This window comes from Lynx rufus, unplaced genomic scaffold (genome assembly GCF_022079265.1).
Source record: "Lynx rufus isolate CCGP_SWC_20201006 ecotype Redwood Valley unplaced genomic scaffold, mLynRuf1.p SCAF_3, whole genome shotgun sequence".
Lineage (NCBI taxonomy): Eukaryota > Metazoa > Chordata > Mammalia > Carnivora > Felidae > Lynx > Lynx rufus.
In genome coordinates, this window is record NW_025814845.1 from 64,435,385 (window position 1) to 64,506,347 (window position 70,963).

The window sequence follows — 70,963 nt, forward strand, 5'->3', positions numbered from 1 at the left end:
GGTGGTTTCTTACCATTTCAACCAAAATTTGTTACAATTCCACATCCAACCCAAGACAAAAATACAAAACCCCATCTAATCCTAACAGACCATATTTTATGAATGACTTCATAGAAAAGGCAATAAAAAATAGTTTCTACAACTGCAGCATCCTTAAAAGTGATTCAGTGAAATTTAGCATCCCGTGGTTGACATCTTATCAAATCTTGGTATTGGGTAGTGATGAAGTTTTCATATATTAAAAAATTATTAAAGTGTAAGATTATCAAGAAGTCCAGTCCCTATCACCATCTTGAATGATGCATCTGAGAATGGAATAAAAGCTCTGCTTATCCACATTAGTACCCCAACACACATCTTAATTCTTAATATCCCCAATTATATAAATTTAACTGAAACTAATGAAATCAAGTTTCTATTAGGATGAGGAACACCACACAGAACTTGGTCAAAACCATTCAGATAGCATACTTAACAAAATACACAGGCTACTTGAATGTTTGTCATAGGCTTTCAGAATTTCCATCCTCACCCCTTCAATTAACTTATCAAATTAGTTCTAAATGAATACTTCAGGGTATCTTGATAACTTTCATTCATCAAAATCAAGTGCCTAGAGCACTTTTCTTGGCTTATTTAAAATTTACATCATTTGGCACTTATAGAGCCTAAATTCTTAGTAAGAGTCCAAAGCCTCTTGAGGGGGTAAAAAACCAAGCACATTGTTTTTTGCAAACCTCAGACAATAATCTCTAGATGTAGTGTATTTCTTCAAAGCCATATATACCAAGACTTGATTGAAGAGTTTGGATTTTGTTTAAAAAGCCTTTATTCATTTTTGATCAGGGAAAGGACAATCTCAATGTCAACTTGTCACCTAATCATAAATTTGAACTTAACAGGATTCACTGCCCTAGACACTGCACCTACAGACTTTGACAACATAACTTAAAATGAAAATCTCCCTTGTTCCCTAAGGTTGCATGTTGAAAGAATAAACAGTCCCTTGCAATAACCAACATTGGTACTTGGCCTAGGCTTAAGGTCAAATAGCAAAACAGGAGCAGAACAAGGCCAAGTGCATTGTAACTTGATAGCCAGCGAGTACAAACATCATTAAACAAAGAAAGCTGCAGGCACCAAATAAAACAAAAGGCAGGTTCATCAGCATAAAAAATTTACATTTGGTTGAAGGTGAGGTCAACTGCTCTGCATATGAACACGTATGCCAATCCTAAAGGCTAATGTAGAACCACAGAAACAAAACTTAAAAAAAACCCTTAAATCCAACTACACTGAATGTAAAATTTGAAGCTTAGATTTACCCAGGAATTTCTCCAAAACCTAGAGCTAAAACTGCTTGATTCACCAGGAAAATCTGTTGTAATGACTCAGTCACCTTAGATTTGCATTGACATACATAAAATTTAAATTATACTTTTCCTCACTACTCCTATGTCTGAATATGGAATGCTTAACTATGCAGCTCATGCACTAATGCATTAAAAATGATGGAATCTACTAGCATGACTTTTTCTAAGAACTCACACCACATTAACAGTTAACACCCAATATAGCTTCCTAAAAACCCCCCAAAAGAAAACATTTTGTTCAGTTTGGTGCTTGCTGTGACAATACCAATAGAATACAACTGACTTCCTCAAGTCACTACTTCAAATATCTGCATCTAACTTTTGCTCAAATTTTAACCACCTTATACCTATCTGCCAAAATCCTTGTAACGATTTCAGATACTCAAACTGTAGCTCCAACACAGTTTAACAGTGCCTTTTCCCTGGGTATATCTGGATGTTTTAATCAAGAAAACAAATAAAGTCATGGTATTACAATTAGCCAAAGCTCTAACAGACCAGATTCTAAATGAGCTTACCCTAATCAATGGCTTTCCAGAGACAGGAACAAAGCACAATCACTTCTATTTACGAAAAGGAACTACCAACATGCTTTGTGCTAAAAAGGTACAGTTCTTCAAAATATAATCCAGAAGACTGATGGTCTGCTAGAAAGCTTCCACTAATGACAACACTATGACAAGGTCTCCAAATACACAGAGAAACGTTACAGGTGTGGTGGAAACCTCAGCAGGGAAATGAAGCCTTAGAGCATAGACTACATCTAACAAAAAGGGGGAACAGGGGCACACTGTAGCTGGCTATTCATAAAAGGACCACAGTTTCTCCCTATGGACCAATATTCCCTACAAAATAAACTGTGCCTTAATTATTGCTTATTTTAAATTACACTTTTACAGAGCTATTTAGTACCTGACGCAGAAAAACAATCACATAAGGAAGCATTTATTTGAGGTTTAACATGAAATCATACAAATAAAATTTGTATAAACACAAATCCACATTGAGTCATAACACAGATAGCAAAAGACAAAGTAAAAACAAAGAAAACTAATTGGCGGCTATATACAGTTGGACACAGTTGTATCTTGTACACTAGAAAGTCTTTTACAAAATAATCATCTTAGATCAACAGAAGACCAATCTTCAATGTCGTCCTGCAAGATGGGTTAACTTTAGCAATCTCCTCCTAAAAACAAAAACAAAATAGCAATTAGATTTGTGTAACTCTGAAAGCTTTCAAAGGTCCACTTTCATGAATTGTTTTAAGTCCTCAATTTATTCTTTTCTTCAATAATTAAAGATCACATGCATATTCAATTGCAAAATGTAGATTGGGTAATTAATATTCACCCTGCAGTTCCCAAATGATAGTGAATTTAAATTTAGTAAGGAATCAGGGAATGCAATGTTCCCATATTCAGACTGAAAGTATACTAGATTTAGGTCTACTAGAAACATCTCTAGTAAGCCAAAAAATGCTCTTACAAAAATGAATTCCTAATAGGCTTATTATATTATAAGAAAACGAATTGCTGTGTGCATATGATCTTTAATTTATATCCCAGATTTTAAAGTTCTTGTTTTGGTTTGTAGATTTCACTATTAGCTATAAAAAGAAAAAGCAAGCATTAAATCTTAAAGAATGAACACTTAAAATGAGGCTCCACAATTGAAATACAACACTAAACAGAAGACCAAAATGATTAAGCTGTAAAAAGGCATTTATGTACTTTAACTCCTGTAAAAAACCATTTAAGTTAAGTTTAGACACTTAATCTTCAAAAAGATTAAAAAAGAAGCCAAAGTCTGAAGTTTTCCACTTTAATCTTTACGCTGGTACATGAAGTTGGAAGAGACCATACCACAGGACAGCGTTTTCTGGTGTATGCCTTGCGCTCTGCCCGCAACGTGCGACCCCCAGAGATAGACGTGGTCAGGGTGACACACGGCCTGCAATGAAGTTCCCGCTGGCGGGTACAAACAAGGTATAATGTCAGAGTTAGAAGACAACATTCTTGTTTTCCTTAAGTTGTACCCATTTCAGTACTTTACCTGTTAATAGTTCTAAAAATGTTTAATTATTCCTCTAGACCACCTGGTACACAAAGCAAACAGAAAAACTCTTAAGTTTTTCTGTAATACTAAAGAAGGTGAGATAAGACTTTAAAGTTAAAGATCTATAGACACTTTAGGCAAAACAGGCTCATAAAGCAATTAAAAAATTAACAATTTAGTAAAAACAGACTACATAATATTTTGTTTTTACTTATTTTTCATTTGTCTATTGATCTTTAAATTAAATTAGACATTTCCACTGGTTTCTTGTACTCTTATACACACCTGTTTTCTCCAACGTCCTCCTTTAGTATGGCTGGTAATTGTTTTGGTGATTGCCACCCCCTCGAGACGCCTTGCCGTAAGTGCTCTGTTGGCCTATTTTGAAAACACAAAAAAATTACATTAAGAATGCTTTCTATAAAAGTTTCATCATAAATATTAATAGAAAATTATTAAATGTGTAATACTCTGCATGCCAAAACATCAAAACCATGTATTTTAAATAGCTATTATAAACTAGTCATGTATCACATACTCCAGAACGTTTCTAACCAAAGTCTTTGTCAGTAACCATTCTATGACTATCAAATGCTTCAAAAACTCCCAAACACTTCAAAAAATGGAAAACCCACACACAATTGCAGAATGGGATTGCACTTTTAACAATGAATTTTAATACCATTGGTTTATGAAATTAAGTTAAATATTCTTACCACTGTAGTCTGCATATCCCTGTCCATATCCATAGTTCCCATAGTTATACCCAGTATAATCATAGCCGCCATAGCCACTATAGTTTTGATCACCACCATAGGCACTATTGTAATTTCCATATCCTTGATCATAATAGTTATTAAATCCTTGGTTCCAGTTTTGGCCCTGACCTGAAACAATGCACAATGATTGTTAGGAGACAACTTCTGACCCCCAATCCTAACATAAAATGTTGTGTTCCTGTCTCTCACTCCACAAATCTTAAACAAGCAGAATGTACATCTATATTGCTATCTGACTGGAGAAAATTATTATTTTAATTATCATAAAAGGGGGCAGAAAGTCCAATTGTGCCAGTTATCAAGCTTCCTACATGTAATGGAAAATCAGGACGGGGCACCTGGGTGGCTCAGTTGGTTAAACAACAGACTTGATTTCAGCTCAGGTCATGATCTCAAGGTTTGTTGAGTTCAAGCAGAGCCTGCCTTTGATTATCTCTTTCTGCCCCTCCGCCATGCGCACAGGTGCGCACTGTCCTTCAAAATAAATAAACTTTAACAGGAAGGAAAATCAGGAGAAGGTGAAAACAGGTAGATTGTTTAGCTTTAAAACAAGGACTCCTGCCCAAAAAAAACCCTATCATGCCATGATGTACCATGTAATCTTAACCACATTAAGTGGTATTATTTCTCCACTCGTAATGGCCCTGTCAGGCTGGCCATTCTTTGAAGAGGTGAAACCAGTAAACTAACAAAAACCCACCCACTAACCTGAGAATTTTTCATATTCGAACAGTTTAAAACTAGCTTTACTTTCTTATGGGCTTATTCCTATTTAGCAATTTGCAGCCTAAACCACTGAGCCATCTTCAAAGAATTAAGTCTCACCTCGTCCACGACCCCTAGTACCACCTCGTCCACCAGCTGCAGCACCTCTTCCTCCTTTTTGTTGTTGCTGTTGCTGCCTATAGACCTCTTTGGGTTGTGCAACTTTGATTTCACACTATAAACACATTAAAAAAACAAATAGAATTTTTACTATGTCAAGCCCTTTTATTCTTCTCAAAACAGATTGAGAAATTCACTAAAAGAAACAAAACAAAAACCACCCTCAACATTTTCACTTAATAGAATCAAGATGGCTTTACCTTCCCAGAACCAATTTGATGATATCTGCTTTCTAACAATTTCTTTACTGGCTCTTCATCTGTGTATGTAATAAAGCAAAATCCTCTTCTTTCATTTGTTTTTGTATCCATGGGAAGTTCAATATTTTCAATCTGAAATCAAGAAGCACACTCACGATCATCCAGTAATGATAAAAGCTACCAAAAGGTTTTAGAATACCCCAGGTCCTTTCCAAGTTTCAAACACATATTGCATGTTACTCTAGTCACATTACATCTGTATAAAAGCTCCTACTTTACTGTCAACTCAAACTGCAAGGATTCGTCTGTGAAGCATTTAGAAAGGAGAGCAAAACTTCATTTATTATTTTGTACCCAATAGATGCCATTGGTAGAAGTCCAAACACTGACCACCCCAAAGCACCTGTGATTTGGCCAAAACAAATTCAGTATGGGTTTCCATCATAGCACAGTAAACAGTGATTAAGGTAGTGACTAAAAAGGACCTGAGTAGTTAAGTTTAATCTCTTCCACATCGGATAATGTTCTTTTCTGTAAAAAGCCGGGATTACATAAACATACACAAAAGTAGTCATAAAGCGCACCTCTCCAAAGGCTCCAAAATATTCTTTAATTTGTTCTTCAGAAGTATCTGGGCTCAATCCACCCACAAAAACCTTTTTGGGAGGTTCTTTCCCCTTTAAAGCTTTGGCCCTTTTGGGGTCTATCAATTTGCCATCCAGTTTGTGTTCTTTCAGTTCCAAAACCTAGAAGACAAATTTAATCTGACAACGCTATGCAAGGAAAACCCCCAGACAATTTGCAAAAGTACACAGAAAGACTACAATACAAAACCTGCTCCTACCTTATCAACACTAGCAGCATCTTTGAAAAGCACAAATCCAAATCCTCTTGATCTTCCAGTCACTGGATCTGTTTTTATTGTACAGTCTACAACTTCCCCAAATCGAGACAAATATTCAGTCAGATCTTTCTTGCTTGTATCCCAGCTCAAGCCTCCAATAAACATTTTACTAGAAATAAAGTTATTTTTTTAAAAAAGATTAGCAGCGCCTCACACGATTACTTCAGTTCTGGAGTTATGTTAACTACGAACCAAGCACGGGGAAGTTTAATTGTATATGCAAGGAATTCAATCCGGGTCTACAGATCAAGTATTAAAACAAAAAACACAAACCCTCTCCCCAATTCCATCGAGGTCGCTTATTCGAAACAGTGGACAGCGTGCTCGCCATGCTTCATGATACGAAGTTTAAACAAGATCAGCAAAGTATGTTCGATTGCTTTAAGATTTAAAAACCCCAACTTCCTAAGCTGATCCCTCACAACTTAGGTTCATCCTCTTTCACAGCTGTCAAGCCAACATGCCACCTAAAGAACTCTTAACACGTCCTGGGGATCCAAGTACCACTCACACACCGATTCCAAAAGAGTATTTCCGTAACACCGCCCAGGAAAACTGCGCGGGGCCCTAGCACAGACACAATGAAAAGGCGGCAGCAGCTGCAGCATGTGGCGCAGCGAGGCCGGCCCCTCCCCCTCGGGCCCCACGCGGCGCCTGCGCACTCGGGACACAGACGCCGCCGCCGCCCTCCTCCTCCAACTCCTCCGCCCTTCCCCCACCCTCCGCTGGAGTCACCCCTCCGTTTCCTACTTTCCTCTTTCCTCTAAGCTAGTGGGGCCCGGCGGGCACGCGAGGAATCGACTCGGGGCAAGAACCGGGATAGCGCGCGGCTCCCGGAGGATGAAGGGCGCGTGCGGCGCGCTGGGGGAGGGGGAAGAGAGAAGCGTGCGGTACCCGTCATCCTGCTGATTCTTGCTCGCGTTGATCTTGGATCCCTCTGCGAATTCCTCTATGTTGCTGTACTCGTTCATGTCCTCCATGGTGGCGGAGCTGTCGGCCGGGGGATGCTGGCGCGCAGTCCGGGTCGCGGCAGCAGCGGCGGCGGAGCGTTGTATGGAGCTGGATTTAAAATGGCGGCGGAAGAGATCCGGGCGCCGCCTGCGCCCTCCCTTTATAGCCGCCCCTCCCGCCAATCGGGAGGGCTGCTGGGCGGTGACGTGGCGCTGGGCCCGGCGCGCCCCCTGCCGGGCGGAGCTGGGAGCGAGCGAAGGGAGGAGCGGGGCGAGCTGCCGAGGCGCCCGCGGCCGCCAATGGGAAAGGCTGCGGGAGGCTAAAGTAGCGGGAGCAGAGGGGAACAATGGCGGCGGCACATGGGAGAGCCGGGGCGGGACCTCCATCGCGGCCCTCCCGGTGAGGAGCGAGGTCGCGGGTGAGGGGACGCGGGCTTAAGATGAGAGAAGCGTCAGAAGAGAAAAACGAAGGGGCGAAAAGTCCTGGGGTCAAAAATCCCGAGCAGTGCCGTCGCAGGGCCACAGTCCCTCTTGTCTTGAGAGCCTTTGTCTCTGGCGTCCGGTCCAGCCCACTCCTAGTACAGAGCCATCAACCCCGCCTTTTTCCAAAGCCCTCGGTCCCCCAGTGCGGACTGCTGCGGTGGCGGCTGCTGCTATCGATTAGCACCGTGGCCGGGTCGCTCCAGAAAAAGGCGGACTGCGCCCGGCGCCGGCGGCTGAGACAGCGAGCGCGCTCCGCCGCGCGCACGCGTGTTTTGTCCTCGAGCTGGCTGGAACCAGCCGAACAGGAAGCGGGCGCGCGGTGGCCCCGCCGGACAGCGGCGCGGCGCGGGCGCCTCTTCCGCTACCGCCACAGGCGCGCGGGCCGAGGAAGCGCGGCGGGCCTCCCTAACCGATCGGCGGGAGCCCGGGCCGACGTAGTCAGGCAAACCAGTCCCGGTACGGCCTCTTTTGCTGGCTGAGGACGGGAGGAGGGGCGCGAGCCCGGTCAGGTTACTGTAAATATGCAAAAGCGGAGGCAGTGGGCGGGGAGGGGGCTAGGTGCCGTAGAGGGCAAGGGGCACTCACATCCCCGGCGCGCCACTCGCGGGGCTCCCGTCTGCACGTGCCCCGGGCCTCTCCCGCTCGCTCAACCAGTCTGCGGAGAGCTCGCGCGCGCCCGCGGACCCGGCTCCCGCGTTCGCTTCTTTGTTCCCGCCCACGCGAGGCCCATTTTGACGGATCGGGTTCGAGGCCCTCTGGCGGCCAATCGGCATCGACGCATTTACCTCCTCCCACCCCTTCGGAACCCTGCGAGGACCGCCCCCTTTCCCTGCCCACGTGGTCTCGTCCTCTGGCCCTTGGCAGCTCTGTACTTCTGGGCCCCTGTACGGCCGTGTGATCCACCTTTAGGGGCGTGGAGGTGGTCCTGTACCTTAAGCTTCGGGCCGCACGCGGTTGCCGGGTGGGCGATTCTTGCGGGGCTGTCGGAAGCCTGGAACGGTGCTGAGGGCGCAGCCGGCGCCGCCCTCTGCCCTACCTACCAGTAGGCCGATTCTGGTAGTTGCATCCGGTAGGGAAATGGTCGTGCTTTCCGTGCCCGCCGAAGTCACTGTGATCCTGTTAGATATCGAAGGTACCACAACCCCGATTGCTTTCGTGAAGGTGAGGGGCGGAAGGGAGCGGGGAAGTGACTTGTGCTTAAAAGCATTAAAAACATTTTTTTTAGGTATTGCAGGCCTTGTACCACAGACGCGAGGCGTAGGAAAGGTGGTGTGGCTTTGCGCCGATCTGAGATGGGAGGAAGTAGAAAGGCTGCGGCAGGTTGCGGGGATCTTTTCGTCACCGCACCCTGTTCATCATCCTCGCCATTCCCTGTCCTTGGTTAGATGCTGATGGGTGGGGAATGGGTGGAGATGGTGGCGAAAAAGGGTGGAGGAGGGCAGATGCGCTCGGACTGGGAGAGGCGAGGTGGGCGCCCCCCGCCGGCCAGGTGTGCGTCCTGTCGCCCCGCAGGTGAGCGCCTGCTTGGCTCTAGGTTGGGCCTGGCTAGGCGGTGGCTGCGATGGAGTGGTCCTGGAGACATCTAGTCGCGCAAAACGTAGAGTGAAGTGTCAAGATAACTTTTCAGGTAACCCTGGTATCTTGGACCATGGTGGTTATTCTTCGCCCCTTCCCACTCTTGCAACATTAGTGGCCAACTGCACGCTTCGTGTTATTGGATTGGGCAAGGTGGAATGTAGCGCTGATTTATTAAGCTATAGATCAAACATGTCTAGATTCCGTTCATTTTCCTCTGAACACCATGGAAACTTGAAGCTCTTACACAGAGCCTTTCTTCTAGGGTGTCATTATTAACCAAACACTTGCCTACACGTAATTCATAAGCATATAGCTCTGCTTTTAGCAGAGTTTTAAAAAATACATACATTCTATCAGTAAGTAGCAAGCATTAGTGTAATTTGTAAAAGAATTCCTTGGTCTAGTCTACCCTTTATTTGATTTCTAGAGGTTTAAGATAAAAGCATTAACTAGAAGCGTTTACATACAGTAATAGGTTACTTACAACATAGGAAAAACCCATCTTTCAACAAACAAAGCGGTCTGAGTTTTAAATATTTTTACGTTTATTTGTTTATTTTGAGAGACAGAGAGAGTAGGGAAGGCGCAGAGAGAAAGAGGGAGAGAAGGCCAGCAGGCTCAGTGCTGTCAGCACAGAGATCATGATCTGAGCTGAAATCCAGTCGGTGACTTAACTGACTGAGCTACCCAGGCACCCTGAGTTAAAAATTTATTTTATTTTATTTTATTTTTTTATTTTTGAGAGAGAGAGAGAGAAAGAGCACAAGCAGGGGAGGGACAGAGAGAGAATCTGAAGCAGGCTCCAGGCTCCAAGGTGTCAGCTCAGAGTCCTAGGCGGGACTTGAACCCACAAACCGAGAGATCATGACCTGAGCTGAAGTTGTCCGCTTCACCAACTAAGCCACCCAGGCACCCCGTGAGTTTTAAAATTTTTTGTTAGATTTATTTATTTATTTATTTATTTATTTATTTATTTATCTTAAAATGCTTATTGGGGCACCTGGGTGGCTCAGTCCGTTAAGCATCTGACTTTGAGCCCTGCGTCAGGCTCTGCGCTGACAGCTCAGAGCCTGGAACCTGCTTCGAATTTTGTGTCTCTGTCTGCTTCTTCCTCGCTCATACTCTCAAATAAACATTAAAATTGTTTTTAAAAAATGTTGATTTATTTTGAGAGAGAAAGAGGAGCAGAGGGAGAGGGAATCCTCAGCACGCTCCATGTTCAGCACAGAGCTGGAAATGGACTTCATCTCCCAACCTTGAGATCGTGCATGCCCTGAGCCAAACAGGAGTCCCACTCTCAACTGACTGAGCCACCCAGGCACCCAAGTTAGTTTTATTTTGAAAATTACCTGTGAAGAATGATTTTCTTGATGTCAATCAAATAAACATTTTAGGACTTCAATATAGAACCACTTGCAAATTTTTTAGAAGAATCACAATACCATCTTAGCACATGTTCCTAAGAAATCTAATTTGACATTTTTTCTCAGTTTTTAATCATGTCAGAGGCCTCTGCAGAAATGTTCAGGATTGACCAAATGCTGTTAATGGAGTTGACTTTCTTTTTCCTACTGATTGTGACAGAACCATTGCTTTCTTAGAGTTTTCAGAGAAAAAATGATTCCTCATATTTGTGGTTTGTAGTTCACAGCTTATTATCTCCACCAAGGGTAATCACAGCAGAGGTAGTGATGTGGCATAAGATATATACATACCATTCTTGGAAAGTTGGTTAGGGAATAGGATACTTCATGCAAATCAGTTTTTTAATGCTTATTTTGAGAGAGAGAGCAAGAGCAAGGAATAGGCAGAGAGTGAGGGAGAGAGCGAGACTCCCAATCAGGTTCTGTGCTGCCAGTACAGAGCCCAGTGTGGGACTTGAACCCACAAACTATGAGTTCGTGGCCTGAGCTGAAACCAGGAGTCGGATGCTTAACCAACTGAGCTACCCAGGTAGCCCCATGCAAATCAGTTTTATACAAAATATAGGTGCCTCTCCCACCTCTTCCCAATCGTGTCTTCTGCCAGATGACATTATGAGCCACTTCTTGAAATCTTTGTTTATGGTAGACTTATTCTGACATCTTCCTGAGAGTTAAAATGCCTTCATGGCCTAAATAGATTTTTCTTTTCTTTAAGTGTGACACTGATCTATAGGTAAAGTCAAGACAGGCTACAAAAATGATTTGGGGATTTTATTCAAAGGATAGTTTCTTGTGCTTTGTCCTATAATCTATTATTATTTTTTCATAATGATTATCGATCTATTGTAGTCTAATAACCTGTTATTAATTTGTTACACATTACTTTATCAAAACTGGTGTTTCTAAAAGTATGTTCGTCACTTCTCTGCCTTTTGGCTAAGATCAAGTATAAAAGTATGTTGTGTTTTTTTTATTAAAAAAAAATTTTTTTTAACATTTATTATTGAGAGATGGAGAGACACAGAACATGGGCAGGAGAGGGGCTGAGAGATGGAGAGACACAGAATCTGAGGCAGGCTCCAGGCTCTGAGCTGTCAGCACAGAGCCTGACACGGGCTCGAACTCACAAACCGCAAGATCATGACCTGAACCGAAGTCAGACGCTAAACCGACTGAGCCACCCAGGTGCCCCAAGTATAAAAGTATGTTAAGAAGAGCATTAAGTCTGTGTGGATATTTATAGTAACTATGCAAAAAGGATTCCATTATTAAATGCACTTTTGGGAAATGTTAGGCTATACATATTCAACTAGGTTTCTTCATTGCACAGCTTCTCTGAGCTTTTCTATCATACGTACACACACACACACACACACACACACACGTTTTATAAGTCTTCAAGAGAGTGGCATTTCACAAATTTACTTGAACAAAAAACTTTGAAGACTATGTCAGAGACTAACTTTTGGACATCTTTTATTTATTCATTTTTGTTTGTTTTTGAACATCTTTTAAAGAGGTACTAAATTATGTCCTTCTTGAATCTCTGAGGATGGAAATGGCAATCGGACTTTATTTACTTTGGACTTTATTAGTCACATTAGGTGTATGGAACATGTAGCCCCACTTCCTATGGAAACAAACACTGAGTATTGTATATAGGTGACTTGTATACTTGACTCATTCTCAGAAACTCTGAGGTGTGTGCACTGTCTGCATTTTACTGATAGGAAATTAAGGTTCTTAAAAGTTGAACTATTATACCTAGGATTTGAACCCAGATTGTCTGTCTGAGAAACTCTTACATTTTACATTATTGCACTTGATCTCTAAAATGGAAACCACAGTGCTTGTTCCGTGTCTTTGCTTGGCTTCTGTGTATGTTAAATGACACAGTTGATATGATAACACTTCAATCAACACGAAGTATCGTAAAAGGATATGGTAACAAATTTTAATTTATACTACCTCTTGGAGGGACGCCTGGGTGGCTCAATTGGTTGAGCGACCGACTTCAGCTCAGGTCATGATCTCACGGTTTGTGAGTTCGAGACCCATGTCGGTCTCTGTGCTGACAGCTCAGAGCCTGGAGCCTGCTTCTGATTCTGTGTCTCCCTCTCTCTCTGCCCCTCCCCCACTCATGCTCTGTCTCTCTCTGTCTCAGAAATAAATAAGCATTAAAAAAAAAATATACTGCCTCTTGGTGATAGGTTTAGGAGTGAACCCTTGAACCATAATAACTATAGTTGAGTCTTTATTTCCAGATTTGGTTCTGTAGTTGAATATACTATGAAAATTGAGTATTGTCAAAAATTGCTCTTGAAGCAATTAGGAATTAGGAAGCAATTTAGGAAGTCATTCCTCTTTATAGGCTGATTTCCATTTTCAGTAAGTCATGCATTCATTTTTCCTTTAGGGTGGAAACATATCCCTGCTTCTTCCCTTTAGCATCAGAGGAAGTAGTTGGTTTGGGATTAGGTGATATAAATGAAAAATATGTTGTGTCAAACATTGGCCTCATACTGAGCCACTCACACTGTAAGAGACAGTGGGAAACTGAGACTGTTTCATTGGGCAACAGAACACCCCCATTAAGTGGAATAACAGATTGCCAGCACTGGCTCTGGTTATTTTTTCCTCTCCTTTTTTTTTGGGGGGGGGGGCTGAGCACTTACAGTTAAATGTGTATATGATGTACCTTAACTATATAAGATAGCACTTTTTAAAAATAAATTTTATTAATGTTTATTTTTGAGAGAAAGACAGTGTGAGAGAGGGAAGGGCAGAGAGAGAGGGAGACACAGAATCTGAAGCGGGCTCTAGACTCTGAGCCACATGTCAGCACAGAGCCCAATGTGCGGCTCGAACTCACAAGATCATGACCTGAGCCAAAGTTGGATGTTTAACCAACTGAGCCGCCCAGGCGCTCCTATGTAAGATAAAACTTAACAGTTTGGAATAGCTCATGGGATTCCCTAGACTCCTCCCAGTCTGGGAAATGGTGTTCTCTGGACAGCCTGCTGCTCTATTACGACATGCCTCAGCCCTTAGGTGTCAGACAACAAAAACAATGGTTTTATTTACCAGCTAGTGTATCTTATTTTCTCTTGAGTCATAGCATTGTCTAATTTTTAGAACAGGAGGGGCTCCTAGATGGAATCCTGCAGTGAATGTTCAACCGACTAATTGATTTCTCATGAGTTGATGCCTGGAGGGATGTCCTGTGTGAAGATCATTACAATTTGTTGGAGGCAGAGCAGCGGCAGAGCCCAGCTTTCCTTAGATATTCACAGTGCATCTGAATTCTCAAAGCCTCTAGCCCCGCCCCTCACTGCAGGCAATATGCCTCTGGAGTTTGTTTTCTTTTCAGGTGCTGATTCTGATCCTTTACAGTGCTGATCTCCTAACATTTTTTGGTCATATACACCATCAGCAGAATTGGAGCATGCATTGCCAGTAGAATTTATAAATTGTGAACACATTTTATGGTTTAATTATGAAGTTATAAAACACATTGGAATTTGAAGATGAGATTAAAGTAATAAATGTAAACAAAGGTTGTTACACTCTGTTCCCTTACCCTGTTGAATCATCTTGCATGGCCATGGAGCCACCACTTGATTTTTGTCCATGTGTTGTAATACTCACTTTCTGACTTTGCATGGTGTATTATTCCAGTGTTTTTAATCTATAAGCCTGTGAAATAACACCATCACCTGTCTCTGTGGTTATCCTGTCAAGAGCCTTCAACTATTGTTTCTGGGTTTGGAGACAATTATCCTCTTGTTTCTGAAAATACTCTTTAATTTGGTGGGTTTCCTGTTGTTACGTGCTGAATCTGTACACCTAACAGTTGACGTAGTTATGTTCTATAAAGTCACTGAGAATCTTATATTAGCAAATAATGAATCATTGCCCCTAGAGAAAATACAGGGTTAGGTTCCTGTGAGCCTCTGGTCATAGTGTTTCTGTGAGCTGATCAGTAGTAACCTTGTCTTATGTGTGTTTCTGTTTCCCTTAATATATATTATTGATAGATTAACATTGAACTCACAGCCAGTGGCACTGTAACTCATGCTGTAGTGTAGCCTATCTAAACACCTGTATTTTCTCCCTAAGGCACATCACAGTTTCTTGGGCTTAGGAACATTAGGCAGCACTTAGGCACTTTGCTTGGGAGCCCTTTTGAAGTGCAAGGTCACCAACAAAAAGCACAAAATGCAAAAAATATGGCAGTAAATCGACTCTGAAAAGGACACTTGTTTAAACTATGAGAGGTGAAACAAGTCAAATCATCACTTTGTGTGGGGGAATGTGTACATCAAGTGTTTACAGATTTTTGCCACTTTGCACGTGTACCTGTTTCTGAATGATCAGGAAAGTGCAGCAAGTATTGATTTGGGGGTTACAAATAAACTTTAGTGAGTAGGAGAATTTGTAAGTACGGAACCGACAAATAATGAGGATTGACAGTATAGAGTAGTAGTTACAGGGATAGGTTTGGAGACTATACAGGTCTGGATTAGCATTCTGGCTTCTCCCAAATGTTTTATGACAAGTTAGTTAATGTCTCTGAGTGTAGGTACATATTTCCTCAGCTATATTGTGTGGATCTCTACCTCATAAAGCTACTGATAACATTTACTGAATGCTTAACCCTTGAAAAAACTTTGTAAAATAAATGAATATGTTTACATCAATATTTCATCCTACCACTCCAACAAATTGTAGTAGTGAATAGTGGGCAGGGAGCATGTTTTTCATTTATGCCTTAAGAAAACTTTGTGCTTGAAAAGAAAATCTTGGTAATTAAGAAGATTCCATTAACTGAAAATAAGAACCTGATTGGGATTTTTGTCCCTAAAATATATTAAGTGGGGCATGGTGGGTACCCTTGCCAGAGGCTCTTTGTATTTGTGCTTCTCAGACTTGAATGTGTATACAAATAATTTAGGGACCTTGCTAAAATGTAGTTGGCTCTTTTTTTCTAAAGATTTATTTATTTATTTATTTATTTATTTAAAAAACATTTTTTTTTTTTCCAGTTTATTTTGAGAGAACACACAAGCAGGGCAGGGGCAGAGAGAGAGGGAGAGAGAGAATCCCAAGCAGTCTCTGCACATCAGTGCAGAGCCTGATTCGGGGACCGGACTCATGAACCTATAGATCATGACTTGAACTGAAACCAAGAGTCGGATGCTTAACCGACTGAGCCACCCAGGTGCCCCCCCCCCTTTTTAAATTAAAGTTGTTTTTTATTTTTATTTAGAGTGAGAGAGAGAGAGCATGAGTGGGGTTAGGGCAGAGAGGGAGACAGAGAATCCCAAGCAGGCTCTGTGCTGTCAGCGCAGAGCCTGACATGGGGCTTGAACTTGCAGACGGTGAGATCATTACCTGGAGCCGAAATCAAGAGTTGGACACTTAACTGACTGAACCATCCAGGCACCCCCCTTTCTAAAAAATTTTTAAAGGATTTATTTATTTAGAGAGAGCACGAGTGGGGTTAGGGTGGAGAGGGAGAGAGAGAATCCCAAGCAGACTTCACACTGTCAGTGCAGAGCCTGGTGCAGGGGAACTCATGAGCCGTGAGATCATGACCTGAGCCGAAATCAAGAGTTGGACACTTAACCGGCTGAGCCAGCCAGGTGCCCCTAAAATGGAGTTTCTGGTATAAAGATCTGGAACGGGACTTGATGCTGAGTTTCTCACAGATGCCCAGGTGATGCCACTGCTGCCGTTCTATGTACCACACTTTTAAGGATTTAGGCGTCACAGAAATTTGCAAGTTATACCTATGTGTAGGCCTGTTAGCACTGCTCTTTTCTGATGGCCCATTTGATATGGTAAAGCAGACCAAGAAAGAGTATAGATGAATTAGAGATCTGTCACCATTAGCAGAACCACAACCTCTGAGAGAGAGGTTAAGTAAATTGATTATGAATCAGTAAGGCTGTATACAAGGGAACAAGGTCATGCAGTAAGCCTGGTAGACACCAAGGATTAATAGCAGGTCGCCACTTCCCCAGCTTTTTTTGCAAATTGCCTTCCAAAACTGAACTGTAAAGCAAAAGCCCCTTTCTTAAAGGACAAATAGAATTGTTAGCAAGGAGTTATGTGTACTTGCAGGAGTAACTAGATAGTACACTTAAGTGTTTATTTAGTTGAATGTGTATGTATAATAGGGACTTGCGTATAATAAGCCTTTGGATATCCTGGCAGAGGGGCAGGTAAATAGTGCCTTGCTAAACCTGTTGTATTATTTTCCTCTGGTCGCTGTAACAAAATTACCACACACTTAGTGGTTTAAGACAATACAGATTTATCATGTTATACTTCTAGAGGCTCAACTGAAGTGGATCTCACGGAGTTAAAAAAAGGTATTGGCAGGGTTGTGTCCCTTCTGAAGATTTTAGAAAATTCTAGAAAAATTTCTTTGCCATTCCCAGTTTCTAGAGGCTGCCCACATTTCCTGGTTCTTGGGCCTTTCCTCTGTCTTCAGAATCAACAGTATGGCATCTTCAGACCAGCCTTTCAGTCTCTGACTTTGACCTTCCTACTTCCTTTTACCTATAAGGACCCTTGGGATTGCATCAGGCCCAACCACATAATCCAAAGATAATCTTGCCATCTTGAGAATCTTAATTTATTATATCTACAGTCCCTTTGCCATAGAAAGTAACATATTCATAGGTTTTGAGGTTTAGGATATGGACATCTGAGGGTGGGGGAATTTTCCCCTCTACCATGCTTGGTTAGCACAAACATCTCTAATAGATGCCTTTAGAGGATCTAGGCTATAAAGGAATTAGAATTTATATTTGCTTCACTTTTCAAATTTATCATTAATGGTGTTGGATACAATCTATAGTGTTTTCTTTAAGATTTGACAGTTTTTTTCTTATTTTTATTAATATTTATATTTGAGAGAGAGAGTGTGCACGAGCAGGGGAAAGACAGAGAGAGAGAGATGGAAACAGAATCTGAGCAGGCTTCAGGCTCTGTGCTGACAGCTCGGCCTGAGCTCAGTTCAACGTGGGGCTCAAACTCATGAGCCATGAGATCATGACCTGAGCCGAAGTCGCACACTCAACTGCCTGAGCCACCCAAGTGTCCCTGACAGTTTTTGTTTTAAAGATTGTGTTGATATTTAAGGATTGTGCTGATATGGAGGTTGGTAAAGACATTGTTTAAGGGCTAGAGTTTTACCTTAGAGAATGAGGTATTTGGCAAGGTTTTGAGTTAGATTAAGGGAAAAAAAAGATCTCAAACTAAACCTTCTATGTTTTAGTAAATATGAATTAAACAGACAAATCCTTGATCCTATAAATATTTGTTTGAGGTAGTGGATACCCGTTTTTTTGTTTTTTTTTTTTTCCAGTTTATTTTTGAGAGAGCATGTGCACACGCTAGCAGGGGAGAAGGAGAGAGAGACACACACACACACACACACACACACACACACACACACACACACAATCCCAAGCAGGCTGTGTGCTTTCAGTGCAGAGCCTGACTCGGGGCTCAAACCCATGAGCTGTGAGATCATGACCTGAGCCAAAATCAAGAGTCAGACACTAAACTGACTGAGCCACCCAGGCGCCCCAGCAAATACCCATTGAGAGCAAATGATTGAGATCAAAATGATACAGGTTTTGATTCTATTTACTTATTTATTATTTATTTTTAAAGATTTTATTTTTAAGCAATCTCAACACCCGATGTGGGGCTTGAGCTCACAACCCCAAGATCAAGAATAGAACAATCCACCGACTGAGCCAGCCAGGTGCTTCTTGATTCCCTTTAGAAACATAATCCTGCTTATATACTTTTCTAGTGTTAGTTTAATATGTATATTTTTGAAATATATTTTAGGTTAAAACACTTTTAGAAATGACTGATGTATTCTTGATTGTTTACCGATGCTTGTAATTTACTCTTATATGTTCTTTTATATTTCAGCAGTGTATTTTAAAAGATAATAATTGAGAAATGTTGAGGTTGACATTTCTTTCTCATGAGAACTGCTATGTTACTTTTTTTTTAAATTTTTTTTTTTTTAACGTTTATTTGTTTTTGAGACAGAGAGAGACAGAGCATGAACAGGGGAGGGGCAGAGAGAGAGGGAGACACAGAATCGGAAGCAGGCTCCAGGCTCTGAGCCATCAGCCCAGAGCCCGACGCGGGGCTCGAACTCACAGACTGCGAGATCGTGACCTGAGTTGAAGTCGGACGCTTAACCGACTGAGCCACCCAGGCGCCCCAACTGCTATGTTAATTTTATGGTTTTTCTGGGAAGAGAGCTTGTGTTGTCTGACAGTATATCCCAACTTTGGTTAAACATCCAAATGATAAGTATTGTCACTTCTACCGTTTTTAGCACTGAGAAATATATGATGCCCATTCTGCCCTCAATATGAAACCGGCTAGAAGACAGCCCTCAAGGGACAGCAAACTAGAAAATTCCTTCTACGTATACGGTTTATTATTGACACCAGTAACTGCAATTGAGTTACGTTCCCCGTCTTCATTGAATCTCTGAATTTAGGCTTTTTCATCTGCAAGGATGAGATAGTAGGATCTGGGGTGCTTATCTGGTGGTGATGAAGACTGAATGGAATAGAACGCAGAACACTTTGAAAAATTGTAAAGCTCTGTAGAAATACTGATGATAATGCAAGAAGTATCAGACTAAGGGATACAGAGAGTGCTTGTGAAGATTCAGTAAGGAAAAGGGGCAACTAACATTTACTGGCACCTGCTCCACATATTTTCCCCACCATGATTACCTCCACCTCTACTCCTTATGGCTCTAGTCAAAAATACAGTAAGAATGAGACCAGTGTATCTACTTTAAAGAATTTGTGGAAGCACTAGAATGGCAGGACTGTCTTGATAAGTAGCTGTTGGGTGGTTTACTTAACATTCTCCCAAACCTTCCCCATTGCTTCATTCTGTTTCTGAAAGGGACATATACCCATGTTTGGTACATGAGAGGATTTTTGTTGATTCAACCAGAAACAAAGGGAAGAGGCTTTGGAGAATCACTGTATTAGGTCTGAGTATATCAAGAAGTGGATGGAAAGCACCCCTGGCTTGACTTTCTGGTCTCTTACTCTAGAACCTTTTGTGTCACTGCACTTGTATGATCTTTCCTTCCTTTCTCTCACATTTATTTAAATACCAATCATGTGCCAGGCTCTTCTAGGATCCAGAATCCTTAAGACCCAGCCGTCACCCTCACGGAACCTGGTAAGGAGGACAGGTACATAAATAGGTTGTCTTTACACCATGGAAATCCTTTCTGGTTTCCTGTTGGCTGAGAGATAAAGTTTCAACTTCTGCACTTCAGTGAACAGGATTTTCCAATTTCCTGTCCGTTTATTCTGTTACACGTTTCATAGCTGAAAATGCCCATTCAGGTCATGCCCTTTCATGCCACCACTGTTTCTTCAGCTTAGAATGTAATACTTTTTCCTCTCCAAGTGCAGGTTGGTTCCATGTACTCATTAACTTAAAAAATATTTATTGTGCTAGGCTATGGAAACGCAGAAGTAAGATCTGCTTCTGCTCTCAAAGGAGTTTTGTTTGAGCAGGAATTTCAGAATCCTCTCCCTCCTTTGTAGGGACATATATTTGCCACTGCAGCACATGCTGCCTCTGGTGTTATATTTCTGTCCTGTCTCCCAGCAATGTTGAGAGCTCCTCATGGACAGAGACTGAAGCCTTTCTTTCCTTTTTTTTTTTTTTTTTTAAATTTTGATAGCAACTGTTTAATTTACTTATTTCTTAGATGGAAAACCTGGTAGGTTATTTGGGTAATGGTCGACAATTACATAGCGTAACTTTATATGTATGAATTGATTGGGGCCCAATACAATCTAAAACATAAGAATTTTTTAAAAAGGCACATAAGGCATTCAGTAAATGCTCTGTGATGGTGGTATGATATGTTCCAGAATGGTCATGGGCAGGGTTGGGACTGAGTTTTTCCCCACCTTGTCTGTCCTTGCTATTTCACATTTCCTCAAGGTAGTACTTTATCTCATTTGAACAGCATATAACTTATCTGAAGTGTTTCTAGAGTGACATTAGAATTTTCATTGATCAACATTTCTAAAACCTAGAAGTCCGAAGGAAGAAATCAGCAAAAAATGGACCTTAAAAACTATGAAAGAGGGGCGCCTGGTGGGCTCAGTTGGGGAGCATGTGACTCTTGATTTCGGTGTAATGACTTGGTGTCATGAGTTTGAGCCCTGTGTTGGGGATAGAGTTTACTTAAAAAAAAAAATGAAAGGTAGAAATTTTATTAACAATTAAAATTAAGTTAAAAGGCTGTGGGGTTGGGGCACCTGGGTGGCTCAATCAGTTAAGCATCCTACTTCAGCTCAGGTCATGATCTCATGGTTCCTGAGTTTAAGCCCTGCAATGGGCTCACTGCTGTCAGCACAGAGCTGGCTTGAGATCTTCTGTCTGCCCCTCCCCCACTGGTTTTCTTTCCCTCTCTCCGCCCCCCCAAATAAATAAATAAACTTTAAAAAAATTGGAGAAAAAAAAGCTATGGGGCACCTGGGTGGCACAGTTGGTTGAGCATCCTATTCTTAATCTCGGCTCAGGTCATGATCTCACGGTTCATGAGTTCGAGCCCCACGTCTGCACTGGGGGTGTGGAGCCTGCTTGGGATTCTCTCTCTGCCCCTCCTCAGCTCTTGTGCTCTCTCTCTCTCTCTCAAAATAAGTAAACATTTAAAAAATTAAGTTTAAAAGTTAAATATATTCTCCTATGGAAACTTGTATCTGTTATTGTGAGAATAGAGGGAAGTCTTTTCCCCCCAAGTTTTTCTCAAAGTAATTCATGTTTGTTATAAATTGCACACATCATGTAAGAGTATAATATAGTAATATAGAGAGTGAATGTCTCCTTTTGCTCCTGCCACCCAGAGATGACCGTTAAGAATTTGGTGAATGTTCCTTCTGATTTTTTTCCTTTGCGTAGAGCAGTTGAGATTATTGAAATAAATGTAGTCTGATCTACTCCAAAAAAAGGCACCAATTATAATATCTAAATCCCACTTTTTTAAATCTAAATCCCACCAATTATAATATCTAACTCCCACAAGTAGGTGGGCCTCTATCTTGCCCAGATAAACTTTTTAAGTATATCCTGTATTTAGCTCTGAGAAGTCCTTCCCTGTTTGATGATTCTTTTAAATTTTATTTTTTAATGTTTATTTATTTTTGAGACAGAGACAGAGCATGAACAGGGGAGGGGCAGAGAGAGAGGGAGATACAGAATCTGAAACAGGCTCCAGGCTCTGAGCTGTCAGCACAGAGCCCGATGCAGGACTTGAACCCTTGAACTGTGAGATCATGACCTGAGCCGAAGTTGGACGCTTAACCGACTGAGCCACCCAGGCGCCCTCCCGTGTTTGATGATTCTTAACATTTTCCATTCTTACAGCTTACCCCCACATTACTCCTTTACCAAAGAAAACAAGGTATTCTTTTTATAGTAAAAAAAAAAAACAAACTTGTTTTTGTATCATACTTTTGATTTTCATAATTAATTGCTCATTTAATTTTCAAAATTGGCTTTGGTGTATGTAGGAGTCAGAGAGGGGTGGAAGGCAACCCCCGGTGAGCCTGTTGTACCCAGTTTTCCATCACTCCTCTAAAGAATGTGAACATAGTCAATAGCTCTGTCCTTAGAGGCCCTCCTGGAACCTCTTGGGACCTCTTCCCAGGGGATTCTATTTCAGAAACACAGATTTCTTTTCAAAGACAGAAGTCTTAAATACAAAAAAAGGTTCTTTGTCTTCTGGGTGTGTATATGAGGGGTTCGTTAACTTGATTTTTTTCCCAATGATTCATTATTGTGACCTTTGAACAAATTCCTTTTCTTAAGTCTAAAAAGTGTGGAGCTAACACCCTTCACTGAGGAAAGAGACTAAGACACATAGTTTGGAAACTAGTGGTAATCCCAAGAGTGGGACCTGGGTGGGACTTTGAAGAGGAGCCATGGTCAGGCCAGTGTTCGCAGTTCTGTTGGTATGCTCCAAGAGGCTGGCTGACTCCTGGGCTGGACGTTTTGTGGGTCTAAGTCACTGTAGGTTCAGTTAAGCTCATTAGATCCCTGCAGCCAGGGTGATGAAGCTCTGGGATCTGGTTCTTCAAACAAAACAGAACAAGACCTGATTGATAAACTGTTACCATAGTCTATTAATTTGTACTTAGCCTTTATGTGTTTGTGTAAAATGGGAGAAATAATAATACTTGTTTCATTAGGGTTATTAAGAGAATTGAAATGAGATCATTCAGACTGTTCATTAATCCATTGAATAAATTTGGAGTGCTTGGTAGTTCAGGGAGAAGTTATGTGCTAAAGCTGTGGATTTGAGGGTCAGTAGCAAGAGATGGTATTTGAAATCATGAAATTAGATGAGAGGTCACTAAAGATTGACTATAGATAGAGAGTGCCTGGAATAATAAGGACTTAGTAAATGTTGGCAGTTACTCCCACTATTATAAAACTTACTTATATTATTACTACTGTTTATTGGAAATGTTATAGAACTGCCAGGTGAACTCACATCTCTCATTTTCTTTTTCTTTTTTTTTCTATTTTTTCTATTTTTTAATTTTCTTTTTTTTTTTTTTTTAAATTTTTTTTTCAACGTTTATTTATTTTTGGGACAGAGAGAGACAGAGCATGAACGGGGGAGGGGCAGAGAGAGAGGGAGACACAGAATCAGAAACAGGCTCCAGGCTCCGAGCCATCAGCCCAGAGCCTGACGCGGGGCTCGAACTCATGGACCACGAGATCGTGACCTGGCTGAAGTCGGACGCTTAACCGACTGCGCCACCCAGGCGCCCCTATTTTTTAATTTTCTTAATGTTTATTTATTTTTGAGAGAGAGAGAAAGAGCGCAAGCAGGGGAGGGCAGAGAGAAAGGGAGACACAAAATCTGAAGTGGGCTCCAGGCTCTGAGCTGTCCACACAGAGCCCAATGCGGGGCTTGAACTCACATGATCTTAAACTGCAAGATCATGACCTGAGCCCAAGTCAGACGTTCAACCGACTGAGCCACCCAGGTGCCCCTCAAATCTCTCATTTGCTTTGTACAAATGTCTTTGAGAAACCAAAGGTATATTAGAATTATCTGTAGAGAATATCACGATCCCCAGGGTGTTGGGTGATCCCAAGAGTAGTGCTCCCCAACGTCATCTACCCACAGAGCTGGATAGACTCAGGCATTGGGATTTCATAGGCCTGGGTTTGAGTTGTGCCTTTACTTTGTACCAGCAATGAAACCTTTTAGAACCCAGGCTTCATCATGTGTTCAGAGGGGTCGCCATCAGGGATGGTAGGTGGATTCAAAAAGCTAATTGTCAATTCCTTTCCTTTCCCTTCTACTGTTTGGGGCTAGGACTCCAGGCCAATCTGGTTTCCTTCTCTGAAATTCATGAGATACTGATAATTCTGTCTCTGTGCGTCTTTTTTAAACCTTATCCCAGCTACTAGCCCCTTGTAATGACAACTTTCCCTTGTGTGATGTGATTCATTGCAATTAATTAGATTATAGTTTATCTTTCTTTAATTACAGTTTAATCTCCTTAACGGGATTTAGAAGACACTTTTTTTTTTTTTATCAGCAACATATTTAATCATTTTGAATTCAGGTAATGAAATCTAATGTTTATTCCTAAAGGCTTCTGCTTTCAAAGAGGAATGGTTACATCCCTTCCTACCCCACTGAAGATAGGGACACCAAAGTCATAATTTCTGAGCTCCTGTGGCCCCGTGTAGCAGCCAGAGCACCAAACTTTTGGTAGCTCCTAGTAGGGTCTTCAGGAAGGATATTGAAGGAGCAATTTTAATACCACCACTGCTGAAGCTGTCTTAACAGGTGGCATGGACCACTCCAAGAAGTAGTAAATTCCCAACATTGGAAGTGTTCAAGCAGGTACAAACTTAGAGTTATAAAATAAGTAAGTTCTGGAATATAATGTACAGCATGGTGACTGTATTGTATATTTTGAAAGTTGCTAAGAAAAATCTTAAAAGTTCTCATCACAAGATAAAATTTATAACTGTGTGGTGATGGATGTTAACTAGGCTTATTGTGGTGACCATTTTGCAGTATTATATACATGTATCAAATCACTGTGTTGTACGCTCCAAACTAATATATGTCAATTATATCTCAATTTTAAAAAAAGATTATACGCTGTCATTATAGAAAATGACCTCCTGACCCAGTGAGAATGTAATGTAGTGTAAATGTCCATGTTCCCCTCAATTTTGTTCTGTGCATTAGATATTCCCCAGAGTGGGATTATGTTCTTTATTTTTAACCTGTTTTATTTCTTATTTAGAGAATGTGATTTGCTTAGAGAATTAAGACCCCACTTAATTTTCCTTTGCTTTTTATCTTCTGAGATTAATAGAAAAATAGTAGCCTAAAAGTATTGCCTTCGTGTTTAATTTTCTGGCCAAAAAAGTTCTAAGTTCTCAAATACTTGGAATCATTTGTCGTACTATGTGGTTCATTGGAAGGCTTTTAAAATAGTTTCTTTAAATAGCTGTACTCTAAGTATTACCCATTACCTTTTTATTACCCATTTTCCTCAGAGGAGTCTTGAGTAAACATTATAGCAACTATTTTATTTTTATTGATTCTATGACCTTTTTATTAAAACGACCAGACCACTTGACTGTAAAGCAAATCCATATTTGGACTTCTAAACATTAATGAGGCAACTTCTTTAATTAGATGTTCAGAAATTTTGTGGCCCTTCAGGAGCCTTAATGGAGCTCTTTCAGAAAGCTACCATTGAGCTGTGCAGAGTAATGTAAATTGCTGCTTGCATAGTATCCCCTCCAGCATTTAGTGGAATTTAATCATAGTCGCCTGAAAGACAAATACTCTCATTTAGTTCTATGGCCTTTTGTTATATGTACTACTAAAGCATAACAGCCCCTTCGGTGCCTGGTGGACTAAAAACATTCACACACTTGTAGAATCCTGGGTTTACTGCAGCATTGTTTTCATGCTATAATATTCTGAAATTATCCATAAATGGATTATGACTGAAGTTAAAGCGTTTATCATTACAGTTCTTTTTGGAATTACTTTTAAAGCCTGAAAATGTTCAATGGGCAGGGTTGGGCAAGAAGCACTAGCTCTTTGAAGTCTATTTTTAGAGCTTTCTTATATGTTATCATAGCATATATAATCGATATTGTTACTGACTTTAAAAATAAGCAACTTGAAGGCATTTTATTTGTCTCACAGAATAGATTGCTCAGAAAGTATGTTGAAAGAACAGGATAAAATCTTCACAATTTAGTTATGTGCCCCATGTACTTTTATACGATGCAGTAACACTTTTGCACTAAAATAGAAGTCAGCTAACATGTCAGCCCCAGGTGGTCTTGTTGTTCCATGTGTCATACTAAGTTCTGCTTTCATTGCCTAGCTTTGCGTGTGTACTTAGTGCAGAAGGGAGTTTTATGTCTAGAGGAAAGGGGCAAATTGGATGAACAGGAATTCCAAAGTAATGTTTAACTTTTAAAGCTTTTCCTAAAAGTTCAAAATTGTTTGAAACCTTGCACCTGTGAGTTCGCTGAGGCGAGGCTGTGGTTCATAACTCTGTTATCAGCGGCGTCTGGCACTCAGTAGGTCCTCAGTAAAACTTGAATGTATGACTTGATTGTGCTTGTGATTTATCCTCTGGGAACTTCTCTGCTATTATTTGTCACTCAGTTTGGATCAAAGGTGATCCTTGTCCAGTTTAAATGTTTGTCTGTGCTGGAGAATATGATAAGTGGTAAGGTCTAGGTGCTTTCTAGCTAATTATCTCTAATTTCTGCAGTGACTGCTTGGTATTATCATTCCCATTTAACAGGTGAGAAGACTGAGGCTCAGAGGGGGTAAGTTGAATATGGCAGTAAAAAGCAGAGGTAGGACCCCCTGGCCTGGCATACTGCCTATAGTCTATTTCTTCTCTTCTGCCAGAGAGGTTAAAGACTTGGGCTCTCAGGATTCACAGGCTCTCCATAAATTGTTCTTGGGGTCAGTAAAGCTGGATATGGGAAATTGGGCTTTGTGAAACACAAAGTACTATAGCATTGTATCTGTTTTTATACCTTTCAAGTACTTCAACTTTTCAGTTACTGAGAGGCCATGAATCTAACCCAATAGTTTTTCCCCAGGAATGTTTCCAGTTGCTTGGGAGTTGAGGAATAATGGAGGTAGGACATTGGAGGAGGATGACCAAGTGAGAAAGAAGCAGGTAGAGGATGAGGGATCAAAGTTGCCTTGTGTTTTAATTGTGAAACATTTTACATAAGCAAGAATACGGATTAATATAATGACCATGCATCCACCACAAAGCTTTTTAAATTTGAGACTATTTTGTTTTAGATCCTAAAGAAATAAAACATTATAAATATAAGTGAGACTCTTGAGTACCTCTCATTTTGTATGAATTTTATTTATACATTAGGGTTTATATTCACATTTATAATCATAATTTCAGTACATTGATGTTTTTTCAAGTATTTTATTTTTTTTATTTAAGTAATCTCTACACCCAACGTGGGGCTCAAACTTACCCAAGATCAGGAGTCATATGCTTCTCCGACTGAGCCTGCCGGGTGCCCCTCAGTACATTGAGTTTTTAACTGCTGTATGTTGTTGTATTTTTTATTTTTATTATTTATTTATTTATTTATTTATTTATTTATATGTTGTTTTAGAGAATGAAAGAATATACTGGACTTTGTTCTTTAGCTAATAAAGATTTAGATTGTTTCCATTGATTTTGTTATTACACCCAGTACTAAAATAAACATTTTTTTTACTTCTCTCTTTGTGTACCTGTGTTAGCGTTTGTCTATGATATATGCTTAGGAGAGGACTGGCTGTGTGTGTACCTTCAGTTTTTGTGTATCTTCTCAGCATTCTTGAGGAGGGGGCCAGCTTGCAGTCCTGCTACAGTACATGAGTCGGGGAGAAATTTGTAGGTGAAAGGAAGGATAAGGAGGGGCACGATGTAGGGCATGATGGGAAAACCAAGTATTTAAAGAACAGAAGACTATCAGTATGGTAAAAGGAGTCTCTTGCGGAAAAAGCAAGCTGTCAATCTCAGCTCTTCATTTTCCTTCTTTTAGATCAGGATTGAGTTTTTATTGAGTTTAAACAAGGCTGTTCTGTCAAGTATGCTGAACAATTTGCTTGATTACACTGTACACTTTTGAATCTGCTGAATGATCCATTACTTACTGGAACGCCATGTGGGAACGAGCAAAATTGAATGACTTTATTTTTACTAGGCCAGGTGAAATTTGAATAATGTGTTATGAAGAGAGGTACACACATCAGCCCTACTCTTCACTTATTTTTCTGTTGAAATGCAGTTGACGTGCAATATTATATTAGTTTCAGGTGTGCAACGTAGTGATTGGACATTTTTTTACATTAGGAAACCCTCACCATAATAAGTTTAATTACCATCCATAACCATATAAAGTTACTACAGTATTATCGAGTATATTCCCCATGCTGTACTTTATATCCCTGTGACTTACTTATTTTGTAACTGGAAGTTATAAGGGCATTCTGTAAATATTTGAGTAAAGAAATAAGTGAGTGAGGGGCACCTGGGGGGCTCAGTTGGTTGAGCATCCAACTTCGGCTCAGGTCATGATCTCGTGGTTCATAGGTTTGAACCCCACATAGGACTCGCTGCTATTGGTGCAGAACCCCCTTCGGATCCTCTACCCCCCCTTTGCCCCTTCCCTACTTGCGCTGTCTCAAAAATAAATAATAAAAACATTAAAAAAAAAGTGGATAAGTTTAGATAAACAGACTTATTTTTAAAAAACTTTATTTTTTTAAGAGAGAGACAGAGAGAGCATGCAAGCAATAGAGAGGAGCACGGAAAGAGAAATTCAAGCAGGCTCCATGCTCTGCACAGAGCCTGATGGAGGACTTTATCTCACAACCCTGGGATCGTGACCTGAGCCAAAATCAAGAGTTGGATGCTCAACCAACTGAGCCACTTAGGTGCCCCTAAATAAACTGACTTCTTTTTTAATGTTTATTTATTTTTGAGACAGAGACAGGGACAAAGAGAGGGAGGCACAGAATCCAAAGTAGGCTCTAGGCTCCAAGCTGTCAGCACAGAGCCTGATATGGGACTTGAACCCATGGACCCTGAGTTCATCACCTGAGCCGAAGTTGGATGCTTAACCAACTGAGCCACCCAGGCACCCCAATAAACTGACTTATTGAGTTCAACTTGATTATACAGTTTTCCTTAAAGTATGAGACCTTCTCTGAATTGTATACTTGGGGTGTACATCATAGTATATATTAATTTTTCTGTATTTTTTAGAAAAATACAATATTTAGAAAATACTGGTAATTGCTAAGACTCTTGCAGGTTATCATACTCTGGATTTGTACAGCATTCTGCTTATACTCTGCTTGTCTCACCCTTTGCCCCATATCACAAGTTTTTGTTTGCTTGCCATCCTCCTGTCCCCCCACTAAATTCTTAAGCTTTTGGAGAAAAGGGACTCTGATTTATTTTATCTTTTCAATTCCCTTTTCTGTGCCCCACTAGTAGACACGAAACAAACAAACAAACAAAAAAAACCCCTTATTGAATGTACCACATTTACTTTGAAAAGATACATAGACTTGGAACATCTGGGTGTCTCAGTAGGTTAAATGTCAACTCTTGATTTCGGCTCCAGGTCATGATCTCATAGTTTATGGGGTTAAGCCCCGAGTTGGGCTCTGCACTGCCAGCATGGAGCCTGCTTAGGATTCTCTCTCTCCCTATCTCTCTGTCCCTCCTCCCATTTGCTCACTCTACTTCTCTCTCAAAATAAATAAACAAAAAAAAAAAAAAAAAAAAAGAAAGAAAAGATACATAAGCTCAGTGGTAAGTAAATAAAAATTTTGACCTAAGAGAAATCATGGTCCTCGTGTATGGATTACCGACAGGGTATTTATTTTTGAATTATTTTGCCCATCACTGTCTTACAGGGTATTCTATAGGTAGTCTGATTACCAAGAAAAAATCATGGTGATCAAATTGTCTTTTTTTTTTTTTGGAGTATTTGTCATCCATGGACATGGGCCAAACAGTGTGTGTGTATTGATGATAACAGCTGTGAGCAAAGTATATTTGATCCCTACCCTCAAGGACCTATGGTCAACAATCTAGTTTAGGAGTCAGTGGACTTTTTCTGTAAAGGGCTGAACAGTAAATGTTTAGACTTTGCGGACCATATGGTCTTGGTTACAGATATTCAACTCTGCCATTGTGGCCCCAAAGTAGCCACTGACAATGCAAGCAAGCGAGAGTGGCTGTGTTCCAATAAAACTTGCTTTACAGGAGCGCCTGGCTGGCTCAGTTGGTAGAACATATGACTGTTGATCTTGGGATTGTGAGTTCAAGACCCATGTTGGACACAGAGCTTACTTTAAAAAAAAACAAAAACAAAAATAAAACTTCATTTACAACAACAGGAGGTAGACTGGATTTGGCCCATGGGCTATAGTTTGCTGACTCGATCTAATTCATTTGTTTCTTGGTCTCTGTTTCTGTTTCACTCCTATATCCACAGCAGTAATTTTCATATTTTCAATGTAGTTTTCAGTGGCTTACATGCCACAACTAGCAAAGTGAGATTGTTGAAGAACTTGATCTCATACAAATGACTGAAGCTAATTCTTTTTTTTTTTTTTTTTTAAACTCATTTACCCAGGACATTTTATTTCCTTACATCAAAGAAAATGTTAAAGAGTATCTGCAGACACATTGGGAAGAAGAGGAGTGCCAGCAGGATGTCAATCTTCTGAGGAAACAGGTTGGGACACTTCTCTTCCATTGCTTCCACATTCCCAAGTGTCTGAGAATTGAGGATGCCTGGAGACTTAGAATGCGCTCTGAGCATATTGTAAAAGAAGCTCTCTGGGCTCGCAGGGCATGGCAGTTGCAGTGACTTGCCTGCTTAGGAATTCACAGTACATAATTAAACAGGCAGATCATGGCAGTTCATTGTCTCTACAGTTGCTTCTCTCTGGAGCTATTCCAAAAGCATAAAAATGTCATGTATTTTTAAAACGAAGCTTTTTCTGGGTAGTGTGTAAAAGGTTTTGTGCTGTCTTGTCACATTTTTCATTAATGTCTCCCAGTGACAGCACCTCAGCACCTCATTCTTCACTCTCTTCTGCCTCTTGGTAGGAGCCGTGCCGCCCTCCGCACAGTCCTCCTCGGGCTTCACATCCACATCCTCTAGACCTGTCTCCCTGCTCATGGGCCAGCGTCTGTCTCTTGTGGTACTCTGCTCTATTCTGCCTCCAGTTTACAGTCCGTTTTTCCCTTCCACATTGTGGAACTGGGAAAGAACTGATTTTTTCCTTTCTTTCTCTCTTTTTATTTTATTTATTTATTTATTTATTTATTTTTATTTTATTTTTATTGTCTTGAAAAGTTAAAAATTCCTTAATTTTTTTTTTCCTGGTACCAGTACCACAATTTACAGGGCAATATACCTGATGTAATGAAAAGAAAAAGACAAAGCTACAACAGAAAGAAGACCTCAGGAATACACATCTAATTGACACTACATTGCATTAATCAATAGCTGCACTTTTTGCCAACTGTGGCTATGACCGTCCTGAACAAGAAGGGTTTCCTGTTGAAGCTGCAGGAACTTTTCTGACTATGGAGCGTCGTTCCTTCTGTGGCAGATTTTTATAGTTCCTCTAATGCATTTGGGACGACTGTCTCAAAGTAACCTGAAGCTTTCCTGACAACTCGCTCTCTCTCCTGCTGAGAACTGTAGCCCTTCTGAAAATTTTTAGAACCTTCTGCTACCGCATCTACCACTTCCACCACCAGATCCATAACCACCACCTTAGGGACTACCCGAGCTTCTTCCACCAAAACCGCCCCCCTTCATGGGTCTGTAATTTGATTGCTGTTGTCCCCTATAATTTCCAAAATCGTTACAGTTCCCACCACCACCATACTTACCACCTCCAAAATTTCCTCCTTCATTGTAACGGTCATATCCGCCACCACCGCCACCATATCCACCTCCTTGGTTTCCATATCCTGGTCCACCACCACCATAGCCTCCTCCACCTCTAGAACCAGGACCACCACCATAGTTGCCACCATCACCTCCAAAACCATTATATCCACCATCACCTCCTCCATAACTACCCCTGCTGCCACCACCTCCACCACCATAGCCTCCTCTTCCACCAGAGTTTCCACCACGGCCAAAGTTACCACCACCTCCCAAGTTTCCTCCACAACCCATAAAGTTGCCAGATCCACCTCCACGACCTCTTTGCGATCCAGCAGACCGCATTTCTTGTTTGGAAAGGGCCTTTTCCACTTCACAGTTATGCCCATTAATTGTGTGGTATTTCTGAACAACAGTTGTATCAATTGTATCAGAAGTTACAAAAGCAAATCCTCTCTTTGTTCCACTCTGCCTGTCCTCCATAACTTCTGTGGTTTCCATCTTGCCATAGTTTTCAAAGTAGTGTCTCAAATTATATTCTTCTGTATCTTCTTTAATACCACCAACGAAAATTTTCTTCACGGTTAGATGGGTGCCAGGCTTTACAGAATCCTCTTTAGAAACAGTTCTCTTTGGTTCCACTACATGCCCATCAACCTTGTGTGGTCGAGCACACATTGCTACATCCACCTTCTCCACACAAGAGTAAGTCACAAAACCGAAACCTCTGGGACATTTTGTTTGGGGGTCTCTCATCACCACACAGTCTGTAAGTGTGCCCCATTTTTCACAATTTTCTCTTAAACCATCATCTGTAGTTTCAAAGCTGAAACCACCAATAAACAGTTTTCTCAACTGCTCTAGTTTTCTCAACTGCTCTAGTTCCTTTGGATCATGGCCCTCCTCCCCCTGGTGGTAGCAGTGACGGACAGAGTTGGGCTGGGGGCGACTGGGCGGCGGTTTTACCTCCATTTTGAGACCAGACTCGCCTCTTCCAACTTAAGTTCAATATGGGACTCTTTCTTTTTCAAACGTTTATTTATTTGAGAGAGAGAGCACACGCACACGCACACGAGGGGGGGGCAGGGGGAGCAAAATGAGGGAGACCGAGGATCCAAAGTAGGCCCTGCATTGAGAGCAGAGAGCCCGATGTGGGGCTGTAACACAAACTGTGAGATCATGACCTGAGCTGAAAGCAAACGTTTAACCTCCTGAGCCACCCAGCCACCCCTCTGTTGTTGCTGCTTTTTTTTTTTCCTTATTAAAATTGCCTCAGTGGCAAAGATCTTATAGGCTGTGCAGGGTGAACTCTGGCAGTTACTTTCTAGTTGGTTTTCTACATCGGGCAATGTGGAACGCTCTGGAAATGTTTTAATGGTTGAATTTGGGATTGGACGTACAGTCCCTTCCTTGGGGCCGCGGAGTATTTGGGTTTGTTAAATATTCTAGATAACTCAGGGTTCGTCTGAAACTCCCCTCCCTCAGCTTTGTCTTGTCTTACAACTCTTGTTGTTGAAACATACATACATATTCCCCCATTGTAGTGTATAAATCATTGGAATATGCTTACTCACAGTCATTGTTCTAAATAGCTGTTAGGGTTTTGTTGTGTTTTTTTTTGCAAAGAAAAAATTCCTTTCATATTGACAGATACTGAAAAAGAACCAACCCCAGACATTGCTTTGCTAGCTTCTTTTCATTGAATTCCAGGCAGAAATGGATTTTGTTGAGATTTTGTTTCTTCCTCAGTTCATTATAGTGCAGAAAAAATGATCAGATGTAATTAAAGTCCTGGTTTGTTGATCCCAGTAAGTGAATCAACACACTGGGTCTTACCGTATATCATTTTATACCATTATATGCTGTGTCTTTTCTCATGTACAACATGCCTCTTGATTTAAATTTCAGCTTTAACAATATAGGAAAGGTAATGTAAATTCATTCATTAGAATCCACTTTTCCTTTAGGAATCGTTCACTATCCTCCTCCAAAGTGTAAGACACTTTAATTTGTCACAGTGCTAGGTGCTAATAATGATAGTTGGAGAAAATTGTTCAGCTTGGTTTTCAGGTCTCATTTTAAGTGATCTTTTTAAAAATAAGTCCGAACCAAACGTCTTGTTTACAACTTCAAGGCTGAAGAGGATTCCCACCTGGATGGGGCTGTTCCCATCCCTGCTGCATCTGGGAATGGAGCGGATGACCTGCAGCAGATGATCCAGGCCGTGGTGGATAATGTGTGCTGGCAGATGTCTCTGGATCGAAAGACCACGGCGCTGAAACAGCTGCAGGGCCACATGTGGAGGGCGGCTTTTGCAGCTGGGCGCATGAAAGCAGAGTATGTAACTCAAAACATTTCACCAGCCCCAAAACCGAATGCATTTTCCACTAGTCCTCTCTGTCCAGTGTTGGTTGTGTGATTCATAAAATAGATAAAGTCAACATTCTTTTTATTTTAACAAGTGAGGGTTGTTTTGTTTGTTTCAGAGCCGGGGGAAAGCGTTCCATCCGGCTAAATTCCCCAGACCAGCATGCCTGGCTTTGTGGGATGGCCGAAGGACTTTTTATCCCAGTGTAAAACAGCTTCCTAGAAGATGGTGACTTCCTTGAACTAAGTCCTGTTTGATCCTTAGCATACGAGTGGCGGCACTGTCGGGCTATGTCTCAGGACCATTCAATCACTTGCTTTCTGCTCTGTTAGAGGAGAAAGATGGGTGCCATTATTTACGTGTTACTTTGGGGTTACTCAGGGTGTTAGGAGTACCACCCTGACTGGAGTCTTGGCTGTGGTGTTCTGGGAGTGCTCCTGCCAAAGGAGACTGGGAGTCCTGTATTGCTCAGAAATTCTTTTTTTTTTTCTTTTCAATATTTTTAAGTAATCTCTACATCCGATATGGGGCTGAAACTTAGAACCTTAAGAGCAAGAAGCTCATGCTCTACTGACTGAACCAGCCAGGCACCCTGATAAATTCTTTTTTATTTTTAAGTTTATTTATTTTGAGAGACAGCGAGAACGGGGGAGGGGCAGAGAGAGGGAGAGAAAGAATCCCAGGCAGGCTCCACACTGTCAGTATGGAGGCAGATTTGGGGCTTGAACCCACGAACCATGAGATCATGAGTTGAACTGAAATCAAGAGTCAGACGCTCAACTGACTGAGCTACCCAGGCGCCCAAGAAATTCTTAGACGCTGCCAACTAAGGGTTTTAGGCCATTGCCTGATGTAAACCCTAAGATCCAAGTCTACTTCTAGCTGTTGTATTTCTTTTGTTTTTCTGTCAAATGAGATACCATTCCTTTATGTACTTTACAAGGGGCTTCCACTTTTTAAAGGCTGCATTAGAATTTCCAGATAGCCCGGGGAGCCTGGGTGGCTCAGTCGGTTAAGGGTCCAACTTTGGCTCAGGTCATGATCTCACAGTTTGTGGGTTTGAGCCCTGCGTCGGGCTCTGTGCTGACAGCTCAGAGCCTGGAGCCTGCTTCTGATTCTGTGTCTCCCTCTCTGTCTGCCTCTCCCCTGCTCATGCTGTCTCTTTCTGTCTCTCAAAAACAAATGTAAAAAAAAAATTTTTTTTTTTTAAATAAAAAATAAAAAAAAAAAAGAATTTCCAGATCGGCCAATGATCTGGGAATGTCTGCTGGTTCACTTTGTAAAACACAAGAGTGGAGCCAGGAGAGAATGCTTGAAGTAGTTAGTCCTTTCTTCTCTTGGTCTGGTTTCCTTAATTATAGAACCAGAGACGTGAAATAAGTTCTCTTAGACTTCTAAGCCCTGCATTGGCAACGTGTCTCTAGGAGACAGAAATCCTGTCTCTAGGAGTATAAAGTAATGCACAAAGTAACCCATAATTATGTATACTGGTTTTGAACTAGTTGATCTCTTTCCTTCAATTAGTATTACATATTAAGCTGTTTTATCCAGTAGGAGACTTCTCTGACATTTTCCAGTTAATCTTTTAGAGATGACTGGTTCCACATTCCAAGTTCCTTGTGGTTCTCTTTGCACCTATTTCCTGCGATATTATTTCCACCACCAGATAGGGAAGACCTTGTGGAACGGGTAAGCAGGACTTAGTGTCAGGAATCAAAAGCTAGACACTGCTGACCTGCTAATGTGAGATGGTACAAGTCTCTTAACTGGTTTATTTTGTAATTTTTTTTCTATAGAGTAAAACTTTAGGTTTTCTTAGTTCTCAAGAAGTGAAGTTCCATTTTCTAGCTGATCAGATATTAATAGCTTTGAACCCACAAATGTTTTTCTTTTAATTGTTTGGAAGCACATCTTTTTAAAGGCATTGCCATGCTTTGTGAAGACACACTGGGCATAATTTAACCTTTTCTTGTCATGGATTACATCAAAGATTCCATGATTGTTATTTGCTTTTTGGAGTTCCTTGGGAACTTTAAAAAACACTGTTATTTCATCCCTTATTTGTAATCACTTTTTACTGTCATTAGTGTGGCTGTCTGCCCAAAACTGTCCTCTCCACCTAAGTTGTTGGTTCTAATCCACTGTGATCCTGAATCTCCAGTGACAAGCTTATCAGACCGGACTCGGAGTCTCTTGGAGGTGCTTCTCATGGGCACAAATAGAGAAACTTGTTCCAACTATTTTGCCTGGTTTTCATTTGGTTGAATAATGTGTTCCCTCACTTGACCTTGGTGGTCTTCCCTCCAGGTTCTTTGAAGATGTAGTTCCAGCAGTCAGGAAATGGAGAGAGGCTGGAATGAAGGTGTATATCTATTCTTCAGGGAGTGTAGAGGCCCAGAAGCTATTATTTGGGCATTCTACAGAGGGAGATATTCTTGAGGTAGGTTAACTGAGGTAGGTTACTTTGTTTTTTGACACTATCAAAGCATGAAATAAAGAATCTTAAAGGAATATTCTACAGTTATAAGCTAAATCAACAATCAGATCATTGCATGCATATATGCTAAGCGGGTGGTAAAGAGACGTGGATAAACTGGAGAATACATTTGAGGGAAGGATAAACTGTTTCTGTGGAGCCAGTCTTGGCATTGGAGGTTCTTAAGCTATTGTGAATAATGATCACCTGGGAGTCTGTTAAAAGTGTAGATCCCTGGGCCATGCTTCCTAGCAGATCTGAATTGGCAGGTCTGGGATGGGGTCAGGAATATATAAATGTATATTATATATAGATGTATATGTAATACAGCTAATAAAATAGGAGCTGGCTTATAAATCAGCTACCTTGCCAACATCAGAAAATTGTCAACTCAGAGGACACTAATGGCCCGCTTCTTTTGGTTGTTTAAAGTCAGGTAAGTGGTCCATAGTGGCACATACCCCATCCAAACACATGCACACATAAACTTCTTTCATGAAGCAGAGTGCAGTGTGGGTTCATTTGCTTCTGGCGATTTGGAGAGACATTTCAGAAATTTCATTCTCTGTAAGAGAGACCTGGGCATGTTATTGAAGAGTGATACGTGCAGGCCACCTATTACGTTTCTTGTAGATGAGACAATTCCTGCCGGCTCCTGTGTCCCACCATCCCTACACCTTCTGGAGGATACGGTGGTCAGTGGAAGAAGGCAGGGCGTTTAGGACCTGAAAAAGAAATGCCAGCTAACCAAATACAGGCCGAATGTAGTGATATATAGTAGGTCATCCAGCCAGCTATCTTTTAAACAAGTATTCATTGAGTCTCTACTATGCACAGAGAATACTTTGGCTTTGGAGATTGTCATATTCTCATTTTAGTACTTCCCTGTGTTTTAGTTTAAATCAAATATTAAGTCAGGAATAAAACCCGTGCATTATTGGTGTACAGATATCTGTATCTCTGAATACAGATGTAAACTACCGTTTTGCTCTCTCTAGTGGAACAGACATTAAGGTGATACTAGATAAGACACAGTAATTACTGAATTCAATAATAAAAAAGTACTATGAGGCAGACTTGAGAAAGAAAGAAAATCTATAAAACCGATCTTAACTTTTTAAAAGTTTTAAAAAATCATAGTATTAATATTCCTTAATTTGTCTTTGAGTGTTGTTAGGCTTGTTTTTAGTTTGTGAAAAGTTCTGACAATATTCAAAGTATCACATAATAGCTGATCCTAAATGTGGACTTATTTTGGTTCATGTTAGTTAAATAAGCAAGTTACATATTTTGATCCCAGTTATCTTTAAGAAGGAAGGATATATATACTAGCTCTTGGGTAGAATTTCAAAATGTAAAAAATGAAAGTTTCTTAAAAGTTAAGTAACAGCTTATTAGTGAGACAGGTTAGAGAGATCTATTCATTCTGGGATCAGAGGACAGTGTTCAGGACCTGTCATCAGGAGTGAAACCCAGTCCAATAAGTAGTTTTTGAGTATAAATGGGGTTTTAAGGATAGAAAGTAGGGCATGTGTGTTTTAAAAGATTTTGGATATAAAATTAATGCTTCTCAAAGAAAACTAAGTAAATTAAAACATGATCTTATATACATTGAATTGTTTACTTCTTCCAAATGTTTATTTCTATAAAATCTTACCTTATGTTTTCTTTCTGTAGCCTCCATAAGGCTTTCAGGGATTATTTACTGAGGGGACGAAATCGCTATGATTGTTACGTATCTCCGAGAAAATGGAAAGACAAAGGAGTTGGGTTGCAAGTGTATTTATGACGTCAGTCTTTTCTTTCCCTTTGTGCAGCTTGTTGATGGTCACTTTGATACCAAGATTGGACACAAAGTGGAGAGTGAGAGTTACCGAAAGATTGCAAACAGCATTGGGTGCTCAACCAACAACATCTTGTTTTTGACAGATGTTACTCTAGGTGAGTGATTGGACTCCTTTTTTTTTTTTTTTTTTTTTGACAGAGAGAGAGAAAGCACATGCATGCATGAGACAGGGGGCAGGGCTGTGGTTAGGAGAGGGGGAGAAAGAGAATCCCAAGCAGGCTTCTCACTGTCAGCTCAGAGCCTGATGTGGGGCTCGAACTGTCAAACCGTGAGAGATCATGACCTGAGCCAAAATCAAGAGTTAAGACACTTAACCGGCTGAACTCCCCAGGTGCCCCGAGTAATCGGACTTCTTCTGTTGTATACTCCAGGGTAAGTGCTGGGCCTGGCACTGCAAACATGTGGCCTCTGTAAAGGAAGTTTGTGTGGATGGGGCGCCTGGGTGGCGCAGTCGGTTAAGCGTCCGACTTCAGCCAGGTCACGATCTCGCGGTCCGTGAGTTCGAGCCCCGTGTCAGGCTCTGGGCTGATGGCTCAGAGCCTGGAGCCTGCTTCCGATTCTGTGTTTCCCTCTCTCTCTGCCCCTCCCCCGTTCATGCTCTGTCTCTCTCTGTCCCAAAAATAAATAAACGTTGAAAAAAAAAAAAAAAAAAGAAAGTTTGTGTGGATCCTCGAAAAATGAAACAGGTTTATAAAAGGGAGCAGTGAATCAAATGACCCATGTTTCTCTCCATTTACCCTTCCTTGGGGGTTATGCGTGGGCAAGTGGTACTGGAAAGACTAGATCTTCTCACTGTAACTCTTATCCATGGTCTCCCACCCATCCTTCTGTATATACACACACATGGATGAAACGGCAAAATAACAAAGGACAACTTAAGGGGTGTCACTGGGTGATGGAGCATGCAGACACGAGTATGAGGGTAGGTGCGTGGTGAGGGACATCAGCTTACAGTAGACGTGATCATATGTATTTAACAGCCCTGAGATGAGCTATGCACACTCAGAAAAATACCAAAAAAAGAAACAAAAAGCTAGAGGGGAGGAGAACTCTGAATGGTTTGAGAGCTTTTGTGTCATTCTTGTTCCAGTTGATAAGCACTCCCCCCTGGTGACTAGGAGCCTCCTCTCCACCTTCCCTCAGGTGACCCCAGTCCCCAGGCACCCGTCATGCTCTGAACCTCAGGACTTTCTTGGCGTGATCCACCTGTTTAAAGATACACATCTTGGGGCGCCTGGGTGGCGCAGTCGGTTAAGCTTCCGACTTCAGCCAGGTCACGATCTCGCGGTCCGTGAGTTCGAGCCCCGCGTCGGGCTCTGGGCTGATGGCTCAGAGCCTGGAGCCTGTTTCCGATTCTGTGTCTCCCTCTCTCTCTGCCCCTCCCCCGTTCATGCTCTGTCTCTCTCTGTCCCAAAAATAAATAAATGTTGAAAAAAAAAATTTAAAAAAAAAAAAAATAAAGATACACATCTTTTTTACCCATTATAATAGTACTTTATTATATGGGGTACGTTAGCCAGATGCATTATTATTTTAAGGATTGAATCCACGTAACAGTATATACTGTACCGTACTGGTAATATAAGTGACTTCAAGAGTACTTTGGGTCAGAATAGAAAGCTCACGCTCCAGTTTCTGTGTACGAATGTAGATCCTCTAGAGATTTACAGAAGGAAACAGTAGTGAATGAGGAAACAAGCAGTGGCAGGTGAAGAGATAGTGGGTGCTGGGGGAAGGTTGGTCTCTGGTTGTTCTGTGAAAGCCTCTGCTTGGTAAGACTTGCCCGGACGCCTTCACCTGGTGCCAGCTGTTGATTGCATGCTCATTGTCCTTAGAGTTTGTGCGTCTTCCAGGGGGCCTAATTTTGGTGTGTTTATAATTGCACCTGTATTTGAGGGCAGTTTTTTTTTTTTTTTTTAAGATTTATTTATTTTTGAGAGAGAGAGTACAAGTGGGGAAGGGCAAAGAGAGAGGGAGGACAGGATCCAAAGCGGGCTCCGCACTGACAGCAGTGAGCCAGATGCGGGGCTCGAACTCATGAGCCGCAAGATCGTGACCTGAGGTGAAGTCGGACGCTCAACTGACTGAGCCACCCAGGTGCCCCATCTTTTTTTTTTTTTTAATTTTTTTTATCTTTGAGAGAGAGAGAGAGAGCCTGAGCGGGGGGGGCGGGAGGGGGGGGACAGAAGATCTGAAACAGGCTCCCTCGCTGATAGCTGTGAGTCTGATGCAGAACTTGAAACTCATGAGCCTTGAGATGATCTGAGCTGAAGTCAGATGCTCAACCGACTGAGACACCCCAGGTGCCCCAAGGGCAGTTCTTTATATTTGTTTCTTCTGTTTACCTTGGATTGGAAGTTTCATCTTCCGTTTATCCCCAGAACAAGACTTTATGTATTGTGTGGCTGCCCTGACACACTGTTCCCCAGCAGGCTGGGAAGGGTGTCAGGGAGAAGAGGTGCAGGGCTGGGTGCTCTCTTGCCTAGTTGGCTCCGTGTGACTCCAGAGCCCCTCGGCGTCAGCTACAGTAGTCTGCAGGCCAAATCCCTCTCTCTAGTCCTTCGAGAACCCCCCACCCACTAGGACTTTCAGGCCAAATCCCTCTCTCTAGTCCTTCGAGAACCCCCCACCCACTAGGACTTTCAGAGATAGGGCCCAAAGGCAAACCCAAGCTGCTGACAGAGGTATCTTAGCAGAAGTGTGTATGAACTGTATTCTCTCTCTGCTGCCGACCCTCCAGCTTTTGGTCTGTTCTGTTAGGCAAGAGTTACAGGTATCTAAGCAAGTACTAATTTGCTAAGCAGTTAAAAAAAAATCCTAACCAGCGTAGATCACATATAATGCCTTCCAAAAGTTATAATAATGCTTTCTAGAGAAAGAGGAACTTAATTTTACCTAACATGCGGTAGACATTTAGTAATTGTTAATATTTCTGTTAAATTTTAAGCCTTGGTGAATGTAGACTGAAATTTTGATCCAGGTGGATGGTACCAGATCACAGCCATTTGTTATCTCGAGTTTGAAAACTCAGCAGATGTGGGGATCAGCCCCTGTCTTGCATATCCTGGCTTGGGTCAGTTCAAAGTCCAAGGGTTCCTACAAACTGTTGTCTTGTTTTTCCCTATCCTGGAAAACTTTACATTTACTGCTTGACTGCACCGAGGGAGAAGAGAGACAGATGTTTCAACGTTTGCTGTGTAACTAGGTAGCCAGGCCACATAAATGTACCATCGACAAGTATCAACCTTGATAACAGCCATTTTACCCAGTTTCTCCCCCCGGACTATAAATATACTATAAATATTCGCCTATCTTATTTCTGTACAGAAACTTCTTCCGATTTAAAGTTATGATTTACCTTCTTTTAAGAATGGCTTTTGGGGACTTAGAGTGGTGGGATGGGGAGGTTGCTCTACTGTCTACACAGGTTAAGGGTATGAAAGCCAGCAGTTTCTGTGAGGAATGATAATTTGAATACCTTTTATTTTGCTTTGTTCCTTATAGAAAGGAGATAGGCCCTGCTCTGCTGAGGTTAGCTGGTTTAATCTGTGAATTGCTTTTCTGTCATTCATATACATGAATGGTTTGCCTTCTATTTAATTTCCTAGCAGTTTGGATGATAAGTTTCTGCCGGCTTAGCATCAGAGATGTGCTTTGTGGCTGGAGCTCCGCATGGAGTCTGTCTCGAGCATTCTGGGATTGAATGTGTTATGATCCCCAGACTTTGCCCCCTCCCTCACTTTATGGTTACTATTAATAATTATAATCCCTGCCCTAGTAAGATCACATACAGGTTCTTCATAGTCTTGTCTGTAGCCACATTTTTTTTCTAGTTGTTATCATAGTACATCTATAATTTTATGTCTTTTCTCTTTTCACTGAAGCGATTTCCTTAGGCTGCAGTCCCAGAAACTATTCTTAACTTTAGCGAATAGAGATAATCCCCAAGTTGGCCTCAAAACAAAATTGACTTTCTCCAAGGCCTCCGCACGGAGGTTTTGTTCTTGTCCCTCATCTTCTGCCAGCTCCACACCCAGTGAAGCAGTAGGGCCAGAACTGGGCTCATGTGTAGCTGGGATGCGGCCAGGCAGCTGGCTGCTTGCCTTGTTCTTTTCTGTTATTTCTGATCCTGTGTTTTTGGTACCACATGCCCAGACTCCACTGCCAAGACAGAATGGAAGACTAACTATTTGGTATCCCAAATAACATCCAAGTATGAAAAAGAGACCCTGAAAGGCTTTTTCCTCTTGGAGGAAAGGAAGGAGGCCCAGGGTTTCAAGTCAATATTGTGCCAACAGGGCAAACAGATGCACAAGGACAACACTTGCCCCGTGGTGATGCCGGTAAGAGGCTGAATGTGCAAAAGTCATTGGCTAGTGTCAGGTCCCACGTGGATCGTGGATTGTGATGGCTCAACTCAGTTGAGATCCTGGGTTGCTAGTCAAGAGGAAAGCTTTGCTTGAGGCAGTCAGGCTGGGAACTGGGGGTGAAGGGGTCTGCAGAGTTTGCCTGAGGATGGGATTTCCACACGAAGAGGGGATTGTTGAGCACTTCGTTTGCTCTGGGAAGTGACAGCCCTTTCACAGGAAGAGCAGAAGCTGGACATGGAAGAGATGGCTCTGCCCCATTCACTCCCTCTGGGAGCTTCTAACCTCGCTCTGCACTGTTGCCCTGTAACCCATTTTGATGGTGCAACTGTTTTCCAAATGATAGGAAATGACTGTGGTTTCGTATTACATCAAATCTAAACTCAATAGAATGTGTTTCAGATTCTTCACCAGTTTTGCTCTGTCTGACCTGTGTGCTGTCTCCCACACTCACTCGCTCTGTTCTTCCAATATACATGGCTTTATGTCTGCCCAGAATGCCTCCTCTCTTGCCAGTTTTCTTTCCTTGAGACTTCTGATCAAAACTTACCCTGTGTGCTCAGAAGTCAGTCATTTGTTAAATTGCAGATCCTAATTCAGTAGTTCCATGTTGGGGACTTGAGATTCTGCATTTCTAACAAGCTTCCAGCTGGTTGCCCCAACTATAAGTACATAGACCACACTTGGAGTAGTATTGCTCTAGAGCAGGAGTTGGCAAGCTTGCTCCGTAAAGGGCCAGTAGTATATTTTAGGCTTTGCAGGCCCTACAGCCTTTGTTTCTACTCTTAAAACTCTGTCCTGGGAGTGGAAAAGCAGCCATAGACAATGCACGAATGAATGGGCATGGCTGTGTTCTAATAAAACTTTATTTACAGAAGTAGGTGGTAGGTCATAATTTTTTCGCCCTTGTTCTAGAGCAGAGACCATAGAGTCAGGTTGACACTTTGAAACATTAGCTCTGCCACTTGCTAGCTCTCACTTTCCGTGTCTGTAGAATAGGGATAGTAATACTACCTACCTCAGGGTTGTTGTGAAGATTTAAATGAGAATGGGAGCTGCATGAAGACAGGAGCTTTGTTTTGTTCATATGTCTGTTCCTAGAATAGTACTTGGCACATAGTAGGTGCTAAACTAATATAAGGTATTAGCTGTTATCTTTCACATGGAAACAATGGAGAGAGGACCGTAACCCAAGGCATATTAGAGATGTTTCCTGCTATACCTAGCTTACCTAGTTTCATTTTACTAGTCCTATTTTCACTTCTGTCCACATGCAGTCACTGATCTTAAGGTACTCACTAAGTCTAATGAGAAGAGAGACAACAGATAATAACATGTCAATTCATATAGTCATGAGAGAGCAAAATACAAGGTGTTAAAGGAGCACATGGGATGCTCTAATACACATGGTAGGAATCTTATCTGGAAGATAAGATATCTTATCTGGAAGATATCTTATCTGGAAGATAAGATATTTGAGCTGAATTTTGAAGAGTAGGAATTTTCCAGGCAAGTGACAGCAGGAATTTTGACCTGATTGAATCATGGGCTTCCATTTGTCCCATCTCTGCCTAACTGGTATTATTACGGACAGCCTGCCTTTTGGGAAACCCTCAGTTTTATGTGGGACTGATGAGAGGGAATGGAGAAGAGTCGTGGACAGAACATGGCCTTTACCTTCTGCATTCATAAGTACTTAATAAAAGCTCGGAAGTCTAGGGTACGCTATACACTATACACTGGGACAGGGAAGTCTAAACCATTCTAGTCTGTCAGGTATAGTTTTATAGTAAGAATAAAAAAAAAAGCAACTCTATTATGGAAACATTAAAAGTTACATAAAAGAGAATAATGTGGCCAGACCCCCATGTTGCCAACTTCTAGCTTCAACAATGATCAAATCAGGGCCAAACCTGTTTCCTAGTTTTCCACATCCCCCTAATTACTTTGAAGCAAATCTCAGACATCATATTGTGATGTCTCTGACACATACTTTGATTTTCACAGAGGCCAGTGCTGCTGAGGAAGCAGATGTTCATGTCGCTGTGGTGGTGAGACCTGGCAATGCGGGACTGACGGATGATGAAAAGACTTACTACAGCCTCATCACATCCTTCAGCGAACTGTACCTGCCTTCCTCAACCTAGAGGAAGACCAGCCTGTCTTCACAGAGTCGTCCCTGTAGTCTAGTTGTATTCCAATGGTAAAAGTAACTTACTTAAAAAAGACATATATACACACACAGGTACGCGCGTGTATATATGTGTATGTTTAAATTGCCTTCCACGGGCACATAAGTGAAAAAAAAGTCTCAGTTCAGTGAAAAGGAAACTTATTTAAAGATGCTTTCTATGTAGAAATTGTTTGAAACCACAACCCTAACCCCAACTGAAAGCAAACTATAGCTGATAGAAGAATTACTGCAGTATAGATCACACGTGTTAGGTTTATCAAATTGTGTACCAACATGGAAAGGTAGGGTTGAGAAGTTATTCAGAAGCCTTGTTATTTTAAAAACTGGAAGTGTTTCACAGACTTACTCCTAATAATAATTCATTCCCCTTTCAAGTTATAAGTTAGAAGATTGCGACAGCTAAATTTCAAAGTATTAGCCTCCTTCTCTACAGAAGTCAAAGCCATTTGTTTCTGCTCCAAAAGACAGCAAACCTGGGAAAGGACACTCATTTGAGTCTTGATGACGCAAGCATCCATTACCAAGGAAACTTGCTCATCATTGTGGCGGCCCCAGCAAACGGTTGCCTTACCAATGATAAAGGTGCATTGATGTAACAGCTAAAATAGGAATGTGGTTCTTAATGTTTAACAGAATAGCACTAATCCTGCCGGTTGTTATCATCATACGTTTTCTGGTTGCCTTTCTAACTACTTTTTAGCAGTTTGAGAATATATGTTGCTATTTACTATTGAAAAGCAAAAGGTTTACTGAAATCATTCTGTAAGACCCTTCTACAAGAGCCCTAATAATGTAATATTTTCCTCTGAAATGGATATGAAGAGTGTAAATTTTATAACAGCATTATTTATCCTGGTTCAATCCTAATGGGATGTCATGTCAATTTCATGTTGTGATTAATAAAAACATTTTCTTCTTCACTCAGTTTTGTGTATGCCGTAAGCAAAAGAGAAACTGAAGAGAGATTGAAAAAATAAGAACTTCTGGTTTTTGCCTGAATCTTGTGGATGGGAGGTGTGTGTGTTGTGTGTGTATTTTAATGCATTGCCCATGAAAAGTCATTCACTACTATTTGAGTTATATACACATACATGACCTCACTGGTTATTATTCCATTTGGATAGTAAGCATTCATGTTATGAGTGGGTTTTCTTAGATTTTTGAGACTCTTACGTTTGAGGTATATAAAATAATGTTAGAAGGAGGCAAGTATTCTCTTAATTAAGAAAAGTTGTAATGAATCCTGGAGGAAAGTTTTGGAAATGCTTTGAATAAGAAAAAGATTACAAATATGAGAGGACAGGGAATATAAAAGATTTTATGTTGATAATTTTTATCTTCCAGTAACTAATTAAAGAAGTCTAAGGACTATGAAAATATAGAAGGGTAATAAAAGGGAAATGAGTTTAAGTAAATTTTAGAAATGGTAGTAATTTGTAAATGATAAAGCTACAAATGACAATAAAAGGATGAACTTCCTACAGTTTTTGAAAAAGCTCATGAGAAGATGACAGGTAAGATGTCTCTTAATGCCAGTAAAGGAATAGTTGGAAAAGTAAGGAAGAAATGAGAGAAAATTATGCACCAGAGTCTAGATGACAAAGGAATTAAAGGAAAAGGGTGTTCACTATGTAGCTGACAGAGAGTTGGGGTGGAGAGTTTAGTCTGTTTGGACTGCTCTAACAAAATCCCAGGACTTGGGTGGCTTATAAACAAAATTTTATTTCTCACAATTCTGGAGGCTGAGAAGTCTAAGATCCCAGTGCTGGCAAATTCCTTGTCAGGTGAGAGCCCATTTCCTCACAGACCAAGGTCGTTTTCCTGTAACCTCATGTGGTGGAAGGGCAAAGGGGCATTCTTGGGCTACTTTTTTTTTTTTTTTAACTGTTTACTTACTTATTTTGAGAGAGAGAGTGTGAGCAGAGAAGGGGCAGAGAGAGAGAGGGAATCCCTAATAGGCTTCAAGCTGTCAGCACAGAGCCCGACGTGGGGCTCGTTCCCACAAACCGTGAGATCATGACTTGAACTGGAATCAAGACTTGGACTCTTAACCGATTGAGCCACCCAGGTACCTTGGGGTACTTTTAAAAGGGCGCTAATCTGGGCTGCCACGCTGGCTCAGTTGGTAGAGCATGAGACTCGATCTCAGGGTGGTGTGTGGGAGTCCCACGTTGGGCATAGAGATTGCTTTAAGATATATACATACATAAGGGTGCAAATTCTATCCTTGGGCTCCACCAAAGGCCCCACCTCCAAATACCATCAATTTGGGGGTTAGATTTCAACATACAGATTTTGAGGGGGACACAGATATTCAGCCTACAGCAAGAAGCATTTCTTGTCCATGATGAAAAGGGTACCAGAAAAACTATAATTCATTTTGAGTAATTGAGGGTGGAAATAGATTCAGGAATAAAGAGAAAGTTCCAATATTAGATTGAGTTTGTCAAAGGGGCAAGTGAAAGGAAGGGAAAAAGATGAGTGGAATATTTCTTAGACCCTAAGAAACTCATTCACAGTTAAATGTGATGGAAAAAAGACCTTAGGAAGAACTTGAGGTATAAAGTAGATAGGTCGTGAGGGAGGAAACTGCCTAGGAAGAAGATAGTCAGGTAGATGGTGCATCTGTAAAAATTCATGGTCCTTAGTAAGGGAAGGAGGAAAAATATCACCTCTGGAATATCCAAGAAGAGAACAAATGCACTAAATTTTGTCAACATTTTGTTTGCAGAGAATGTAGGGAACAAAGACCTCTTAAAACTGTGGCCCTTTTTATTCCTGTTAATCCACATCTACCTCAGTCGTGCTCTTTCTCACAGTGGCACTGATTTCCAGTCTTGGATTGAAACTCAAGTTGATTTCCTAAAGTTTTTTTTTTTTTGTTTTGTTTTTTTAAGATTTTCTTTTCAGTTTATTTTGAGAGAGAGTGAGAAAGCGAGAGAGTGCAAGTGGGGGAGGGGCAGAGAGAGAGAGAGCGAGAGCGAGAGAGAGAGAGAGAGAGAGAGAGAGAATCCCAAGCAGGCTCTGCACTGCCATTGCAGAGCCTGATGGGGCTCCAACTATGAGATATGACCTGAGCCGAAATCAAGAGTCTGATGCTCAACTGACTGAGCCTCCCAGGTGCCCCTAAAGATTTTAAAGTACTCTGCAGCCAGCGTAAGTCTTGAACTCAACCCGGAGATGGAGTCGCAAGCTCTACTGACTAAGCCAACCAGGCATCCCAAAAACCTAAATTGATTTCTTAGAAGGGAATCCTCAGACAAAGGGGCTTCTCTAATCTTATCAGCATTTCTGGAGTATCAGGGCTTCTTGCTTGGCTTCCTGGAAGACTAGCCTTAGTTGCTAACTCTAACTGATGTCCAGTTTAGAATTGCACAAAGATTGAGAGCCACTGGCATAATGCAGAGAAAAATGCACAGCAGCCTTTGCCCAGCAGATGGTGCTGTTGACCCAGAGACCCTGTCAAGTGTGAGGCCACCAGATAGATACAGCAGATGGAGCTAAGAGGTGGCATTTAGAGAGAATAACGAGTATAGTTCATTATCTTTAAAAGCCTGTAGCATGATGTTGCAAGAGTCAGAATAGTTTGGAAAAAATGGCAATAATCCTGAATGAAATCCACCCACTAACATTCCTCTTCGCCTTTTATTCCGCAAGTCACATAAAAAAACAAAAGCCCAAAATGGTCATTTTTGGATAGCTAGTTTTTCCAGTGGTAGTGTTAAAAAGAACTTGTTTTCAGGTTTTTAAAATTCCTATCAGAGTACCAAGCTGAATATAATATGTGCCCAATTTATTATCCCACCACTTGAGCCCCAGATGGGGAAGAATAATTTGCAGTTTTTGCTAACACATCAGAGTAACCAAGAGAAGTAGAATTCACCTTCCTTGCCCAAGTTACTTAGATTTAGGCCAAGTTATTCATTCAGATATTGATAGGTATGTGTTAAAAATATATATATGTGTGTGTGTGTGTTGGGGGGGGGGGTGAATGCATGCATAAAAGAAATCCTGGGGGAGAAATGCATGAACTGTTAACATTTGTTCGATTTAAGGGCATCTATATTGTACCCTGGATCTGCTGTCAGGGGTCAAAGTCCTGTCCTACTCTGCAGGTACATCCGTCCTTGGGGGAGGCAGGCTATAAACAGTGAACAACAACAAAGCCACGAGATGTGGCCACATAAGAAGAGTCTGTTGATAGAGAGCCTAGGCAGAGCTCTTGGTTTCCAGTATTAGGGAACAGGCTAAGGAGAGAAGCCAGCAAAGGAGATACGAAAGGATTGGGCATCAAGGAACGGAAACCAAGAGAGTGACAGGACAGTCCAACGAAGAAGGCAGTGCTCAGGTGCTCAAATGCTGGTAAGAGTTCAAGTTGTGAACAGCAGTGGTCCTTGGATGAGACAGGTGCAGTCTCGAGTGGTGGGAACAAAAATTAAGTTGAGAAGGGAATGTGAAGCCAAAGGTTTATCCATTTTGTTTGTATCAGTTCTGTTTTCAAAGAACCAACTTTCGGTTTTATTGAGTCTCTATTTTATTTATCTCCACTCTAATCTTTCTTTCCTTCTGCTTGTTTAGCATTTAGTTTGCTCTTGGCCGTTTCCTTCAGGTGGGAGATTAGGTTATTGCTTTGAGATCTTTCTTCTTTTTCAAGGTAGTCCTAGCTTTATATTTGTCTCCCAGCACTGTTTTCACCCACCTCCCATAGGTTTGGTATGTTGTGTTTTGGTTTTCATTGTCTCAAAGTGTTTTCTAGTTTTTTCTTTAGGTTTATTTATTTATTTTGAGAGAGAGAGCAAGAGAGTGCGTGCATACACAGTGTGTATAAGGGAGGGGCAGAGAGGGAGAGAATCCCAGGCAGGCTCCTCTCTGTCAGTGCAGAGCCAGACGTGGGGCTCTGTCTCACAAACCATGAGATCGTGACCTGAGTCGAGATCAAAAGTTGGACACATACCCAACTGAGCCACCCAGGCACCCCTCAAAGTGTTTTCTTTCTTTTTTAAAAAATGAATATATATATTTAAAGTTAGAGAGAGAGAGGGAGACACAGAATCCGACGCAGGCTCCAGGCTCCGAGCTGTCAGCACAGAGCCCAAGTTGGGGCTCGAACTCACCAACTGTGAGATCATCACCTGAGCCCAAGTCAGATGCTCAACTGACTGAGCCACCCAGGTGCCCCCCTCAAAGTGTTTTCTAATTTCCCTTGTGATTTCATCTTTGACCCATTAGTTATTGAAGAGTGTGTTGTCTAAGTTCCACGTATTTCTGAATTTTCTAAATTTCCTTCTGTTATTGATTTCTCATTTCATGCCACTTACTTAGTGAACATACTTTGTGTGATTTTGATCGTTTAAAATGTATTGAGATTTGTTTTGTGGCCTAACATATGGTCTGTACTGGAGAATGTTCTTTCTGCACTGAAGAAAAACGTGTGTTGTGCCGCTGTTGGGTAGAGTGTTTTCTGGTGTTTGTCAGAACTGGTTGGTTTATAGTGGAGCTTCAGTCTTCTGTTTCCTTACTGATCTTCTATGGAGTTTTTGGGCCAGCATTGAGTGCGGAATACTGGATTCTCCATCTCTTATCGTTGACATATTTCTCCCTTCAGTATTGTCTGGTAATAAGATACAGAAGTTTGCTCCCATCCAACTTTACTCACCCCCTGCTTATGTGGTGTTCCAGGTGACATCTTTGAAATTTTTTAAGCTTTATTTATTTTGAGAGAGAGAGAGAACATGAGCAGGGGAGGGGTAGAGGGAGAGAGAGAATCCCTCGCAGGCTCCATGCTGCCAGTGACACAGGGCTCGAACTCACGAACCGTGAGATCATGACCTGAACCAAAATCAAGAGGTGGACGCTTATCTGACTGAGCCACCCGGGTGCCTCGCGACATCTTTGTACATTGTGTGCCCATCGCCAGATTTATAATTACTGGTCTGGGTAGTGTCTTAAATCTGAAGAAAAAAAGGAGTTACAAGCAACAAATACATTTATACTTTCTTTTAATATTGACCTATTGTATCCGTTTCTTGGAGCTTCGAAGTACTACTAATAGGGTGGTTTAAAGAGGCAGAAATGTATTCTCTCACAGTTCTGGATCCCAAAAGTCTAAAATAAAGGTGTTGGCAGGGTCGGTTCCTTCTGGAAGCAATGAAGGAGAATCTGTGCCATGCCTCCGAGCTTCTGGTGACAGCTAGAATCCTTAGCATTACTTGGCTCGTAGAGGCATTGCTCCTGTCTCCACCTCCATCATCATGAGGCATTCTCCCCGTTTCTCTGCATCTTTGTTTGCATGGCTGTCCTGTAAACACTCGGGTAGTATTGGATTAGGGGCTCACCCTAATGCTCTGGCATGACCTCATCTTAACTAATTACATCTGTGATGATTCTGTTTCCAAATAAGGACACATTCAGAAGTTTTGGGGATTAGGACCTCAGCTTGTCTTTTTGGGGTGACACAATTCAACCCGTAACACCAGAGATATGTCAGTTTTCCAAAGCCATTACTTGCCAAAGCATCTCATCTTCTGCTCTTTCCTCTCATGCTTTTGGATTAGTCCGTTGTTTGCCCCAACTGCTATCCATTGTTCTGGGTAGCTGTGACTAGCACATCTGCCTTTAAATGTTTTTGACAAATGCCTGAGGATAGCTGCCTCAGCACTGGGAGAATTCTTAGTCACCTAAGATAGAAGGTAAACCCTTTGAGCCTGTCCTCCAAGGAGCCACCGAACAGGCCGCTATGGACTGAACTGGGTTTCTCGTGCCCCCCACCTCCACCCCTCTCAAATGTGTGTGTTGGGAAGCCCTAACCTCCAATGTGACTATTTGGAGATAGGGCTTTTAGGAGGTAATTTAAGTTAAGCGAAGTTATAAGGGTGGGCCCCAAATCGAATGAGACTGATGTCTTTAAAAGAGGAAGAAGAGACACCAGGGAGCTCTCACCAAAAATCAAATCAGCCAGAACTTTGATCCTGGACTTCTCAGCCTGCAGAAGTGTGAGATAACAAATTTCTGTTGTTTAAAACACCCTGTTTGTGGTTTTTTGTTATAGTAGCTCAACCTAACACACACAGTTCAAAACCACAATTCCTAGTGAATAAGGTCCATTTCTCTCCTGGTACTCTTTTCTAATTTTTTTTTTTAATGTTTATTTATTTTTGAGAGAGACAGAGACAGAGTGAGAATGGGTTGGGGGCAGAGAGAGCGGGAGACACAGAATCTGAAGCAGGCTCCAGGCTCCCAGCTGTCAGCACAGAGCCCGAAGTGGAGCTTGAAGTCACAAACTGTGAGATCATGACCTGAACTGAAATGGGACGTTTAACCCACTGAGCCACCCAGTAGCCCCTCCTGGTACTCTTTTCTGTGTTAGAAATACGGACTGTTACTTTTGAGGCCACCACTGAGCTGGGGGCCTGGAATGGGACCAGGGTAAGTTAAAACACCACAAAGCTATTTTTACTGAGATTCAGCTAGCTTTTTTTTTTTTTTTTAATTTATTTATGTATTTTGAGAGAGCACACACAAGTGGGGAAGGAGCAGAGAGAGGGGGAGAGAGAGAATCTCAAGCAGGCTCTGTACCACTGGCTCAGAGCCCAATGTGGGGCTCAAACTCCCGAACCACAAGATCATTACCTGAGCCGAAGTTGGATGCTCAACCGACTGAGCCACCCAGGTGCCCCCAGGTAGCTTTTCTTGATTAAGCATGCCCCTGGTTCCTGCGAGCTTTTACTTAGTTTGCAGAATTCTGAAAGTGTTGATTTTGGTGGTTTTTGCCAGTGTATATACTGGTGTTTTGGAGGGCAGGACTTTGGTGTTCCTTAATCCTCTATTTTCACTGCTGTCCTCCCACATGTTCTTTTCACATTGACTTTGACACTCCTCCCACCAAGAGATGGGGGTGTGTCTCCTGCCGCCTTGAGTCTGGGTCGGGGCTTAGGACTGCTCCGACCAAAAGAGGAAAACTGAGGTGATGCTTTGTGACTTTCCAGGCAGGGGTGTAAAAAGGCTACAGCTCCCATATCCCTTTCTGAGGAGCCAGGGTTGGAACACTTGCTCTGGGGAAGCCAGGTACCACGCTGTGAGGGAGCCCAAGTTCACTCACCTGGAGAGACCAGGTCAACAGGAACCAGGGCCCCAAGCTGACGGCCAGACTCAGTCTTTAGACAGGAATAAATTAGCCTTCAGACACTTCCAGCCTCCAGCCCTCAAGTCTTCCAGCTGAGACCCAGACATCATGGAGCAGAAATGAGCTGTCCCCGCTGTGCCCTGTCTGAATTTCTGACCCACAGCATCTGTGAGCATAATAAATAGTTATTTTATGCTGTTGCATTTTCTGGTAATTTGTTCAGCAATCAACAGTAACTGGAACAGTCGCCAAGTGAATTAAATGGTACCAGGCAGCGGACAGCCTTTTTCATCCCTTTCAGTGTAGCTGGGCTGTGAAAAGGCTGTGCTCAAGTTGTGGTTAGGAGCATCGAGATGATCTCATTAGTCACCCTTCCCTCCCTCCACACAGTGGCATCTCTTGTTCTAGATTTTACAAGTGTCGCCATCTTCCCAATCATCCGGGACTGGAACTGCAGAGTGTCTGATTTTTCCTTTCCCTTCCCCCTTCTGACAAAGGCAACAAGTGATGCCCATTGTCTTTTTCCTAGTGCCTCACAAATGTGTTCCTTCCATCCCATTCCTAACAGAATTATAGACAGGATACAAAAGTCCCCTGTATTTAGAGACCACTGTCTCCTCCCAGGGCAATGCAATACGTGAATTGCCCGGTCTCTGTCTCTGAAATATTGCTAGCCCATCAATCGACTGTCCCTGTGTTCAGTCCAAGCCCTTTTCCTCCGGCTCCTCTTAAGTCTCCCTGGCTGCAAATCTAAATTTGGCCTACAGAAATTGAGTGGTGTTAGTATTCTAATTGTGACTGTTAAATAAATCCCTCTGTTCTGCTTTCTATGGAAATATTCATTCAACAACTTACAGCTTTTTCTTTTCCCTGACTCAAACGGCATTTGGAGGGAGAGTTTTTGATGAGTTCAATTCAAAAATCTGGGTAGAGCCTACAGGGTCAGCTCAGCGTCTTGTCTTAAAAACATGAAATACATGCAGTTTTCATCAGGCATGAACCAAGCTAGCCCCACTGTTTTTTTGTGAAGCTGCACGAGAGGAAGTCCAGTACTCACACAGAGTTGTGTAAGGATTATTTCAGGCCCTCTTAAGAACGTGGGTATTTAACATGTGCTGGTTACTACAGACATTATAAGAAATAACCCTTTTTATAATCTAGAACTTCCTCCTTAAGACACAGAAAGCTGTTTGCTATAAGAAGCCAGAGGATAATTGCATCCTCTGAAATCTGACCACATTACCATTGTCTCCTAAATGCCTTGTTGAGCAGCCCATATTTAAGAGATTAAATCTTTAAAAAAGAGAGCGAGAAAAGGAAAAGAGGAGGGCAGCTACTGTCATTCATTTATTTTGCAAGTATTTATTAAGCACTTAACTCTGTGCCAGGCACTGTTTTAGTTACTAGGTGTGTGACAGACTCGGGTCCCGGGGCTCTCTAAAGCAGCAGAAATTGACAAGAGGCCAAAAGGGAATTCCAGGCAAGGCTTGTATTAGGGCTCATGCATGAGGGAAATGGCACAAAGGGAAAGTGTCCTTCAGGCTGACTCTTAGAACAAAGGCTGGGGAAAGTTTTCCAAGGGACTGAGGTGGGAAAGGGGTAACATCAAAACATGTTGGGGTGGGGAGGTATAGGAGGTTGGGTGGGCAGGCACAGTGGACAGAACACGTTTCTACATGCGGCTTATGTCTCATTAGCATGTTAGATCTGGGCATGATATTTAGTATTACAATGAGGGAGAAAGTAGGTAAAAGTTCAGTACTGGGGTCCATCTTGGCACAGACTGGTTTGGTCCGGTCTGGGTTTGTTTTTTTGTTTTTTGTTTTTTGGGGTTTTTTTCCTAATTTTTTTTTTAATTTACTTATTTTTGAGAGAGAGAGAGAGAGCGCACTCGAGAGAGAGCTTGAGTGGGGGAGGGGCAGAAAGAGCCAGAGACACAGAATTGGAAGCAGGCTCCAGGCTCTGAGCCATCAGCACAGAGCCTGATGCAGGGCTTGAACCCACGAACTGTGAGATCATGACCTGAGCCGAAGTCAGATGCTCAACAGACTGAGCCACCCGGGCACCCCTAGTTTGGTCCAGTCTTGACGAGTCTCCATAGTGAGCATTCCTGCAAGATTACTGATCAAGGGGCATAGAGTTTTAGCTATCCTAGAGGATGTACTACTCAAGGGGCATCGCTATGCAGGAATGCTGGATTTTGGTGGTTAGGGTTGAGGGGATCTGGGTCCAGGCCCTGCTCTACCTCAGGTACATGACAAGTAAAAATCTGTGCCCTCCAAACAAACACAATCCCTGCCCTCATACAGCTTACATTTTAGGGGTAGAGAAAATGACATAATAAAATAAGTAAAATGTGTTAAACAGTGTTATGCATGTTAGAATTTTAACTAACCCAGGACCATGTTTAGTAAATGCTAGCAAGCAAAATAAAGCTGGAAAGAGTAGTAGTAGTGCTGGTTTGGGCTTGAGTTTTAGAGGTCAGGTAGGCCTCAGTGAGAGGATAACATTGGAGGAGGTGAAGAGGGTGAGAGATTTCATCAAGTGCAAAAGTCCTGAGGTCAGAGCATGCCTGGCTGTTGGAGAAACATAAGAAGGTTGAGGGACTGGAACAGAGGGAATGAAAGGTGGAAAGGTGGATCTTACTGGCCCTTGCAGGGCATTTTAATGATTGGGGTTTTTAGTCTAAGCACAAGAGAAGCCATTGGAAGGTTGTAAGCAAGGTGATGATCTCACTTAGCTTTTAAGAAGACCATTTTGTGGTGTTGAGGACAGTCTGAAGGGGACAAATGATGGAAGCAGACAGACCAGTTTTTGTGGGCTATTATAAGAGCCCACGAGAGATGGGAGGTTCCTGGACCATAGGGTAGCAGTGCATGGATTCTAGAATAATGTGAAGATTGAGCAGACTGGATTTGCTGACAGACGTGGGGTCTGAGAGAATGAAGAGCTACTTTAAGATTACCTATTTAAGGTTTCACTCTGAGCAACTAAAAGATGTGCTGTCCTTAACTTAGATGGGAAGATCCTGGGAGGAATGAGGTTAAGGGGATAAGATCAGGGCTTATTAAACTCTAGATGACAAGTGGAGCTGTCACACAGGTAGGTGAATATACAGGAGAGAAGTCTAGGCTGGCGAAGTTGGGAGAGGTCAGCATCTGGTGATATTTAAAACAAGAAGACTGGATGAAGTCACCAGCACAATGAACGTAGAAAGGAAGGGAAGAGTTCCAAGGACTGGGGCATGGGACACTCCAGTGTGAGGGTGTCAGGGAGAAGGCCCGGCAAAGGAGGTGGTGGTGTGGACAGTGAAGCGGGAGGCAAATTAAGAGGCAACGATTTCTGGAAGCCAAGTGAAGAACATGTTTTAAGCAGAGAAGGGAGGTAGGGATCGATCAAATTGTGAAGTATTGCTTATGGGTCTAGATAAGGTAGTAAAAGAACTAATCATCGTATGTAACATCACAAGATCTCTGGAGGACTTGAGTAAAGCAGTTCCGTGAAGTGATAGAAGCAAGCTCCAATGATTGGAGTGGGTTCAAGAGAGAACTGGGACAGAGGGCCTAGAGACAACAAATAGGGACTTCTTTTTTTTTTTTTTTAAAGTAATCTCTATGCCCAAAGTGGGGCTCAAACTCATGACCCTGAGATCAAGAGTTGCGTGGTCTACCGACTGAGCCAGCCAGGCTCCCCGGGACTTTTTTTTTTTTTTTAAGTTTTATTATTTAAGTAATCTCTACACCCAACATGGGGCTTAAACTCATGACCCCGAAATTAAGAGTAGCACGCTCCACCGACCGAGCCAGCCAGGCGCCCTGGGGATTTTTTTTATCTTTAAAGATAGGAGAAATAAAAGCATATTTTATGCTGATGAAAAGATCTTTGCTTTTCCAGTGAGAGACCTAGCCTTCTCACCCACACTCCCTTCTTTGGACTTCATATTTGGATATTTGCTATTTCTTGGAAGAGTATAATTGGAATCTGAACTGATATGAAGCTGAGGATTGTGAAATCCAACTTATTTCATATGCAGAATTCTTCTCTCCCCCCAACTCTTGATTCCCATTGTTCGGGAGAAATACAACGTAGATGGGGTCAAGACTGTCCTTAGGTTCAGTGGAATTGCTTTTCTCTCATTTATTATTTGGATGGTTCTTCATATTTGTAATTTGGTGCTCTATGTCAACTCCATAGATAGCGCCTTTCCCCTATTTCTGTATGATGATGGTTCTTTACTGATTCTTTGTTACTCCTGCTTCAAGGGAATGACAATGACCAAAGAAGTCTTAAAAACGTGGGGCGCCTGGGTGGCGCAGTCGGTTAAGCGTCCGACTTCAGCCAGGTCACGATCTCGCGGTCCGTGAGTTCGAGCCCCGCGTCAGGCTCTGGGCTGATGGCTCAGAGCCTGGAGCCTGTTTCCGATTCTGTGTCTCCCTCTCTCTCTGCCCCTCCCCTGTTCATGCTCTGTCTCTCTCTGTCCCAAAAATAATAAAACGTAAAAAAAAAAAAAAAATGTAAGGTGAACCCTGTGGCAGTCACTGGGCTGTTCACAGAAATTCCTCCCATCTGGACACATGGGAGAGCGACTCTCAGATACGACTGTGCAATTTGCCCTAATCAATGAAATGTAAGCTAAGTGATGTCACTTGGTAGCAGAATCTTAAGAACCAGTGAGCAAGCAGTCTGCCACATTTTCTTGGTTGTTGGCAATTGTGGAAGCACATGTTGAGATAGAGCCCCTATCAGCCTGGGTCTGAGTCCTAGCCATGGGCTCCCTTGCTAACCCGGGAAACACATCTAGTAGGAGAAATGAACCTTAGTTTTATTCATTTTATTTTGGGACAGCAAAACCCAACCTATCCGGACTGACACAACGTCTAAGCAAAAATAGACGTTGGTGTTCCACTCTCCATTACAACCAACCGACTACAAAATCCAGGATATGAAAGTTTTACTTTCCCATCCCAGCAGCAAAGAAAACCCAGGAAATAACACAGGTGGTAAAACTTCATCTGGCGGTCAGTTCTCCATTAAATAAAAAACAACTGAACCTTTAAAACGTTAACATTGTTTCAAAAATATTTCTCTCCTGGGACGCCTGGGTGGCTCAGTCAGTTAAGCATTGGACTCGTGGTTTCGGCTCAGGTCATGATCTCATGATTCATGAGATCTAGCCCTGAGTTGGGCTCTGGGCTGACAGCATGGAGCTTGCTTGGGATTCTCTCTCTCCCACTCTCTCTACCCCTTCCCTGCTCATGCTCTCTCTCAAATCAATAAAAAAAAAAATTTAGGAGAGAATTTTTCTTCAAGACACCTAGTCAGACTACCAAAACGAAGTTCAGTGTATTTCAAAGTTTGTTCTCCAGGCCATCTGTGTTAGATACTCCAGGGATGCTCATTCCAAATGCAGATTCCCTGGTCTTGGCCTCCAAGAGGAGTCTTGTGGTTCTTAATTCCTGGAAGGTTCTGTAATCTTGATCTGTATTTATATGTGTGGTATAACACAAAAATATATTTGGTGTTTGTCCTAGGTTCCTGCCCTAGAGCTGCTAAAACTTGAAATCTCCTGATAGCAGTGACTTTTGTTTCATAAGGAGCCTGAGTTTATGCCAATGAGGTCACTTATGGTGGGGCCCCCAGACGGCCTCAAGGGTTGAGCTGGTCACCAGAAAGACCAAGTGATTAGACCTCCTGACCGGCCTCTAGAAGCAGATGGAAGGAGGGTGTTGGAAACTGAGCTCTACAAACTCTTTTTCAAATTTTTAAAAATGTTTATTTTTGAGAGAGAGAGCGTGAACAGGGGAGGGGCAGAGAGAGAGGGGGAGACACAGAATCCAAAGCAGGCTCCAGGCTCCCAGCTGTCCACACAGAGCCCAACGCGGGGCTCCAACCCAGGAACCACAAAATCATTGTCTCAGCTGAAGTCGGACGCTCAACCAACTGAGCCACCCAGGCACCCGAGCTCTATAAACTCTTGAACAGGGAGATTTAGAGGGCTTCTGGGTCAGTGAACATATCCTAATGCTGGGAAGATGGCAGGCCTGGCATCCCTCCCCTTACTTGCCCTATTTGTCTCTTTCATTTGGTTGCTCTTGGGTTATAGCCTCTACAATAAGCAGGCAGATAGATGTAGCGTTTTCTGGAGTTCTGGGAGCCATTCTAGCGAATTATCCAACTTAAAAGAGAAGGGAGTAGCAGGAACCCCCCTAATTTTACAGTTAAGTTGGACAGAAGTGTGGGTAGCCTGGGACCTAATACTTGTGACTGGCATCTGAAGTGAGTGAGGGCAGTCTTGTGGAACGGAGCCCTTAAACCTGAAGGGTCTAACAATAACCCTGGGTCGTGTCAGAATTGAACTGAACTGTAGGACATCCAGTTGATGTCTAAAGAATCAGAGAATTGATTTTTGGTGTTGGAAAACACCTTAGAAATAGGCTACCAACGTAACACTGAAGTGTATTTTCAACAGACTGTCTGATGGAGTTTACACATGCTTCGACATTACAGAAGAAATGCTGGTGTACGAGACAAATCATACTTCAGCATAAAAGAATTTTATTTAGTGGTCAGATCCTGATGAATAATGCCAGTCACTGCTTGATTCTGCTAAAATGTGCTATTAGATATACTCTTAAGAAAATGTACAGTGCATCACCAAAAGCTGTTTAATTTGGATTGTGTAGAGTGAAAGAAAACTTCAGAAATCTTTGTTTTCTGGTAAAATCTTTAAGATACAAAAATGAAAAAAACAAACCCAAAAGCAGTATTCCAAAATAATAAATGTCACCTTGGACTATTTACAGTAAGATGCCTTTTTCCCAGGAGGATGCTCTCTGCTTGATTCTTTTCCTCACGTGTTACCCGTCTCTTGTAGGTATTCTCACCCCCGCCTGCCCTTTCTCGAGGATTTCTTCCACTCCTGTCTCGCTTGAAGCAGCCATCTGTTCTTTCATCTTTGAATCTTTCTCAGATACTCCTTTTTCCCACGCTTGAATGACCAGTAATTTTACCGAACAGACGTTTGCTGAGCACCTATATGTGCTAGGCACAGGGCTAGGAGGCAGAGAGACATTACAGAGATGCAAAGTCATGGACCCCTTCCTCAAGAATCTGAGTTCGGGTTGAATTAAAAAACAGTTTCGTTTTGTGTTGTTTTTTTTTCACATTATATTCCACGAGATTCCAGCCCCCGGTGAAGTAAATGTGGGGACTTCTTGAAACAAAGCGCACTCACACAGGGTCCGCCAACTTGGCCCATTCCAAGACATTTTGAACTAAGAATTCTGCTCTTTATGAAGCCCAGGCCTACAGTCTGCGTTCTAAACTCTTAGCAGGTAGAAAGCAGGTGTGCTGGGCAGTAGAGCATCAGCTATGCCAGTCTGTTTGCGGGGGGGGGGGGGGGGGGGGAAGGGTAATCTTTTAATTGGTTTCTACAAATTCCAAGTATGAAAAAGCCCTTAACTCCCCCACCCCCCACCAAAACACTAAATCGTAGCTATAGATACATATTAAGCTCTTCCTTGATCTTGACTTGTAACAAGTGTTCTAAGACTCTTTTTATAATGTCCAGCAGGAGCTCTTTTTATTACCTCCACAAATATTTCTTTGTGCTTTTCTGTGAACATTTTCTTAGCTTCAAACATAAAAGCAGCGAAGTAAGCCTGCAGGTGACCTTTTTTTTTTCCTTTCATCATGGTTAACCTGAAACAAGTTCAGCTCTTGCATTTGGCCTACATCTTCTCTGTCCACGAGGCCTTGAGAGACCCATGGTAGTTACTTAAAGAAAAAAGAAGGCAAACCATGAAATATAAAACAAAAGCTGTGCCTAGCATACTATGGAAGCAAAAACAAAACCATGCCCTCGCTGCCCCCATCTTGTTCCGTGCCTGGCAGACCATGTCCCTACAAATATTCACATTTGGAAATACTTCTCAGTCACAATAAAGTCCAAATCGTGGTAGTGGGCTTGCAGCCTATTCCTTTCATTGACTCTGCACAGCCAACCACCGAACGATGATGAAGGGAGTTTTCGTGGGGAAGTTCTTGACCCCATGCCATTCAACAGGTTACACGGGGTCACGTCTCTGTACAGTTTCCATCCAATTAGATGATACTCAATCTATTCAAGCGCCAGATGCAGAACTTCCTCATGAGCTGGTTCCAAGCCCTTTGGATCTGAAGGCAACTTTGGGAGTTGGCATTATTCCCATGTTACATTTGGCCTGCCCTACCCTGTGGTAGGGGGAACACAATGCCTGAAATGTGTGAAGAGAATGAGAAGAGCAGGGAGAACTGGGAGAGAGAGGGAAAAGAGAAGTGATCATGCACAAGCTTCTTGCTCTGTCGTGCATATATTTTCAGTGTAACAGCGTGTATTTCGACACATAAGGGCTTGTGCTTTTTTGTTAAAGAAACAACTTGCCCTGAAAAGCTCATTTGGCAAATGTGGCCAAGAACGTGTGTGTGTGTGTGTGTGTGTGTGTGTAAAATGTGTTATGAGGCTCTGTACCAAGTCTTGCGGGTGTATCTTGCTGGCCCCTCCCTCCACCACACCCACCTCGCTGGCAAGGAAAAACTGGTGGGTTACACCTGGTCGGTTTGATACTCAGAGGCTTCGGACAGGCTTTCTGAGAAGCTCAGGAAATTCTCCTGGTATTCAGAACAAACAATCTCATAGCGGTAATGCCGGAACTCTACAGCAAAGGTGCCAAAATAAGACAGGAAGCACATGACCAGACCCCACTGGACCCTGGCTGCATACATGTGGATGCCTTGGGCCATGAGGATGAAATCTGGGGAGGAGCAGTCAAGGAACGTACCCCCATAAGCCACATTCAAACCGGGCTTTTTTCTGGACAAGGACAGGTTACAAGAAAAGTCTTACTCTCCGCCCCCTCATCAGCAAAACTTAGCTTGACAGCTTCCTGAACGCAACACTTGCATGAATAATACGAAATAACATTGCTGAGCTCTTCCTTTGTGCCAGACGTGCTTCTAGGTGCTTTCACAGAAAATCTAAATCCTCACAACAATCCTATTGTTATCAGTTCATTTAAAAATAGGGGAATTGGGGCGCCTGGGTGGCTCAGTCGGTTAGGCGTCCGACTTCGGCTCAGGTCATGATCTCATAGTCCGTGAGTCGAGCCCCACGTCGGGCTCTGTGCTGACAGCTCGGAGCCTGGAGCCTGTTTCAGATTCTGTGTCTCCCTCTTTTTCTGCCCCTCCCCCCTCATGCTCTGTCTCTCTCTGTCTCAAAAATAAATAAACATTAAAAAAATTTTTTTTAAAAATAGGGAAACTGAGGCCAAATGGTTAAGTAACTTGCCTGAGGTCACAAAGATGTTCACTGGGACAGCTGGGATTCGAATACAAGGACTCTGGCTGTCAGGCCAGGCATTCAACTCTACAGCTACCTTCTAAACTGTGAGATTAGCAAGAGGATTAAAATTCCAAAGAAATTAGTTGGCCAGAAAAATAAACTTCTCGTTTTAAAAAAAAAATCACTGCAAATGACTATGGCTTTATAGTCATCATTTTATCTGCAGAAATAATTTTGAACATATCAAATCACCAATTACCTACATATAAGCTTTATATGTAGTGCTACTAATGTGTAAGTGGCTCCTTTTCCTCTTCTGTCTCGTTTTCACTATTAAAACAAACAAAGGAGACTCCTATGCCTGAATATATATCGAGTGTACACACACACACACACACACACACACACAGCATACATGAGGTTGGAGCTAGGAAGGAAAATGTTTCAAAGCACGTTTCAGCGAAAAGCCAAGAGGCCAAAGACTAAATACATTTTTAAAGAAAAATCAGAAATGCTCCCTTAGAATTAGTGCTATCTCCAGACTTAAAATCTTGGGAAATTTTCAGAGAGCAAAAGAATATGGTGAAACTACTTCAGCCAAACTTTGCTCTCCTGACGAGGCCTGGATCCATTCACCTGGGAACCTAGACAGGGTTCCAAATGTTCAGAAACAACACGGAGCAGAATTGTTTGGTATAAGCTGAAAACTCAAAATAATTTAAAGTCTGTACATTCTCTTCCCACTGAGGGCTCAAAGTACTGGCAAAGCAATATTATTACTTAATGAGGAAAGGATAGATCTTCAAATCTCACCCTGGCAGAATTCTGACCTTTTTACTCATAAAATATTTCATCACGTGCCTAGCAGTCAGCAAGATTTTTGGCTTGATTTTCCAGCCCTTAAATGTTCTCTAATGTGCTGAAGAACTTGAAAACAAACAAACAATTAAATGTTTGGCAGTTAGTGAGGGAAGAAGAAATAAAGATCCCCAATACTCCGGTAACTACAGGATGTCTCTGAACAATAAATATTTTCATATTTTAAAGCCACTTTCCCTAAGGCAAGAGGGTTTGGGGTTGAGTTCAAGAACTGTGCCTGAGTTTAAGTCGAGATCACTGCATACAGAGTGTGATCTTGGATAAATTAATCTCTGTTCTTACTATCATACTTGTTAAATGAGGATTAAAAGGGTTGATACATTTAATGTATTAATGTGCTTAGAACAATGCCTAGCACATTATAAGTGCCCAATAATGTTGGCTATTACTTGACCGAAGATGTGTAATTGGGTTAGCTACACATTCTACCACCTAGGAACCTTATTCCCTTCCTCTCTGGTTTCCTGAGGAGACCCTATTGGAGTGAACACTTGAGATCATGCCTCCCAGCAGAATGATCGGCTGATCTGACTGGTTGCACTGGAATTGGCCAGCTTCTTCTTTTTTTTTTTTTATTTTTTTTTTTAACATTTATTTATTTTTGAGACAGAGAGAGACAGAGCATGAACGGGGGAGGGGCAGAGAGAGAGGGAGACACAGAATCGGAAAGCAGGCTCCAGGCTCTGGGCCATCAGCCCAGAGCCTGACGCGGGGCTCGAACCCATGGACCGTGAGATCGTGACCTGAGCTGAAGTCGGACGCTTAACCGACTGAGCCACCCAGGCGCCCCGGAACTGGCCAGCTTCTATTGGGCCATGTTACCAGTAGGTGGGGTCACTGAGCTCCCTCCAGGACTAGTCTCTCTGGGATCTGTTTGGGGTTAAGCAGAAGCGCTCTCTTCTGCCTTTTTTTGGTTTCTTTCCTTGTTACTTAATGGGTAAGTTGAATTCCAGAGTGTGAGATCAGAGGCCTGACACTTTCTCCTTCACAAATTAAATTAAATGAAATAAAAGGGCCATTAATAAAGTCATAAATTAACTTTTTTTAAGATGGAAGGGGAAAAAAAAATCACAATTCCCATTACGCATTCTGTGTTTTTCAGACAGGGAATCTTTTCCATCACTAATGACAAGGAGAATGCATGACACCATTCCTACAGATAGAAACAATTTTGAGAAGGCAGAGCTTGTTTTAATTTTAGTTCTCTATCTCTTCAGGTCTGAGAGTTTTTGTTTTTATATCCATTTACCTATTTTGTCTAAGATTTTGAGATAATCTGACAATACATGCTAACTAATCGGAAATGGCAGTTTTCTCATCTACATATGTGTGTTTTAATCTCCCTACCAAAGAATCTTTTCACATTCAAAGGATACAGAGGACCACACACAGAGTGATAGATGCTGAGAGAATAACTCGTGGAATACCAACTTTCCGCCCTTCATTCTTGATGTTGACTTTGAGTGTCAATGCAGCCTGGATCCAGCAGGTCAATGTGCCAAATCCAAAGGTCAAGGAAGTTCCAACATTATGGATTTCTTCATCATTCGTGAGCTAAGGGATGAACAGATAATGACAAGGAGGCCCATTTAGAAAAGACATGATGGGAGAAAAAATAGGTGAAGTGATATCTCCATAACGGGATGGTAGGTTTTGGAAAGAGTAGAATCCTTCATCTCTGCTGGCTCTTTGTGTTTGTTCTCAAATGGTTTGAACTCTGAGGGGGAAAGGGAGATAAACAGTACTTCCAAACCTCAAAACATTTGTTTAGAATAACCACTCAGGGGGCTCCTGGGTGGCTCAGTCGGTTAAGCGTCCGACTTCAGCCAGGTCACGATCTCGCGGTCCGTGAGTTTGAGCCCCGCGTCGGGCTCTGGGCTGATGGCTCAGAGCCTGGAGCCTGTTTCCGATTCTGTGTCTCCCTCTCTCTCTGCCCCTCCCCCGTTCATGCTCTGTCTCTCTCTGTCTCAAAAATAAATAAAAGTTAAAAAAAAAATTTAGAATAACCACTCAGGCAGTGGTAATCTATTCCTTGAATTTAATTTCCAGAAAAGCATGGAGAAGTCAAAGAAAAAAGCAGGAGAGTTACACAAAAAAAGAGAAATGTCAGTTTCTACAAACATGCACTGCAAACTTTGTTTTCCAGACTAAGAAATGAGACTTGGGATCTGGCTGTGTATTTAATGATTGAAGAGGACCAATTCTAAGAAGGCCAAGATTTTACTGTCATAGACAGCTAATAACATTTATTCCTACGTAATGTGATCAATTCATTGTTAATGGGATTTTGTTTTATTTTCCTCTTATAAGAAAATTGCCACCTAATAGCTTTTGCCGTATTTGTAGACCCATTAAACGACATTAGTGTTTGACGATTCCTGGTCAAGGCTTTTATAGAATTAATAGGTTAAAGGAGACCCATTCGGGTTATTTCATTTGAAGGTTAAAAATGTAAACTCTCCATTACCTACTGATTTAAAAAAATATGTTGGTTACTGGGGTGCCTGGGTGGCTCAGTTGATTAAGACCTGACTTCAGCTCAGGTCATGATCTCACGGTTCTTGGGTTTGAGCCCTGCATCGGGCTCTGTGCTGACAGCTCAGGCTGGAGCCTGCTTCAGCTCTTCTGTCTCCCTCTCTCCATTTGCTCTCTCTCTCTCTCAAAAATAAATAAACACTAAAAAATATACTGGTCACTTAAAACACCTTTAGCAATGATCTATATCTATATAATCTCTCTATCTCTCTATCTATCATCTGTATGTTTCTTTCAATGCTGGGCTTGAACTCATGACCCTGAGATCATGACCTGCGCTGAGTTTAAGAGACAAACACTTAACTGACTGAGCCACTCAGGCACCTTGTTTTATATATATATATATTTTTAATTACACGTGGGAAAATAAAATCTATAGTTGAAGAGATGTTCTTACAACATGGTAAAATATTGTTTTGAATTGCCATTGCATTCAGATGTTTTATTGTTTGACATTTCTGGGAATAATGGTTGCCTCAAGCCAATATTGCTTTCCTTTGACAACTTTTTCTATTGTTTTTGGCTGTAGTATTTTTTCCTCTTCTTTGGAAGAAGCCACTTTTTTCTTTCTTATTCGGAAGGCATATTTTCAAAACTCATTTTAAATAACGATTCCTCAAATTAAATTTTACTTTTAGGAAATTGGTTGTCCACACTATACACAGTCTATTCACTTATTAGTTTAAACTTGATTTTAAAAATAGATAATATAATTACCTGGTTCAAACTTTAAAAAATTATAAAAAGAGTATGGATGGAAAAGCCTGTCTACACCATAGACTAGCCACCTGGCTTCTTCACAAGCAACTAACTTGTGGTTTCCTATGTATTCTCTGTAGATATTCTAGAAAGTGTTCTTCATAAGTGGTATTGAGCATCTGTGGTTCACCAAAACACTTCAAGTTTCTGGACTTTAGGAAAGAACAAAATGTCTACTCAGTAACTTCCATCCAAGCCCTGGTTGAGAGAATGGATAGTGAGCACTTTACAACATCCAGAACCGGCAGCACAGAGCAGAGCTATAGCTCAGTCAGTCTGGCTTGATATGAGACCTAGAACAGAACGAGTGGGATGGCCTGTCAAAGAAGCCATCAATTCAAAAATACTCATTCAGTTGCTACTGTGTGCCAGGAGAAGTGCTGGGGAATGAGCTTTCCTGGTTTAATCAATTATCAGGACTGAGGGTTCGAACAAGAGACAGTCTTAGAAAATCCACTAGCATATTTTCTTGAATGCCTGTGCCATCTGGATTTCACTCCACAGACAGGGAGAGAAGTGTCAGTATTCATGTTTGACTGCAGGGAAGAGGTTTCTAAACACAGTACAAAGCATAGGCTGGAGGACTTTGGGAAGAGAATGCAGGCAGGGAAACCAGACAAGTACTCTTCCAGTTGGTTATCTCACAAGTGGAGTCATTCGAGTCAAGAGTTGGATAATGGTATTGGCAAGGGAAATTATTCTTAAATGTAGTGACCTTGGGCTTCTAAATTTCTGGGAAGAAGAGTTAGTGTGTCTTTACACAAGTCATAGATGTTCTAGAGAAATTCTAGGCTTTCTTTTTTTTTTAATTTTTTTAAAGTTTATGTATTTTGAAACAGAGAGAGAGAGAGAGAGAGAGGCAGAGAGAGCACAAGCAGGGGAGGGGCAGAGAGAAAGGGAGACACAGAATCCAAAGCAGGCTCCAGGCTCTGAGCTGTCAACACAGAGCCTGACGTGGGGCTCAAAGCCACGAACCGCAAGATCATGACCTGAGCTGAAGTCAGAAGCTCAACCGACTGAGCCACCCAGACACCCCAAAATTCTGGGTTTTCAAACTTGATTCCCACACGAGCTTGCTAATATGAAATGCAAGCTTTCATCCAAAAAGGATGTTCAGTGTTTAATTTTAGAAAGGCAATGATCCTATTAGTTTTCTAGAAAGTTACATTAGGAGACAATTTGTTATGAAAAAAAAAGCATAAAGCACTTTGAAATCCTTTGTATAAAATACACAGCTATTTAAAAAAATTTTTTAAGTGTTTATTTTTGAGAGAGAGACAGAGACAGAGTGCGAGTGGGGGAGGGGCAGAGAGAGAGGGAGACACAAAATGCAAAGCAGGCTCCAGGCTCCGAGCTGTCAGCACAGAACCCGAGGCGGGGGGCTTGAACCCACAAACCCCGAGATCACGACCTGAGCCGAAGTCGGAAGCCCAACCAGCTGAGCCACCCAGGTACCCCTGCACAGCTATTTTAGTAGCTCCTTTTTCCGTAGCCATGCGGCAAGCACCCTCACATACGCAGTTCGAATGTAGGCAGGCCAGGCTGAACACCAGAAGGGCTGACTGCTGGAGAACCTGTGCTTATCAGGAACCACCGTTAGCACTTTTGAAAAGATCTGTGCAGAATCCGTGGCTATGATACCCATACAGGTGAAGTGTAAGAAAGAGGTGAAGAAGGCCAAAGGAAGTACCTGAAAATTACCAAGTAAGGTCATTCCAAAGGAAGCCAGACACAGCGCCACCAATCCACTAATATTCAGCCATGGATTTAAAACCTTTGGTTTCAGTTGTATGAAGCGCAGAACAGCTACCACAAGTGCTGGGGACAAAACAAAATGTTAAAGTTTAAAAATCTCAGTCACACAGCCAGACTGTGAGGCAGAGTTCTTCTAAAGCCACAATGTGCAAGATTAAAGTTTTTGTCATGGTGCATTTTTATTTTGTATTTATTTTTTAAGATGTTTATTTATTTAGTTTGAGAGAGAGAAAAAGCACGAGCAGGGGAGGGGCAGAGAGACGGCAGAGAATCCCCAGCAGGCTCCACACTCTGTGCAGAGCCTGACGTGGAGCTCGATCCCACCAACTGTGAGATCATGACCTGAACCAAAACCAAGAGTCGGATGCTTAACCAACTTGAGTCACCCGGGCGCCCCTCGTCAAGGTACATTTTTAAGCCTCTGAAGTGACAGACAATTAAAAAAAAATTTTTTTAAACTTTATTCATTTTTGAGAGACAGAGAGAGACAGAGCATGAGCGGGGAAGGGCTAGAGAGAGAGGGAGACCCAGAATCCGAAGCAGGCTCCAGGCTCTGAGCTGTCCGCACAGAGCCCGATGCGGGGCTCGAACCCACGAACCGTGAGATCATGACCTGAGCCGAAGTCAGACGCTCAACCGACTGAGCCACCCAGGCGCCCCGACAGGCAATTGTTAAAAGAAATTTTTCATGCCATGCTTATGATTATTTGGATGTTTTATCATGCCTAACAAGAGGGAAGGAGAGAGGGGCTGAAGCCGCTGGGGCTGTATGTTATCGGGCGGTGCAAGGGTGACAAGCTGCTATTAGCATTGTCCTCGGGGTTTTCAACACCACCAGGTCAGTACAGGACACACTGGCTTAGGAGAACATCGCAGAGGCCTGACACAACAAATAAGACAGGGATAAAGACAGCTGGCACGAGAATTCACTAATTCAACCACCCTTAAGTTTAACCGTGTCAGAACAGACATGGCAGGAAAGCAGAGGAAAGAAGACACGGTTCCACCTCTAGACAAACCTGCTGGTCCCTACACCAGAAATCATTCTCGGGGACAGGAAGGAAGACAAGGCAAGTGTACAGCTCCCTTCATTACTGCTTTACCCCTTCTTCCCTCTAATTCTACCGGAGGTATCCATTGTCAAAGGACAAAGATAGTTGACCTAAATTAGAGCAGTTACAGTAACCAAATTACGAAATCTGAATTTTAACATGGCCGATTTGGGAGTTTGGTATGTACTAAAAATCACACTGATTATACTAATAAAGCTCAATTCTTCTATGATGGTAATTACTCATTTAAAAAGACCACCCCATCTTTTGAAGCATATTGTTATGAGGGAATCTGAGAGAGCATGAAGGAAGTTACCTAAATTTCAAGCCTGACTTCTAATAGTAACCCTGAGGGCAGCCCATACTCAAGCCACTCATGTAAGAATCCCCTTTTATTAATTGCTTAGTGCAGAGATACTTTCATGTTTGTACAAAGTGCTAGGAGAGGTTAGTCTACAAACAAGACAAAAAATACTTGCAGTTAATATAAATTATATCTACATATAAGGAAATGAACTTACTACTTCCTAAGGCAATTTATTTTGACATTAAAGTTTAGCAGGGAAGACAATTAGAAATCCAAGAATTACCCTATTGATACAGCAATTAAGTAAGTAATTATTTGCTAAATGTTTTATCTTCATTATAGGCCCTTATTAATAGTCATTAATAAAGAAAACCCACCATAAATTTGCATTTCCTAAATCTACTGAATTTCATAGTTTCAAGCTACAAAGTTAAGCTCAGCAAGTTGATTTTCAGTTCCAGATACCTCGATCAAAGAGTGGTATGCAACTTGGTTAATATTTGGATTTTAGAGGGGCTCCTGGGTGGCTCAGTTAGTTAAGCATCCGACTCTTAATTTCAGCTCAGGTCATGATCTCCTGGTTCATGAGACAGAGCCCTGCATCAGGCTCTGTGCTGACAGCATGGTACCTGCTTGGGATTTTCTCTCCCTCTCTCTCTGCCCCTGTCCTGCTCACTCTTTCTCTCTCAAAATAAATAAATAAACATTCTAAAAAATACTTGGACTTTAGAAACAAAATAACAATAAACCATAATTTATTAAATGTCAAATTGTTCAGCTCTGATTTAGCTTTTAGTATATTCACATTTTATCTAATTCCCACTAGTGGTCATAGAATTAGTAAATGATACACTTGAGTTGACAATAGTCCAACCCTAATGGTTTGAGTGACCTAGTTAGAAGTTATATCTGAAGTCTATTAATAGTGACAAGTATCCTAGAGGATGAAAAAAATTGGCACAACGTCTTGCTACTTTTGAGGATGGGAATAGGAGGAGGAAGTAAGGAGAGGAGAAATTCCATGTAAGCCCTCTGACACAAAGTGATCATCAGATAAAGAGGTCACTAGATTAAGACCAGAAGCCTCAACACAGGGCACCATGGGAGACACTTGCTATTAATTGTGTATGGATATTAGGGCCTAATGACAAAATACCAAGGCAGCACATTTCATTTCTTTTAAAAATGACTAGTGAAAAGTTTTGCTCTGGCAACCATCTTGATGTCATTCAGTTTGGGGGGATAGGATTGTACTAGAATTTGGCTTAAGCCCTAAAACATGGCTGAAGCAGACAC

General features: G+C 41.9%; 4 protein-coding genes across 8 annotated transcripts in view; 1 reads left to right on the forward strand and 3 right to left on the reverse strand.

Annotated features, from left to right (window-relative positions):
• Positions 1-2,297: 2,297 nt before the first annotated feature.
• HNRNPDL (heterogeneous nuclear ribonucleoprotein D like) lies at positions 2,298-7,865 on the reverse strand. Of its 4 annotated transcripts, none has more exons than XM_047090773.1 (8): positions 7,094-7,853; positions 6,140-6,308; positions 5,880-6,041; positions 5,296-5,427; positions 5,036-5,150; positions 4,148-4,318; positions 3,717-3,809; positions 2,298-2,562 (listed from the first exon to the last, which is right to left on the reverse strand). In XM_047090773.1, the coding sequence occupies exons 1-7, from the start codon at positions 7,534-7,536 to the stop codon at positions 3,739-3,741; spliced, it is 1,263 nt and encodes a 420-aa protein (XP_046946729.1). In that variant the 5' UTR covers positions 7,537-7,853; the 3' UTR covers positions 2,298-2,562; positions 3,717-3,738. The 4 variants fall into 4 exon arrangements, with proteins under 4 accessions (XP_046946729.1, XP_046946728.1, XP_046946727.1 ...); XM_047090772.1 differs by having other exon boundaries at positions 2,298-3,343; positions 7,094-7,852; XM_047090771.1 differs by having other exon boundaries at positions 2,298-3,809; positions 7,094-7,852.
• A 631-nt stretch (positions 7,866-8,496) lies between these two features.
• ENOPH1 (enolase-phosphatase 1) lies at positions 8,497-45,859 on the forward strand. The gene is made up of 6 exons (XM_047090777.1): positions 8,497-8,793; positions 30,417-30,518; positions 33,823-34,025; positions 36,364-36,496; positions 38,350-38,473; positions 44,753-45,859. Exons 1-6 carry the CDS (start codon positions 8,710-8,712, stop codon positions 44,890-44,892), a joined length of 786 nt encoding a protein of 261 aa, XP_046946733.1. The 5' UTR covers positions 8,497-8,709; the 3' UTR covers positions 44,893-45,859.
• On the reverse strand, positions 31,572-32,660 carry LOC124520130 (heterogeneous nuclear ribonucleoprotein A3-like). The gene has a single exon (XM_047090776.1). It carries the CDS (start codon positions 32,658-32,660, stop codon positions 31,572-31,574), a length of 1,089 nt encoding a protein of 362 aa, XP_046946732.1.
• Positions 45,860-61,138: 15,279 nt separating the features above from the next.
• Positions 61,139-70,963, reverse strand: part of TMEM150C (transmembrane protein 150C) — a 16,138-nt gene continuing 6,313 nt past the window's right edge. Inside the window, exons 5-7 of one of the 2 annotated variants that reach the window (XM_047092437.1) lie at positions 68,244-68,371; positions 64,636-64,813; positions 61,139-61,853 (exon numbers count right to left, since the gene is read on the reverse strand). In XM_047092437.1, coding sequence (XP_046948393.1) covers positions 61,645-61,853; positions 64,636-64,813; positions 68,244-68,371 — 515 coding nt within the window. In that variant the 3' untranslated portion in view covers positions 61,139-61,644. The remainder of the gene's footprint in view (positions 61,854-64,635; positions 64,814-68,243; positions 68,372-70,963) is intronic. The other variant, XM_047092436.1, reaches the window with a different exon arrangement.

Coding starts and splice junctions, on each gene's coding strand:
- HNRNPDL (XM_047090773.1), bottom strand. CDS start 7,536: ATGGAGGTCCCGCCCCGGCTCTCCCATGTGCCGCCGCCATTGTTCCCC. Junction 5,428..5,879: donor ATTTTGGAGCCTTTGGAGAG/GTGCGCTTTATG, acceptor TCTTGATTTCAG/ATTGAAAATATTGAACTTCC. Junction 5,151..5,295: donor ATCAAATTGGTTCTGGGAAG/GTAAAGCCATCT, acceptor ATGTGTTTATAG/TGTGAAATCAAAGTTGCACA.
- LOC124520130 (XM_047090776.1), bottom strand. CDS start 32,660: ATGGAGGTAAAACCGCCGCCCAGTCGCCCCCAGCCCAACTCTGTCCGT.
- ENOPH1 (XM_047090777.1), top strand. CDS start 8,710: ATGGTCGTGCTTTCCGTGCCCGCCGAAGTCACTGTGATCCTGTTAGAT. Junction 36,497..38,349: donor CAGAGGGAGATATTCTTGAG/GTAGGTTAACTG, acceptor CCCTTTGTGCAG/CTTGTTGATGGTCACTTTGA. Junction 38,474..44,752: donor TTTGACAGATGTTACTCTAG/GTGAGTGATTGG, acceptor TGATTTTCACAG/AGGCCAGTGCTGCTGAGGAA.